This window comes from Lycium barbarum, chromosome 11 (genome assembly GCF_019175385.1).
Source record: "Lycium barbarum isolate Lr01 chromosome 11, ASM1917538v2, whole genome shotgun sequence".
NCBI lineage: Eukaryota > Viridiplantae > Streptophyta > Magnoliopsida > Solanales > Solanaceae > Lycium > Lycium barbarum.
Window position 1 is genome coordinate 4,461,011 of NC_083347.1, and position 72,089 is coordinate 4,533,099.

At 36.1% G+C, this 72,089-nt stretch overlaps 5 protein-coding genes and 1 long non-coding RNA gene across 7 annotated transcripts in view; 3 read left to right on the forward strand and 3 right to left on the reverse strand.

Annotated features, from left to right (window-relative positions):
- Positions 1–6,319, forward strand: part of LOC132618914 (autophagy-related protein 18f) — a 7,926-nt gene extending 1,607 nt beyond the window's left edge. The window contains exons 2-9 of one of the 2 annotated variants that reach the window (XR_009574382.1): positions 2,137–2,601; positions 2,678–3,106; positions 3,418–3,654; positions 3,746–4,534; positions 4,623–4,789; positions 5,053–5,382; positions 5,476–5,549; positions 6,085–6,319. Coding sequence is in view for 1 of the 2 variants with exons in the window: in XM_060333907.1 (XP_060189890.1) it covers positions 2,137–2,601; positions 2,678–3,106; positions 3,418–3,654; positions 3,746–4,534; positions 4,623–4,789; positions 5,053–5,380 (2,415 nt within the window). In the remaining variant the exon portion in view is untranslated. The remainder of the gene's footprint in view (positions 1–2,136; positions 2,602–2,677; positions 3,107–3,417; positions 3,655–3,745; positions 4,535–4,622; positions 4,790–5,052; positions 5,383–5,475; positions 5,550–6,084) is intronic. The other variant, XM_060333907.1, reaches the window with a different exon arrangement.
- A 2,233-nt stretch (positions 6,320–8,552) lies between these two features.
- LOC132618814 (probable galacturonosyltransferase 12) lies at positions 8,553–12,138 on the forward strand. The gene is made up of 6 exons (XM_060333826.1): positions 8,553–8,931; positions 9,535–9,590; positions 9,743–9,898; positions 10,247–10,837; positions 11,219–11,521; positions 11,615–12,138. The coding sequence occupies exons 1-6, from the start codon at positions 8,709–8,711 to the stop codon at positions 11,897–11,899; spliced, it is 1,614 nt and encodes a 537-aa protein (XP_060189809.1). The 5' UTR covers positions 8,553–8,708; the 3' UTR covers positions 11,900–12,138.
- A 2,548-nt stretch (positions 12,139–14,686) lies between these two features.
- Positions 14,687–19,523, reverse strand: LOC132617167 (transcription factor ILR3-like). Its single transcript, XM_060332114.1, has 5 exons — positions 19,230–19,523; positions 16,729–16,791; positions 16,055–16,132; positions 15,816–15,978; positions 14,687–15,183 (listed from the first exon to the last, which is right to left on the reverse strand). The coding sequence occupies exons 1-5, from the start codon at positions 19,355–19,357 to the stop codon at positions 14,911–14,913; spliced, it is 705 nt and encodes a 234-aa protein (XP_060188097.1). The 5' UTR covers positions 19,358–19,523; the 3' UTR covers positions 14,687–14,910.
- Positions 19,524–25,922: 6,399 nt separating this feature from the next.
- Positions 25,923–27,056, reverse strand: LOC132617620 (uncharacterized). Its single transcript, XM_060332667.1, has one exon. It carries the CDS (start codon positions 27,054–27,056, stop codon positions 25,923–25,925), a length of 1,134 nt encoding a protein of 377 aa, XP_060188650.1.
- A 7,002-nt stretch (positions 27,057–34,058) lies between these two features.
- Positions 34,059–36,204, forward strand: LOC132618171 (uncharacterized). Its single transcript, XR_009574010.1, has 3 exons — positions 34,059–34,352; positions 34,872–34,922; positions 36,000–36,204. It is a non-coding gene; the product is annotated as an uncharacterized LOC132618171 (long non-coding RNA).
- A 9,705-nt stretch (positions 36,205–45,909) lies between these two features.
- On the reverse strand, positions 45,910–47,773 carry LOC132617623 (F-box/kelch-repeat protein At3g23880-like). Its single transcript, XM_060332672.1, has 2 exons — positions 46,643–47,773; positions 45,910–45,993 (listed from the first exon to the last, which is right to left on the reverse strand). Exons 1-2 carry the CDS (start codon positions 47,771–47,773, stop codon positions 45,910–45,912), a joined length of 1,215 nt encoding a protein of 404 aa, XP_060188655.1.
- Between the last annotated feature and the right edge of the window lie 24,316 nt (positions 47,774–72,089).

The window sequence follows — 72,089 nt, forward strand, 5'->3', positions numbered from 1 at the left end:
TTCTAAATGCAGATGGTTAATGCTGTTTTGGTTGCAAATCCTTAATTCTTTGAATGTTATACTAAGTTTAGCTTAGGCGAGTAAGTGCTGAGAATAGCTATATCCAGTATATGCCTGTTATAGTCTCTTCCCCTCCTTTTTGGTTAGTTTTCTTTAACAAAATTTAGCGCCAAGTAGAACTTATGTGGGTTAAATATCATGTGCATTTTTTCTTGTTGACACTACCAAAGGGAATATGATTAGAAAGGTATCATGATTATATCATTATATGGATCAGCATGGGAAATGAGATCTGAAAGTCCACGTGACTGATCTGCTATTTTTACTCCTTAGGTTTTCATGGCTCTTTCTTTCTCAGATGACCAATACAATTTGATAATACTGTATATTGTGTATATATCTGCATATTTGGTGGCCTCTTTCTTTATTAATAAAGAAAAGATATGCATATCCTAACTGGTATATGTGTAGCATTAGGTTATTTGTGGGAGGCCTGTTTGAGCACACATGCTTATTGTACTAGAATACAATTTTCTGGATGCATTTCTGATCAGGTGACATGAGTAATTGGAAAATGACCTTTTCTTCAATTTAGTATCATAGGAGTTGGGACCCACCAGTGAGTTGTCGGGTTCTTCTCATCTCATTTTCAAAACTGGAGGTTTTGTTCTTGTAGTGTTTTAGCTTTCAAGCTATGTGACGGCATATAATCTTTTTACTTAATGCGGTGTTTTGACTCTTTCGGGCAGTTTGTTAGAGTTACTGATTTTTTACTTTATTCGTGGAATTCTTTCCGTTTTGTCGTGTTGGTCTAATTTCCCGCCTTTGTTTTGTCTGGTTATTGTTTTTGAATGAATGATCCTTATGTGTAATTGGACCTTTTTCTTCTTGTTTTTTTCCGCCGTTGTCGTATGTCCAGATTTCTCGTATCATACCACATGTGGACATACTAGTGTTACATTTAAGAATTTAAAATGCATGTCACATGTTTCTTGAGTTTTATTACTACAAATGGGATATAAGATCTCTTTTTTTTTTTTGATAAGGTAAATAAAGTGATGTGAGATCTTCATGGAATTTAAGCTGTTAACGTGCTTTTATGAAAAAGATTTAACCCAAAAAATGAAAAGATTTAACCAATTCCTCTCGCCCCATGTACAAAGAAAAGGAAGTTTTGCCATCTGGGGTAACCAGAAGTTTGAATTGATATAAAGGTATAATGCTTTATTTCATTGACAAGTAATGTAGGTGTAGTGTTCCAAAAGGAAAAAGCAAGTCGTCCGTGACTATTAATTTTTTTTGATAAGTAACATTTGACTGTGTAATCTAATGCATTACAACCTTGGGAAGTTGTGTTTTGGCACCTGTAGGTTTTCCTTCCCACCACTCAATTCAAATTACATTGAGGCTTGTGCGTTGAACAAAAATAAAAAGAGATATTTGTGGACAGTAATATAAATCTTATAATGGTACTTTGACACAGAGCCAAGCTTTAGAAAGCAGTTGCAGGATTGGAAATTGAGAATTTGATGGTGCTGTTGGGAATGATTTAGGGTCTGATTCTGATGAAGGTAGGCCGTGATGCTCCAGAAAGGACCAGTGGTGGCTTTTACAATTTGAAATCTTTTATGAAACTTTGGTAGATAGAAGCAGGAGCTACTTTGGCTCTAGGAAGATTTACTTCAGGGGATCCCTTGGGGCAATCCTAGCTGGTGATAATCTTGGAGAGTAGGATCTTCACAACTTTTGGTTGCTTTATTTTAAGGCTGACAAGACTGATGAACATTTCTGATGGGCTGATTCTTAATTGATTCTATATTAAGTATAGATTAGGTTGATACCTTGGACAAGTTCAGGAGGTAACATTAATTGTGATTCTCTTTAGTTAATTTTGAGACCCAGTTTCAAAGATATGGCTTATGGCACATAAGAGTTATAGAGCAATTATCATGAGGAGCCCCTAGTACTAAAAGCTAGTGAACATAGATTTTGGATGTTTGATAGAGTCAAGCTAGCTATATATTGCTAGTGCCTAGAGATATTGTTCATTGTGTTGCTATGTGAATAAGGTCGAACTTTGGTGCTCTTCCAAAGGGGAATGTAGCGTATCTCATGTTCCTCTTCTACCACACACAGGTTCTCTGGGCTGGGTTTGACAAGTTGGAATGTGAGAGTGGCACAACTCGGCAAATTTTGCTCCTGGGGTGTCGTTACGGCTTCCAGGTTTGGGATGTTGAAGATGCTGATAATGTGTGCAACTTGGTTTCCAGGCATGATGGCCCTGTTTCTTTCATGCAAGCGTTACCAAAACTAATAGCATCAAAGAATTGTGACGACAAATTTTCTGTTAGTCGTCCAATGTTGATACTTTGTGCGGATGTATCTTTTTCTGGTGGTAGTAACAGTGGGGAGAGCATAGGAACTCCTCATAATGGAACCTCCCAACATTATCATAACCAAGCAAGACCCACTTTTGTGCCCACTGTTGTTTGGTTTTACTCCATGAAATCTCACTCTTACGTGCATCAATTGAGGTTCAGATCAGTTGTTCACTTGGTAAGGTGCAGCTCCCGAGTGATTGCAATCTTACAAGCAGCTCAGGTACGTGACATGATATCACAAAGTTGTACTCTGGTTTATCTTGCTAGACATAAAAGTGAAGTTGCTTTTATTACAGATACATTGTTTTGATGCTGCAACTCTAGAAAGGGAATTTACTATTGTCACCAATCCTGTTGTCACGGGGTTTCCTGCGTCTGGAAACATAGGTGTGGGACCTCTCGCAGTAGGTCCCAGGTGGATAGCCTATAGTGGAAGTCCAGTTTCAGTCTCGAATTCTGGTCGAGTCAATCCACAGCACCTTACTCCTTCTGCTAGTTTCCCAAGTCCTGCTCCAAATGGGAGCCTTGTTGCTCATTATGCAAAGGAATCAAGCAGGCAACTTGCTGCTGGTATTGTGACTCTAGGGGATATGGGGTACAAGAAGCTGTCGAGATACTATTCTGAGCTGCGATCAGATGGTAATTGTTCTCAGCCTGGGAATGCTCGTGTGAAGGTATCAGGAGCTGCTAATGGACATTTTCAAGATGTAGACAGTGTTGGAATGGTATAGCTTACTCTTTATCAACTTTCTTTCGAAGATGTTGGTTTAATATTCATGCCTTTATGGTGTCATTTTAAGGCTTTTGGGGAGCTTTGCGATCATTTCGTTTTCATCACCATATTAACCCTCATGCCGTGTCTACTGTTCTGTGGACATTTATGTATGTCCATGCATTTGCCCTTTGTATTTTATTATTTCTGAATAGTGGTAAGTGAATACCATTCAGTTGCTATATATATAATGCTGGCTTTGACCAGCATTGGTCTCTAATGTAACTTCTTTTTTTTTTTTTTCATTTTTTTTTGCATCTGTAGGTCATAGTCAGGGACATTGTCAGCAAAGCTCTTATTGCTCAGTTTAGGGCACATAAGAGTCCCATTTCAGCTTTGAGCTTTGATCCTAGCACTACTCTTCTGGTGACAGCTTCAGTTCAAGGCCATAATATCAATGTATTTCGGATAGTGCCTGGACTATCTGAAAGTACATGTGATACTGATCCTGGATCTTCTTATGCCCATCTCTATACGCTGCAGCGTGGACTGACTAACGCGGTAAGTATATCTAAGTTGCTATCCCGTATTTCTTGAGCTTGTTGCTTCTTGATGATTGAAGTCAACTATTATCTCATTTTGGACATCTCAGGTCATACAAGACATAAGTTTTAGTTGTGATAGCCGGTGGATTATGATAAGTTCATCCAGAGGAACTAGCCACCTTTTTGCGGTATCCCCTTCAGGGGGATCAGTTGATTTTCACACGGCTGATGCATATCCTAGTGTTTGCGCTAATGGCTCCCGGGTGATGGCAAAACCTGTGAATTCTGTTAATCAACAAAGCATTTGTGGATCTGGCCCCCCGGTGACACTTTCTGCTGTTGGCCGAATAAGGAGTGGAAGTAATGGTTGGAAAAATACTCTAAGTGGTGCTGCCGCTGCTGCAACGGGAAACATTAGCTCTCTATCTGGGTCCATTGCTTCAGCTTTTCAGTACTACAAAGACTATAACCAATGTACAGATGCAACCTTTCTAAAGTCAACTTATCACCTGCTGGTTTTTTCTTCTCCTGGCTGTGTGATACAATATACTTTACGCATGTGTTCTGGTCTAGATCCTGTTACAACCACTACTGCGGTGGGTACAACACATGAGTCAGGTCTTGAAGTTGATACAAGATTAGTTGTAGATGCAATCCAGAAGTGGAATATTTGCCAGAAACAAAATCGCAAAGAGCGAGGTGGTAATATTGATATATATGGTGAATTTGGAGACACTGATAGCAGTAAAGTATTTCCTGAAGGCATAAAGGTAGAAAATGGTCTCAATTCTAAGCCTAGGAATACAACAACTTCTGATGAAAGACATCATATGTATATATCTGAAGTGGAGCTTGAAATGCATAAACCTCAGATTCCATTGTGGGCAAAATCTGAGGTACTTCACTATTTGTTTGGTACCACAAATGACATGCTGCCTTTGTGTTGGCTGATATCTCCTTTGTGCTTTTGTAATTGTTCTGCAGATCTATTTTCAATCATTTGCTGCCGACGAGATTAATACAGGCGATGTTTATGCTTTTGGAGGAGAGGCTGAGATAGAAGTATTTCCAACTCATTCACTCGAGGCGAGATCAAAAGATTTAGTTCCAGTTTTTGAATTCATTCAAGCTTCCAAGACCCAACAAGGGAGGTAATCAGTAATTATCTCTTTTTGTGAATACGTCGTCCTTGTTATAGAAAGTTACCTAATATTTTGGGTCTGTGTGATGGTCTTTTAATTTGCTTTGGAGCATGCATAAGCTGATTTTGTGCCTTTGGGTGGGGCACCGACTGTTTTGTAGGTCATGTTTTAGTTATTAGTTGTTTACTGTTTCATTTTATAATGTTTTGCTGATACTTTTCGGAAATCGGAATATGGTTACTGTTTCTGAAGTTAGGTGTTTGTTATTTTAGGGTATCCGTTAACGGTGACAATAGCGTCTCTGATAACTGCAATCTTATGGCTAATGGAGTTAATGGATCACATCATTCCATGAATGGTCCCAGGAGCGAAGTTCACTGCGGCCGAGAAGTAAATGGGTTGGATGGTCTTCCAATGACAGGTCAAACAGCTAATGGCTTTGTAGATAGTAGCGAGAGCCCTAAAGCGGATGCCCGGCTAGATTTTGTAAATAATATGAAGAGCTCCGAGATGGAGCCACAGTCTAAGTTTGTACATAATAACCTAGATGGTGCAGAAATGGAGAATCATTTCGATGATGAAGTTGACAGCGTTGATTGAAGGTAACTGATTTCGCCTTTTGCTTGTTCTTCATGGACTTCTTGCATACATTTTCAAGTAGCTGTACGAAGCATGATAATAAGATTTTCAACTAGGTGATTGCTTCCCATCTAACCAAGTTTTGTGATGGATAAAGTTACATGGTACCTGTGCTGGTGGGAGGTAGCAGGTACGTTGGAATTAGTCGTCGTGCGTGTAAGTTGGCCCGGAAACTATGATTTTAAAAAATATAATACAACGAGATTTTCCTCATATCAAAGAGGTCGTCGTACGCTCTTCCTAACTTCTAAAAAAAGGGCAGCCCGGTGCACTCCGGGTATGCGTGGGGTCCGGGGAAGGGCCGGACCACAAGGATCTATTGTACGCAACCTTACCTTGCATTTCTGCAAGAGGTTGTTTCCACGGCTCGAACCCGTGACCTCCTGGTCACATGGCATCAACTTTACCAGTTACGCCAAGGCTCCCCTTTGCTCTTCCTAACTTCTATTGACCTAAAATAAGTGTCTAATTTGGACTCGGTGGATGCTTTATCTGCTTGTCTTTCTGCATTCTCCTTTTCTTGTGTTAGAGAGAGAACTTGAACTTGGAAATGTATGCCTGTCTCATTTTCTGTGAATATGATCTCTTGTTTTCGTTTCTTTGACATTTAAGTCTTTTACATATTGTTGCAGTTGATTAATTCATTGTTTTCATGATCTTGTCAGGTGTTCGTTATTCGTTTATTACGTGGAGGTTTCTGTAAGTGTTAATATTGTGGGAGGTGAAAATGTAATGAAGGAAGAGAGTTTAGGCTCCTTGATTGACCCAATGTGCAAAATGTGGATGCTTTGACTTGTAAATATCGGACTGAAACTTGTCCAATAAAGTAACTCGTAATATGTAAATAATTGCCTGGATCTTGCAACTTGTTGCTTTATTTTGTTATCCTCATTCACCTTATCTTCGGTCCATTGTTAACAGAGTTTATATATCTCGAGATGGATTTAAGTCATACACTGATAATGTAATGAAATTTTAAAAATTGATTACCTCTCATAGGTCGTGTGCAGCATTCTGATTCTACCTCATAGAACTGACATTCTAATAGAATGTAGGAGTATTTTTTTTCTTTAAAAGATAGAGATCAGGCTTTCTAAATGAGATTGAATTTCGAGAATATGCAGTTATTGTTTCTCACTTTTAAATCTCAGGGCCTCAAATGCTAAAATTATCAAGTTTTTGATGTTTTAAAAGCAAGATACTTACCAAATTGTCGTAGCTACTCATTTAGTACAGCTTAAATCTAGAACATTGAAATTTAGAAGTACAAAAAGTCAAGTATCAGCAAGTTTCTACTTTTTCACCTTTGCTTTCCATTTTGTGTAGAACCTTAGTATCAATTCACAAAAAGAGTAATCTTGAAAGAAAGGTCCTGACCAAATGATTGGTGAATCAACTAACTTTTAAATAACGAAGACGGTTAACTCCTTTTTGTTTTATAATTATAATTATAATTATAGTTCAAACCCGTTAGAAATACATAAACCAAGAAAAAAAAAACTTTTCTTTTAAACTATTAAAAACTAGTTAAATTTTTACATAGGAAACAGGTCTGAGAGGAGGATAAAAGTTATACAAACCTTAACTGATAAAAATAGTTTTTCATAGGAAACTAATTTGAAAAGAATTGAACTAATTTAGCTCAAATTGATTCACCTTTTAAGATGAATTGATTTTTATTGAACCCTTAAATGAGTACACATACATCGTCTATGCCACTTAACAAATATTTTCACCCTTGAGCAAAAACATAGCTTATTAAACTCGCTCAAGTTTAGACGAATTCGATTGGATTGCACATATGTAGCTCAAAATTGGCATATGCATATACGATGTACTTAGTGCCTAATCCTACAAACATTGAATTTATCGAGCATAATCGGATTAATTAACTAACTAACCAAACAATATAAATTCTATGGCACCAGACTTTATTACGAATTATGTTGCTAACTTGTACACCAGAAGTGTTTTGGAATAACTAAAATAGTCTAATTTTTGCAAATTAATTTAAGCTCCAACAAACCAACAACTATTAGGCCTGTCCCCACCAGGATTTAGATTTTGGAGTCACCCTTGGTAGGAAGACTAGGAAAAACAAAAAGAAGAAAGACAGTGGGTCACTTTCCATTTTAGAAACTATGTTCAATCAAATGCCTAAACTTTCAGACTGTGAAAATCAAGCTTCTATTCTTTAACAACTTCGTGTGGAGGCAAAGTGAAGCAACACCAAACTCTACTTCTCTTTTATTCTAATAAGAAATAATTTCTTCATTTACTTTAACCATTTCACTTGGGACTTTTTACTAACGCCCGTTCTTCAAAATCAAGCCAATACAATTCACCATCAACGCTTACAATCTAGTGATACCGATAAATGGTCACCAAATTTCATTTTATTGTACTATTAAAGTCGCCAAACTATATGTTATAATAAAAAATCACTCAACTTTATCTAAGTATCAGAAAAGTTACCAAATTATTTTTTGTAACAAAAAAGTAGTCACTCAACTTCGTCTAAGTATCATAGAAAGTCATTAGGAGGAAACAAAAGAGGCATGTTGTATGATACTTAGGGAAAGTCTGAATGACAACTTTTGTGTTACAAAATAATTGTTTTAGCGATTTATTGTGATTCTTAGAAAAGCCAAATGATTTTTTTTTTGTTACAAAAAATAGTTTAGTGACTTTCTTTGATACTTGAGAAAAGTTGAGTGATTTTCTGTTACAAAAAAAAGTTTAGCGACTTTAGGTCTGACAAAATAAAAGTTAAGTAGTCATTTACAAGATCAACCCTGAAAAGAGTTTCTCACAAGAATATAGGTATGAGTTTGATTCTCGCTAATGCTGAAGGCTTACTTGGCTTGTCTACTAAAAAAGTCATAATAATTCCGGGAAATAAAGGAGGTCATACTATCAAATGTTATGTCCCTTTCCTTCAAACAACTAGTCCTAAAGAGTTTTCTTCACTGTGAAAAATGAATACAAACTTCGTAAAAAAGACCTGCAAGACTTGTTATGTAACCTCCATGCTAAGCAAGGTTAGGTGATTGAAAGCAACTCTAGCACCCCCACCCCCACCCTCCTACCCTCTCCAAGTACTTCCTTTTACAGCATCCCTCTACAGGGGTATTCTGCATTCTACTCAACTTTTTCTCTGAGTGATTGCCAAATTAATGACTAGGCCACAAGTACTAATTTTTTGGTGATAGCCAAAGCTCAAGGACTGTTGTCTTTTTTTTTTCTGCCTATTTTTGGGTGGATTGGTCATTTTCCTTTTTGTTATTGAATGTTAAAAGCAATGCAGCTCCACATATCACCAAGTCTAAGGCATGTCACTGTTCTTCCTGCTAAAGGTTTCAAGGAGTTCATTAAAGTTAAAGTTGGCTCCAAAAGATTGTCGTATCGCATGGTCTTTTACTGCCTTTTGTTTCTTACATTCCTGCTCCGGTTTGTCTTCGTGTTAACGGCTATAGATACTATTGATGGAGAACGAAAATGTTCGACCCTAGGTACATCTCTCTCTCTCTCTAATTTTGTATACAGGATTTGGAACATATGTTAATGTCACAGATTAACAAATATTAAGTTACTACAGATATAATATCTGTAGAAGCAACAATGCTAGTAGTATATTTTACAACATATTAGCAGTAATACAAAGCACATCGTGGAATCTACGTGTTACAATCGAAAGGAAAATAAAATTAGCCTGTAAAAGAAAACTAAATCTGTCCATACTGAACTTACTTGACGATTAAAGATTTGATGATCATGTCAATATTCTTACTCATATAAGATGGAGACAGCCCCGGTACACTAAGCTCCTGCTATGCGCGGGGTCCGGGGAAGGGCCGGACCTTATTGATGCTTCAAAGATGCATTAGACTTAAACTTGGCCTTGTCGAAAAGGAAGTGCAGAATGTGTTACAATTAAGAAGAATGGTACTTAGAGAGCTATCTCAGGAAGTTAATAGAAAAAGTTTACTTCTGTTTCTGCAGATTAAAAGTTGAAGATAATATCACCCTTCACTTTTCCCCTTCATTTAGTTTCATGGACGTGAGGCTGAAAATCGTTCTGCTATTTACATTCTAAGAATATCATTTTACTGCAGGTTGCTTGGGGAAAAAAATTGGACCAACGATTTTGGGGAAACGCCTTGAATCAACTGTACGCTTCTGAGCCATGTATCTTTTTTCCCTATGTATTAATACTGTGGCATTCCCCTATCGAATAATGAAGATATCTCCCCTTAGTGGTGCTTGTTTAGCATCGAATTTTGGAATTACATAGTCTTGTCTCTTATTATCTGCATTTGTTAGGTCCCCGAGGTGATATATCAAGTATTGGAGGAACCTTCAATGCAAAATGAAATAAAGACAAGACCTGAATCTCCTCAAACATTGGATGAGTTTATCACAGAAATGAAGGGTGGAAGACCAGACGCGAAAACTTTTGCTGTCAAGCTCAAAGCTATGGTACTTTACTCTTCTCGTGCCTTCTAAAGCAAATTTAGATATAAATATAGTTGGAAGTGGCACATTATGTCATAGGCAACAAATTTCTGTAGACAAATACTAGTAATGAAGCAAAAGGCCATAAGATACACATCTTTAGGCACTCAAGGCCAAAGACGGATCCAGGATTTGAAGTTATGGGTTCCTACAACGACCTCAAGTTTACTACAGTAATAATTCGGGTTACAGTCAAGTATTTATAGATATTTAGTAGATTCTTAATATATATACAGGGTTTGGGAAAACTGGGTTCATGTTGTTGTGCCTGTGTCCTGGTCAAGGCCTGATAAATGACTATTCTTTTTTCAGGTCACTCAGCTCGAAGAGAGAACAAGAACTGCCAAAATCCAAGAATATCTGTATCGGCATGTGGCATCTAGTAGCATCCCCAAACAGCTTCATTGTCTTTCTCTCAAGCTAGCACACGAGCATTCCACCAATTCCCACGCCCGTCTCCAATTACCATCGCCTGAGCTTGTCCCCACCCTTGTTGATAATTCGTACTTCCATTTCGTCCTTGCCTCCGACAACATTCTTGCTGCTTCTGTCGTTGCATCATCACTCATGCAGAACTTCTTGCGCCCTGAAAAGATAGTCCTTCACATTATCACAGATAGGAAAACATATGCGCCTATGCAAGCTTGGTTTTCGTTGCATCCTTTAACACCCGCTATCATTGAGGTTAAAGGGCTGCACCATTTTGATTGGTTCACAAAGGGGAAGGTCCCCGTTTTGGAAGCTATGGAGAAAGACCAAAAAGCTAGGTCACAGTTTAGGGGAGGTTCATCAGCAATTGTTGCAAACAGAACTGAGAAGCCTAAAATCATTGCTGCAAAATTGCAAGCCCTCAGTCCCAAGTATAATTCGCTGATGAACCACATAAGGATACATTTGCCAGAGGTAAGCCCTGAAATTTAAGGCATATTGTCTTTCACTTTAAATACATGTAACATCCATGCCCATTTCCTGAGAAGAATTAACCTAAATAGCGGCCTACCCAACCGCTTAAACTAAAAATAGCCACATGATGTATATATCTGTATAATTCATGTATAGCTTTATTATGAGCCGAGGGTCTGGGGGTAAGGTCTGCGTACACTCTACGCTCCCCAGATCCCACTTGTGGGATTACACTGGGTATGTTGTTAATTCATGTATAATATGTGTATAATCTATGCATACCGGATAAAAAAAGTAAACAGTAAATCCAGCCGGCTATTTTTGTAAAGATCCATTTTCCTGAATATGACTATACTGAAAAGTATGAATTTCTTTTTTCAGTTGTTTCCCAGTGTGAATAAGGTAGTGTTCCTGGATGATGATATCGTCGTTCAAACAGATCTTTCACCTCTATGGGACATCGACATGAATGGAAAGGTGAACGGAGCAGTGGAAACATGCAGGGGAGAGGACAAGTATGTCATGTCAAAGCGCTTCAAAAGCTATTTAAACTTTTCTCATCCGCTGATAGCAAAATACTTCGATCCAAGTGAATGCGCGTGGGCCTATGGCATGAACATTTTCGATCTGAAAGCATGGAGGAACACAAATATAAGTCAGACATACTACTATTGGCTCCAACAGGTAAACTACAAGTAACATAAAAAAAGTCTGTTTCATAGGTTTTTGTTTAAACAATCCCAAATTTGTTGACTGATACAGCTTTTTTCTATGCAGAACTTGAAATCAGATCTAAGTTTGTGGCAGCTAGGGACATTACCTCCAGGTCTAATAGCATTTCATGGACACGTCCACACAATTGATCCCTTTTGGCACATGCTAGGACTAGGGTACCAAGATAATACAACCGTAGCAGAAGCTCAAAGTGCCGGTGTGATCCACTTCAATGGTCGAGCAAAACCTTGGCTCGATATAGCATTCCCACAACTTCGACCCTTGTGGACCAAATACGTTAACTTCTCCGATAAACTTATCAAAAGCTGTCATATTAGAGCTTCTTGAAATGAGGTGGCCAAAGAGTATTGTTGTTAAATGAGAGAACTAAGTTAGGGGAGAGTTCACGCGAACGGAAAGGCCTCCAATTCCTGATGAGAGATGGCTATACGCTGGAACTCTTCGCGATTACTTGAATTTCTGGTTCTCTGATGTATTTTATTATGCAGTTTAGATTCTATACAGTATTATCGATTCTTTCTCCAAAAAATGCATGGTCAAAATGATACTATATTCGCCGGTGTTAAGCGAATTCCCAGGTATATCATGCAGAATTTGCAAATAATAAATGATGGTAATAAGAGGGAATGAAAATACTACATTGACAAAAAGAGAAGTGATTGCAGTACACACACACATATATATATATGTAGCTTCAACCTCATATGTGTTGGAGCAAAATTACTAGGTGTCGTGCCAAAACTAACTAATCAAATCTTGAACGACAATAATAAAAAATTAAAGAGAAATATACACCAAAATATTGGACATAATTTTGCACCTTACCTTTTGTCACTTTTCAGCCGAAACTTAAGGAGTTAAGTTATAGTATGTACTGAAAATTTTACACCAGCGATATAATTTCATATGTTATAATATGTTATATACGATTTGTTCTAGTTTATTAATAAAATTACTCGTAATTACTTTTTAAGTTAACTGATTATGCAAAACACAACCTAAATTCCATAGTTTAATTAGTTGCTCACTTGCTCATTGGTTCTGCTCCGTGTTGGACTTGCCCGATGGGGTTTCTAAAAATATTCTGTCGTCAATTTGTGCAGGTTAATTCTCTAATTTTCTAGATACTTGGAACATTAATATTCTTGTTCGACAAATTATGTTACATCAAAAAAGTCAAATCATTCACGAAATTAGAACCTAATTAGCTACACATTGCTCCAAAAAATGACACTCCAAAGATACAAAGCCCTAAAACATCAAACAAACATAGGTAAAATTGTTTTCATAAACAAAATGACCATTAACATGCTTACTTCATGAGTCAAAACTAATAGTAGTACTCTTACAAATACCAAAATATATTCAATCAATAGGAAATACGACTTATAAGTCTTAATACATAAATTGTCAAATACACTAGTAGAGTCATTCAATCTATGGTGGTTCGACAAATTCAACTAAACTCATTGCTTAAAATTATACCTCGAATTCCGTATTACATATACAAGAAAAACTGAAACTTTTACTAAAATTACACTCATTCTAAATTCACTGACTGCCCTTCTCGTTCAAAGCATCAACGAACTTCCAGAGACAACCTTCGATGATCTTGTTTCTGGCTGTACAAGGAAGATCTAGTACCAAGTTTGTGACCCGAGGACGATAAATTCGCTTTTGGATCGAACTTCTTGCCACAGCTAGAGCACATAATGATACTAGTACTTCTTGTAGCATAATATTTGCACCATCTGCTACACCTAGGGCATTTTTTCTTCTCAACTTTTGAATTAGATTTATGTCCAACACGAACACGACCGTCACGAAAACTGTGTTTGCAGCGAATAACTGATCTTTCATTCATGAATTCAATACTTGACCCTGAAGCCGGGAAATTATTATCCCATAATGATATGTCACTAATTTTATAATGCATAAGGTTGAGTTCTTCAACTTTAGTGTCAACTTCTTGTATTTTGTTATGATCAGATTCCTTGAACTGAAAATTACATGGAAGAAATTCCAGCAATTTTTTCATCAATGATTGAGGAAATACTTGCTTGGCCATTGTTTGCAATGTGGAAAATCTCTCCTACATAAGTGAATTTTCGAGCAGTCTTTGCGTTTAGAGCTGCAATATATTTTCTTAGTAAGTACGTTTATATAGATTCAGAGTGTTTTTCCCTTTCCGTTTAACATTCGGATTGGGAATTAATCAACTTTCCTAAGTATATATTATTAGAAAGACTCAGGATCTTCTCTTTTTCCGTGTAAATTTTGGATTATTAATTTTGGAAACTTGTTGCTTAATTAATTAGCTACTACTAGGAGTAATAGAAGTTGCCTCAAGTGCATGCAAGAGTACTTGACAATCAAGTAATCTTCAGAGGTATTCTTAACATATCAGCGGTTTCCTAAGTTTTTCTTTCCATAAAGTTTTTATGGAACAAGTGTTTTTTCCACAAGGGGTAATTCAACTTTAATCCCTTAGTTGTTGATAAATATTTTTTAATTTGGTCGTGAGATATTTTGCCAAGCGTATATATCTAATCTTCGATCAATCAAACTATTAGCATTGTCTTTGTCCCTTTTTGGGATTGGTATTATCCTCAAATATGAAGAAGATTTAGAATAATAGGGATAATTATTAAATGATTTAATGGATAATAGTTCGTTAAATTTTGTGATGAAAAATTGAAGATATAAAAAACAGGGACCAAAAATGCATACTTCTATTAATTGACAGTTAAATGTGCTTAATCATACGCCGTAACAAGTTAAAAACCAATGTTAGAAATACTAGTGATATTTCAGAGATTAAAAGCATAGAAATTTATTTTTTCACCACTTCCGTCCAAAATTATTTAAAAAATTGTGAAGTTATTACTATAGATACACTCACTCAATTTGAATATTCAAATTCATTTACAAGTAAATTTGACTTTATAAGACGGTGTACTGTTCCCCGTCACACTAATGTAACAACTGTGGGCGTATGTTTTTTCCTTCTTGCACTTAGAAAATTGGTCTTTTCCAATGTACCAATTTTTTTTCCAGAAAAGTGGGGTAAAATGCACAGACCTTCACAGCCACAGGCAACGGAAGACAAACAGATTATCCAACAGAGAAAATGTAGAGGTCATTTCCTGGTTAAATTTATTAAATTTTACACATAAAGCCAACATTAACCCATTAATAGTTCAAAAATCACAATTATCATCCACCGAATACAGTAAGGGAAGTTGAGCCAACACTAGTACAACCGGAGGGCATTTGACTACACGATTAATTTAACCGGACAGTAGAAGTCAACCATTTTAGGCTTTAGCTTCCACAAGTTAAGCAACTGGAGGACGGAGCACGTGGTCCTGTGAAGTATCGACAGCAGCAGGAGGCATGAATTGCCACATAGCAACACCAGGATAACTCATGATTGGCACCAGCTTGCTTCCTGGAACTTGACCATGAGCAGCAAATGCAGCAGGTATGGCAGGAGGCAAGAAACCAGGTTGCAGACCAGGCTGCGCACTGGTAGTCTTTAGTTGTTGCTCTAGCTTCTCCTTTTCAGCCTTGAGCCTCTGTTTCTCATCTCGAAGTTCGGTTTTCTCGACCTACACAAGTTAACACATACTTGAAGTTAAGGAGCAGAAGAGTGTAGCGACGTTCTAGCTTTCTTATCAGTAAGGGTGTCAAATGGGCGTGTTGGATTGATTTGGATGAGTCAAAATGGGCTGAGGCGAGTTATTGACCCGTCCAAAAGTTATCTGGGCTGAAATGGGTATTGCAAATATGGGCTAAAAAGCAAGTCGACCCAACCCACTCAATTCTTACTAAGTTTTAATTTCTTTGTTTGTTCTTTTATAGTAATATTTTGATTACCTAATAAAACTTTTTTTTCTTTATTAAGGCTATATATAACATCAAAAATAAAATGTCTTTTTGAAAATATTTTTGACAAGTTTTCTCATGGGTCAATTCTACATATTAGCCCAATTTTTAGAAGGGATGAATTGGGCGGGTCAAAAGAGCTGAGCCAATAAAATAAGTGGGTCATTAACCCGCCCAAACTTGAACAGATTGGGCGGATCGTGCTTTCATGGACTAATTTTGCCACCCCTACTCGTCAACATTACAAAATGTAAAATTCTTGGTATCCTTAAGCAAGTGGATTGACATATGCAAGATAAAAAAGTGAGTTTTCTACGAGGATTGCATTGCGAGGGAGCTGGGAAGTAATACTAACCTTTAACTCCTTTATCTTTTCTTGCAGATTCAAATTTGAGTCTTTCAACTTTTGAGCTTCATCACGTAACTGGGTCACCATGCGAACAGCATCCACCAGAATAGCAGATTTGTCTGTTTTTGGGGGCCTGCCAGGCTCAAGGAGTGCACCCAATTCCATGAACCTGATAAGTAGGTCAATTTTAGCAATTTAGTATGAAATAAAGAGAAAAGTTATCATAGAATGGGTTGTGAGGTCACTTGTCATTTAGCCTATCTCTCCGCAGTTTCTCTCTGCAAGCTTTGGAACTTGTTGGAGCACATGATTCAACTCTTGCCCTGGAATAATTACCTAAAACAGTGAGAAAAGAATGTGTGCATGTATAGGTCAAGAGCATCTGACTTTCCTTTCAACAGTAATATTGAGGTCACAGAACTAAAAGCAAATACTTCTACCAACAAATTAATTCAACTTTGGGTTGTAATTTCAGGATTAAGAACTTATCAGGGGGACTTTGTGTAACCTGTTAAATCACACAATGTAAGCCTTAATAAACTTGACGAATGTCGGGGCGTATTGGCGTAGTGATTCTCTAGTATAGAGCATTAAAATCTGTTTTTGAGTTATACAGCAATATCTAATGCAGGCTCTTAAAACAAGAAGACATAAATTTGTTGAAAGGATTCCAGATTCTCAAACCTCGGCATTTAAAATCAGAATGCACAGATATTTTTAGAACGATGAATCACACAATTAAAAATTGTAAAAAATCTCAAAATATAAAAGGAGAGAGCGGGGAACGTGTCACCTCGACAGTTTAGTTAATAATTGTTTGAAACAGCAGCAACTCAAATTAAACTACATACAATGATTGAGTGCAACATCACATCATTATTCGACAACAATAATGGAGATCACCACAAAAAGATCTTACCGTTTCTTAGAACCACTTTCCTTCGAGTAATCTGATTCACCAATTGACCCATCAATCTCAGCACTAAAAACAAGCACAACAAAGAAACGAAGAAACAGAGATCAAAACTAAAACAATAAATAGAAGATTCTTTTTTTATTGGTTAACAATAAATAGAAGAATTAGGTACATGAAAGAATGACAATTATGTTGATAAAACCTAGCAGAATGCACACCCTTGATCTAGAAAGCAAAAAACTCTCAGGATGTATCCTACTCACTCCCTGCTGTTCTACCCAAAATCTTCATACAGCAGCAGCTATATCAAACGTCCAGTCAATACATCTAGTTGACAATCAAGCAAACCTTAGTCATTCCACCGGGTACTACAAACACTCAATTTTAGCCAAGATCAAAGAACATTATTCTATTTGTGCTTAATTTAGAGATCAAGTAATAGAAGCAAAAAATTCACATAGGTGATACCAACTAGTTGATATTAATGCAAAATCGTGTTGGTACACTTACCTTAGGTCCAATGTCTACCAGGAGCTTCTTTAGTTAGTTTAAAATTTATATTTTTCTAAAAATAAAGTCTAGGGATAAGTCTGAGATGTAAATTTGTATTCCAAAAGTATTATTCAATATTGAAAGAAAATGGGTTAAAACACAGCAGAACGGATATAAAGGATTATTAGCTAAACCAACTAGGATGGGATTGAGGCATAAGTGTTGTTATGGTGGTTGTAGCAGCAGTACTAGTTGTTCTATTCTTCTTTCCTTCTCCTCCCTATTTAGCTTCCTCCTCTATTCTTCCTTTTCTTCAGTCTATCTTCAAATATCCACACCCTTCTTTTCGCTTATCTTCCTCCTTCATATCTGTTCCTCTTTCTACTCTACACCTTCTCGCGATTCCCCCCTTTGTTCTCGATATGTTAAATAGTGGAGCAATGCGTTTTCTCTATCAACTGTTGTCAATATTCTGCACCTAAGAAAATGGCATCCTCCTAGTCCTAAGTTTTTTGGTTTTCCGCATCCCTTAATGATGTTTATCAATATACCCATTCCCTTTAAACCTTGTCATCATGTCTGCGCTAATATCTGTTGACCTCTTTCTGCACATTGGATGCTCTGTCCTAAAGTATTTCCCTATCTTCCATCCTCGGTACATCCTCCTTTATGTTGTTTCATATCCAATCTCTGTCACTACTACCAGATTCTGATGATGCCCATCATAGGCGAAATGCAGGATTCTGATAGGAAGTTGGTAATATGCGAGGGAAGACAGTCAAATATGTCAGTTTTCAACAGCGATATTATATCTTCAACCTGATCCTCCACTAAAGGCTGGATATTAGGCACCTTATACTAGCTTGAACTCAAAACCAATAACTTTCTATTTTCTACCTTTCTAACTCGGATAAAAAGGAAACTTCCAGCAATTGGACACTTTCAGAATTTCAGTCTTCATTCTATAGTTGAATCTAAGTCGGGACTCTAAATTCATTCCCAAAAAGATACAGGAATGAACTCTTTATTTTCCATCACATATAAATCTACATTAAATTTTTATTTTTCATTAGACTGCCCGTAGATAGTCAAACTCCATCAATTCCAAAGTTGTAACTTTTCATCTGGAAAATGAATTGCTTTCATAAGCCTAAACTTATAGACAAGTGGCATCAAATCACAATAAGAGAAAGTAGAGATGGATACAACTGTGAAGACCACAAATGATAACAAACTATTCACATATCATGCCAAATTTCGGCTCAAAGCAAACCCAGACAAGACTGCTGAGAACTAAAACCACTATAAATGTGCATAAAAAACCCCCAAAAGTTGCAAACTTTACAGCACATACGAGAAACAAAGTTGTAGTCAAAGGTTTATCATGACTCAAAATTTCCTAAAAAAATGGAAACAATAGATTCATCAGTCAACTAAAAGATCCTAACTTTACCGGGCCACATACAAATTACAAAATCCACAACCAAAACAATGCAAAATTTTAGAACACAACTGTGAATACCACCAAATATTAATACATCATGCCAACTTAAACTGTCTTTGGCCCAAATTAAACCCAGAAAAGACTGCTTAAAACTAAAACCAGCAATTCCAAATGTGCCTTAAAAAAAAAAAATTGCAACAACTTTACAACACAGAGGAAAAACACGGTTGTAGTCAAAGGGTTAAAACTTCCTAAGTAATGGATACAATAAAGATTCACCAATCAACTAAAAGATCCTAACTTTACTTAGTCACATACAAAATAATGCAAAATTTGAGAACATAATATACCTAACATTTCTTGAACCATTCAATTTCTCCACGGACCCAAATCAAACTCAGAAAACTAAACTCCAAATGTGCATAAAAGAGGCTAAAGTTGTAAACTTTACAGCACACAGAGGAAATTACACAGTTATATTCAAAGGGTTATCAAGAATCAGCTAAAAGATCCTAAATTTACTAAATCCACAACCAAAAAAAATGCAAAATTTGATAAAATAAAATACCTAAGATTTCTTGAACCATTCAAATTCCAATTAAAGCCAGATGCAGTAGCTGAGAAATTCGAATCGGGTACGGAGCTATCTTCAAACCCGTAATCATAAAGCCAGTTTGTATTTTCCGGTGAAACCATCTCCGATCAACTCGCCGGAAAATAATTGGGGATAAAATGCTAATTTACAAATTAGGGTTTTTATTTGCTGTTCGATTGGAAAAGGAGGTTGGGAATTTGGCGATTGGGAAAAATTCGGTATTTCTTTTTCTTTTTATTATTTCTACATATTGGCATTGCGTGTTTGTTTTTATTATTTTAATGTTTTTGCGTTTTAGTGACTAAGCGTTGGGCAATTTCCACGATTCTTCTTATTGGGTGGTCTTTAATTTTTGGCCGCAGGTCTTCAATTTTTGTCCTTGATCTAAAATGTTTAGAGGTTCTAGATTTAAAATCCGGATCAGTTAAAAAAATAAAAAGAAATTCACAAGGCATAATTTGTAACAAATTAAGTCTTAAGGCCTTACTTTTATAGAATTCCAGTAAAGTAAAAAAAATAAAATCTACCTTACAAAAATTTCGCAAGACAAATTCTAACTTTAAGTAAGGCTTTGCGTTAAGGCAGAATTTTTGCGAAGTCTTGTCTTGCGAAATTATATTTTAAATGAACGGGGGATTTAAATCTAGAATCTCGAAATATTCAACCACTTTTTTAAGCGAAAGAAAAAAATTAAAGTCGAATAATTTGAGAGGTAAAAATTAAAGACAAGCACCTTTGAACGACAATTCGTGCAAAAAAAAAAAATGTTGTGCGCTTCCATTAACGTTAATAATTGGGCTTGGGCTTAATCACTGTGGAGTGTCATTGTCGTGACGAAAACTTTGATAATGACCGCTTAACAACTTACACGGTGTAAAGACTAAAGACGAAGTGCACTTATACTCGATCTCAGTATCACTGACTAAGTTTATAAATTTTTTAACGTTTACTAACTTATGAATAACTTTGGGTATCTAAAGTTTCATATCCTTGAAATTTAGACATTTTTGCCTTTATCTAAGCTTCAAGCAAATATGACTGATTTACAGTCACATAAATTTCTATGGCTTGTTGTAGATCACAAATTTCAAAAGTCTTCCGTTCTTTTTAAACTCCGTACCTAGTCAAATTATATCATACAAATTGGGACGGAGGGAGTTACTGAACTTTAGCCATGTGAAACTTTAGACACCACATGTCTAATGTATGTCAAAACTGGATACAGGTTAAATAATTTTAAACCTTATATGCAAATTTATATCATTCAAGATGTGAAGTTTGTATCGTATGGTATAATTACTAGTTCTGTGTGGCAATGTACACAAATTTAGTATAAAGACATAAGTTTCAAAAATATTACAAGTATTTGTATAATTCGAGATAGAGAATGTGTCTGCCTATTGTCAATCCCTTGACTTAAGAGTATTTCTTTCCTTTCTTGTTCTTTTTCATGAAGGTGACACATAATTAAATTGTGATCAGGTACTTTTCTTAGAATCTAATAATCTTAATGACATAAAAGATGTCGATGTTTTGAGTCAACACATCTCTATGTCAAAAGAAAACAAGTATTAATGAGGGTGCTATTTTTGTATAGGTTTATTACAAGTATAACCTCAAGGAGTGAAGTAGTATATGTTTTATAACGAAGATAAAACTATACCTAGTTGTAAACTTGTGATTGGCTAATAGTAATCTATAAGAAGAAAAGGATTGAAGATAAGTGGCCTAAATGCCCTTATGTCGTATCACTATCCAAAAAAGTCCAAAATCCAAGAGATGATGTAGACCAAGCAATCGACCAGTACATAGTTTAGAAGTGTATATAATAATTCTTCTCTTTTTCTTTTAGTTTGAACACAATTATCAGCATAAATAATTCGTAGTTTTTTTATATATTTCAAGCACATTAAATTGAAAAGGTAAACAAACGGTTCTAAAAGAAATAATTGAGCAACCTATTCTGCTGGGGGAGAACATACCATTCAACAAGGAGAATCTAATTCAACTTTTGAAAACTTTGAATATCGATTATGATTAAAAATAGGGGTGTGCATACTTTGATAAACACTGATTACCGTAACAAAATAAAAAAAAATTAGCACTTCAATCTCGATATCACAGTATGCCGTTGGAAAGTTTGAATGAAGTCAACCCTTGAAAATTGATTATGTATGATTAAAAGAGGTCTCGAAGTACTGTTTTAAAACAAAATTAATAGAAAAAAAAAACACTGATAAATGTAGAGAAAGTTACTTCTCACTCATGAAGAACAATAAAGTGCGGGGAAGACTTTCGTGAAAAAAAAGGTAAGTTTGGAATGAAAAGGTGAACGCTAAATTAGTAGTCACCAAACTTGACTATTTTCTTTTTATGAAAATGCATTGATAAGAAAAGATAACTTCTATGTGTATAAAAGCATAAGGAAAAAAGGCCTCTAATCCAAATATACTATAGTGGTTTGGCACTTCCGACCAGCTTTCTTTTTATATTAAGAAAATCATTCATGTATAGAAAAAATAAGATACTTAATTAAAGACTGTGGAGTAAAAGTAAAATTATTAAAAAAACGTCAAACTTATTGGTTAAGGAAAAATGGTATATCCAAAGGATTTAGGAACTACTGTTTGAACAACACTGGTGAATGACATTGAGATTGCAGAAATTGGTGAGCTTAAGTGGCTAGCATTATGTGAAAAAAATAAATACTTAGACAAATTGCAGTCGTACAAGTTGCGATAAGCCACTAAACAAGAACATAATTGAGATTATAATTAAACTTTTTTTAGTACTATATATGGTAAGCTTTCGTATGACGATCTCATATTATTCCTCTCTGAGCATGTCACAATTTCATTGACATAAATAATAATAATTTGTTAGTTAGGATCCATTTGGAGTTTGGACCCTTTCAATATAAAATCCGAAGTGCTCTATTCTCTGTGTACCTTTTTTTAGTTTTTTTTTTTTTTTTTTCACTTTCTACTATTGGCTTTAATTTGCTCACATTTTTGCCCATGCCTATGTTAAAACTAAATACCAATCTAAACTTAAAAATAAAATCGCCGGTTATTCCTGTTGTGACACTTATTTAGTAAAAAAATAAATGTTTTTCTTTATAGTTTAAGGGTCTTTTAGATCACAATATTATTTATGAAAAATATTAGATAACAGTCTAATTTTTTGTAAACGTTAGACAATAGTCTAATAATTTGTCAGTTACGAGATTATATTCGCATAATTTTTAAAATTGGGATAAAATCTAGAATGTGATCCTTGATGTCCGTGGAAATTCAAAAATGAATGCAACTCCTTTTGGTGGATTCGTTTCTTTCTGAAAAAATCATTTTTCTAGATTCATTCTACTGCCAATTAGTGTCCAATCATTGCTCATTGAGTATATTTTAAATTATGTTTCCGAGAATCGGATGCTGATAGAATTATAAAAATTGAATTACTTTTTTTGACTTTATCTGTTGTTTATAATTCTTGTAACTTTTCTCTCAATTAATTTCGCACGCAAATGTTTAATCCCTCATTTGAATAATTAATACAAATGCTTATGTGATGTGGAGTACAACGTCAGCATCAACTAGTGGCTTGAATACAATAATATTTGGTTATTATATATTATTGCAATTAGGTAAAGTGCAATGCCAGTAATGCATACAATTGAAAAACGAATATGCTGCTTCTGTGCACATAACAAACTTTTTATAATTTATCGCTCTGAATACTAAAATATTTTTCTATATTCGAAACATACTCGAATAAAAAGGGTATATACATCAACATAAACATAAAAATAGAATGTTGTCCTGCATTAAGACTAGCTACGGCTAAAGCAGAAATTTTGAACCGCATATTACCAAAGTTTATAATCTAGTGATATCCGTGTGGAGTCTCTTATATAACAAGTTCAATTTTTACGGTCTCCATTCCGTTGAGTTGAATCAAGAGTTGCTTGATGTTCCAACAGTTCCAACAATGTATTTCTAGAAGATAAAAAGAGAAAATGCTTGACATTTCATATTAGAACTCGTTAAAGCTCGTTTTGCATTATTATGTTCGAGAAAAGAAATGAGAGAAGCTCCAATAGAAAATATCCAAAAAGGAAAAATACTTTGAAGATGAACCTATTTCCATGCTATACAATAATTCTTGACGATATCTATGATCCGTCCTGTAAAAAGAAAATTTAGAAGAAAATATTTTCATGTTTGAAGCTACTCCCTCCGTTTCATAATAAATGGTTTTTTAAGCTTATGCGCACCCTTTAAGAAATCGCTCACTCCTAAAAAATTAGGAGCTTTTTTACTAACTTACCCCTAATTATATTTTACCATTATCTAAGTTGACATTGGATATCGAAATTTGGATATTAGCAAGTGATTAATACTTTAGTTGGATGAACATTTAACGAGGGGGTATTATTAAAATTTTAACTGAAACACTTAACGGAGCATTAGACTTAAGGTCTTTTGGAGTACCGTACAACTCAATAAATGAACTTTTAGAACGAAATATATTATTCCCTTCGTTCGCTTTTACTTGTTCATTTTTTACTTTGCATGCCTCTTAAGATATAATAAATGAAGTATGTATTTTACCATAATACCCATATTAATTGGTGTATAGTTTCATTGGGATTGGAGAATGATTTGAAAATGAGTAATTAATGTTAAGGTTAAAACAATAAAAATAAGTTTGTCTTTTCTTAATATATTAAAGTGGACAAGTAAAAGTGAAAATTTATTATTAATATTGCAGATAAGTAAAAGTGAATGGAGGGAGTATTCCTTTTGACATTTTAAAATATTGGCATTAAATGCCTCGAAAAAGAAAAGCTAGTTAGTAATTCTTGATTTTGTAAATAAGGGTAATTTCAAGGAATAAGATCAATTTTTTCTTGAAATCTTAAAACATCATTTATTTTTTTAAAAAAATAAAAAACTTAAAACATCATTTATTTAGAAACGGAGCGAGTATCTCAGAACAGGCTACAAGAAGACAGGCATTAGGCCTTTTGGATCTTCAGCAACAGAGGCCCCAATGTATGTAGACACGTTGGCATCTCTTGCTAAAGATAATGGACTTTGGATCATGGACCCAGTAATTGGGCCTCTTACTTCGATAATGGACTTCGAATCACAGGCCCAGGCATTGGGCATCTCTTGCTAATGATATGATCTTATTTGTTAGGATTTTCAAATTGGGGATTGAATCCATGATATGATTGTGTAGTTCATCAAGAATAAAAAATGTCAGATTGACTTTAAAATTTCCAAATCCTGATGATCATCAACATCATTTTCATAATGATCATCATCAACATTCTCTGATTCTATAATTAAGTTGAAGAGAAGACATCAAACAAAAGCGGAATCCGAAACAATTCTCATATGGGAATAACCTTCATGCAAACTCAATGAATAGCCAAAGCAAGTATAAAAAATAAAAATACTATACATGTAGCGAATCTAGGATTCAAGAACATGGGCGCACCACTAAAAAAAGAAGAAAAACATGGATTAAGTGAGAATTGATCCCTTGTCCATAGGTACATAACTCAACATCCAACCAAGTGCACCACTTACCATTTTTGCAACATAAGTGCTAGCAGATACTATTATACCGATTTTAGAAAATATATATATAAAATATCTAGTCGTATGGAGAGACCACGATTCACATGCTCATAATTAGCATATAAATTCGGCCCCGCATGTAATACTAACTAGATTCCTTTAGTATGCTTTTCACCTCTAACAATAACCTAATGCTCTTATAAAATTTCTGAAGTGCTGCAATGAAGACATCGACCGTGAATATCAGAAATGGATCAGTAGCTCCATTTTCTCACGTTATCATCAGTTGCATCGTGCTCTTCGTTTCTCATGTACTGCCAACTGGATAATACTCCCCGAAATTACCCCCATAAACCCATAGACAAGTAGAAACTTCCGCGACAAACAATTACTGAAGAATCAATATCCGAATTAATAGTGAAATTGAAAAGTGCAAGACAAACTAATAATCAAAGATCAATTCATCTAAGTCTAAAGGCCGAGTAATGTATGTAAGCACATTAGGCGAATTCCCAAAATCACCTTTCACAAAATCACTGTAGTGTACACAGTAACACAGTACATATATGGAAAGCTGAAAGAATGAATGTGTAGTTCATCGGAGTGTGGATATGGGAAATACCAGCTGTGCAGTTGAAAATGTCAGATTGACTTTAAAATCGCCAAATCCTGAGATCATCAATATAATTAATTTTCGTATATAATGATCATCATCATCCTTCGGTTAACATTCTTTGATTCTATAATTAAGTTGAAGAGAAGATATCAAACAAAAGCGGAAAGGGAAGCACTTTCAGATTGAAATAACCTTCATAATCTTTGATCCCAAAATTTGAATATCTGTGAATTCAATGATTAGGGAAAGCAGGAATAGAAGACAAAAATACTATACATGTAATATACTAACTAGATTCGTTTAGTATGCTTTTCACCTTATGCTCTTACAAAATCACCTTTCACTAAATCAGTGTAGTGTACATATATGGAAAGTTGAAAGAATGAATGTTTTAGCTCATCATGCTCCTACAAATTTCTTAAAATCCTAATGCTGCTGTAAGATTTATACTCCTGAGAACTTTTACAAAACTGTCTGATTTCCACTGTCATCAGTACTAGGACTACGTCTTCTTTTACGTTCAGAATCACCCCATATTTGCTTACACCAGTTGAAGATTTCTTCATCAATGGGTTGGTCGAAATTATCTGTTTCCGTTTCCCTAAGACGATTGAACTTTTCCTGAAATGATACGATCTTTTCCACCACTTTCAATTGGGGGATCTTTAAGCTTGGAATTGCATTCTGGATGTGGAGGTATAGATTTTCGGAGTGTGGATTTCGGAAATCGCCACTTGTATTTTCACACTTGTATTCATAGATGGACTCTAAAATCGCCAAATCCAAATGATGATCATCTTCTTCTTCGTAGTCGTCGTCTTCATTTTCTTCTTGATTTTCATCAGTTCCTCTGTTCTCTTCTTCGCCATCATCATCATCATCATCATCATCATCATCATCATCATCTTGATTACCACTTTGATCATTTTGTTCTGATTCTTGATTTCCACTTTGATCATTTTGTTCTGATTCTTCATGATTTTCACTTTCCCCTGTTTCTTCTTCCTCTGTTTCTTCGGTTTCATCTTCTTCTTCTCCATTGCTGTTTTCATGATTTCCAAACTCTTCTTTTCGTCCTTCATTCTCTTTTTGTTCATCTAGTTCAGATTCTTGATTTCCATTCTGTCTATCATGCTCTTTTTGCCCTTTGTCTATTACAGTTCCTTCATCAGTACTAGGACTGCTTAGACTTTTACGTTCATCCAATGCGAAGACGGTGCAATTAGTTGAACAAGAATCAGAGATAGTAACAACTTCTTTCTTCACAATTTCACAGAATGACTCGTCATATAGTTCATCCTTTGCTTCTTCTCCATTGTTGTTTTCTTGATTTCCACTCTCTTCTTTTTCTTTTTGTTCATCAATACTAAGACTGCGTAGTCTTTTACGTTCAAAATTCAAAGCCAAGACAGTGGAATTAGTTGAACAAGCATTAGAGACAGTAACAACAGCTTCTTCTTTCTTGATAATTTGACTAAATGACTCGGCACATAGTAGATTATTATTTCTGTCGATTTGATGTGGATGTGAAGGAGGATCAGTAATTGGTGATGATGTAATTGAAGATGAAGATGAAGATGAAATTGGGTCTTCCATTTTTGCAGAGAAAATATTTTGAGTGCAAAACTGAAAGAAAAAGGAGTATTGATTTTGCACTTGTTTCGAATATAAAGTGACTGAAGAGACGGTTACCGCCGCTACATAAATAAAATCAATTTTACGTCTAAACCCTGATAGTATGATCTGATCACAGTGAAAAGGTTATCTAACAAGATTGGTTTAACTTTTTTACTGCTGTATATTTTGTAGACACTTCAATTTTACCCTCTCACTTAATTCAAAAATAAAAAATGGTGTCTTATTTCTAGCTTATTAAATTTCTTTGCACTTTTTCTTACGCAAAGCAAAACTAATGACAAAAGTGTTTTTCTAAATGTTTCGATATTGTAAAAAGAATCACAAAATACTTTTTCTGGAAGAATCTTGGAAAACATTCGAGCATATTTCTCTAGTTTTTTCTTTTTGGTACATTTGTTTAAACAAAGAGAAATATAGGACTCCATCATTTGTAATTTGCATAATTTAGTTGATAACAAAAGGAAAATTAGAGAGCACAAAAAATGTTTGGATCTTAAGTTTGTTCTCAAATACAAGTCAACTTTGTAATTATTTAGTTCTTTATTTTCAACTTTAATTGTTCGTTATGTGTGTGAGTGTCACCTCTTTATCGCTTTTAATGTTTTTCAATTTTTTCCCTCTTTATATAGCCACATAAAATATTACACTACGTAGTCATATTTTTAATTTATACAAGATTAACATGGGAAAATTACGCCTATGCCTATTTTTGAAATATTAACGCCACGTAACCCATACTTTGGGTTTATTACCTCATTTAGCTCATATTTGAGTATAAACACCTTTTATACACTTTATACAAGGTTGATAGATTATGTATAATGCTTTTGAGTCCGGAGCCAAAATGGCTTATTTTTACGGCCATTACACAAAAATGGCATGCCTTTTTTTTTAGACCAAAATGGGTATTTCGTTGGATAACCAACGAAATACCCACACCTTACTGTTCATCCCCGAATTATTTCAGTCAATTTTTTTTTTTTTAATTTTGGTGCATTTCGTTGGTAGTCCAACGAAATAGCATTAAATTTTTTTTTTTTAAAATTTCGTTTATACAAAAAACGAAAGTAAAAATAAAAATATTTTTGGCCTATTTCGTTGGCAGTCCAACGAAATAGGATAAAAATATATTTTTTTTAATTTCGTTTTTGGTAGCCAAATTGTTAGCCAAATAAAAAAAAATAAAAATTTAATGCTATTTCGTTAAGCATTTCATGAAATGCAACCAAATTAAAAAAAAAATTATATTTCCCTATTTCATTTTTGTATAAATGAAACAATTTTTTTTTATTTCGTTTTTTTGTGTAAACGAAATAGTTTTTTTTATTTCGTTTATACAAAAATGAAATAGGGAAATATAATAATTTTTTTTAATTTGGTTGCATTTCGTGAAATGCTTAACGAAATAGCATTTTTTTTTTAATTATTTGGCTAACAATTTGGCTAACAAAAACGAAATTAAAAAAAAAATATATTTTTGTCCTATTTCGTTGGTAGTCCAACGAAATAGGACAAATTTTTTAATTTTTTTAATTTCGTTTTTTGTATAAACGAAATATTTTTTTTTATTTCGTTTATAAAAAACGAAATAGGAAAATATATATTTTTTTTTGTATTTCGTTTATATAAAAACGAAATAGGAAAATAATATATTTTTTTTTTGTATTTTGTTAATGCTGTTATCAAATTAAAAAAAAAATTAATGCTATTTCGTTAAGCATTTCACGAAATGCAATCAAATTAAAAAAAATTATTATATTTCCCTATTTCATTTTTGTATAAACGAAACAATTTTTTTTTTTAAATTTCGTTTTTTGTGTAAACGAAATAATTTTTTTATTTTGTTTATACAAAAATGAAATAGGAAAATATAATAATTTTTTTTTAATTTGATTGCATTTCGTGAAATGGTTAACGAAATATCATTAATTTTTTTTTATTTGATAACAGCATTAACAAAAACGAAATTAAAAAAAAAATATATTTTTGTCCTATTTCGTTAAAACTACCTTTAGCGCAGTATTTTGTTTTTTTAGCACTGAAAAAAAAAATTTGGTAAACTTTTTTTTTTTTTTTTTTTGAAAAAACTTAGTGTTTTTTCCATACTTTGACCAACGATTAGTCGTGTGTCAAGACTCCGAAACGTCAATATTTTATATAGAACATGATATTTTTTTCTGCGTACAATAATGTAGGCCCAATACATCAAGGATACATTGACGTTCGGATAGTCATTTTAGGGGTTGAAAAGGTGCCCGAAGTAAGTTTTGTTTGACTGTAAGGTTATTTTAGTCAACTTTATATGTCGAGAAAATTAGTCAGCTTTATTTTCAAAAATTGAAACCGCAGAAGTGAAATTGACATTCACAACTACATTACCCTGGGATTTTTACGTTAAAATCTATTGCGTATCATCATCTTATAAGTAAATAAAACTGAAAATTTCACGCCAATTTGGGGGAAAATTGAAATTGAATGGGATAAAAGGTGTTTTTTTAAAAATCGGCTCGGCCAAACTGCCTCATGGCAGTTTGTCCGCATAGATCTCGAAAAAATACGCAAGTTCAAAAAAACAAATGCGTAAATCGGACGTCCGAGCGCAAAGTTATGGCCATCTAAAGTTTGACCACTTTACAACTAGTTTTTCACCTTATATTTTTTAGAATTAGATTTATATTCAAAATAACATTATGTCTTGATTAGAATATAACACGCTTAAATCAAAACCTTAAAAAATAAAACACTTAAACCTTAAACAAAATTTACTTCGGCTACCTTTTCAACCCCTAAAACGACGATCCGAACGTTTACGTATCCTTGATGTATTGAGCCTACATTATAGTACGCAGAAAAAAATATCAGGTTCTATATAAAATGTTGACGTTTTAGAGTCTTGACACACGACTAATCGTCGGTCAAAGTATGGAAAAAACACTAAGTTTTTTCAAACAAAACTTACTTCGGACACCTTTTCAACCCCTAAAATGACTATCCGAACGTCTACGTATCCTTGATGTATTGGGCCTACATTATTGTCCGTAGAAAAATATATCAAGTTCTATATAAAATATTAACGTTTCGGAGTCTTGACACACGACTAATCGTTGGTCAAAGTTGGAAAAAACACTAAGTTTTTTCAAACAAAACTTACTTCGGGCACCTTTTTAACCCCTAAAATGACTATCCGAACGTCTACGTATCCTTGATGTATTGAGCCTACATTATTGTCCGCAGAAAAAAATATCAGGTTCTTTTTTTTACAAAAATGAAATGAAATAGGGAAATACAATAATTTTTTTTTATTATATTTCCCTATTTCATTTTTGTATAAATGAAACAAATAAAAAATTATTTCACTAAATGCAATCAAATTAAAAAAAAATTATTATATTTTCCTATTTCATTTTTGTATAAACAAAATAAAAAAAATTATTTCGTTTACACAAAAAACGAAATTTAAAAAAAATAATTGTTTCGTTTATACAAAAATGAAATAGGGAAATATAATAATTTTTTTTAATTTGATTGCATTTCGTGAAATGCTTAACGAAATAGCATTAATATTTTTTTTAATTTGATAACAGCATTAACAAAATACAAAAAAAAAAAAATTATATTTTCCTATTTCGTTTTTATATAAACGAAATAAAAAAAATATTTCGTTTTTATATAAACGAAATAAAAAAAAAATATTTCGTTTATTCAAAAAACGAAATTAAAAAAATTAAAAATTTTGTCCTATTTCGTTGGACTACCAACGAAATAGGACAATTTTTTTTTTTTTTAATTTCGTTTTTGTTAGCCAAATAAAAAAAAATTTTAATGCTATTTCGTTAAGCATTTCACGAAATGCAACCAAATTAAAAAAATTATTATATTTCCCTATTTCATTTTTGTATAAACGAAATAAAAAAAAACTATTTCGTTTACACAAAAAAACGAAATAAAAAATAAATTGTTTCATTTATACAAAAATGAAATAGGGAAATATAATTTTTTTTTTAATTTGGTTGCATTTCATGAAATGCTTAACGAAATAGCATTAATTTTTTTTTTATTTGGCTAACAATTTGGCTAGCAAAAACGAAATTAATTTTTTTTTTTTTTATCCTATTTCGTTGGACTGCCAACGAAATGCACCAAAATTAAAAAAAAAAAAAAATTTGACTGAAATAATTCGGGGATGAACAGTAAGGTGTGGGTATTTCGTTGGTTATCCAACGAAATACCCATTTTGGTCTAAAAAAAAAAAAGGCATACCATTTTTGTGTAATGACCATAAAAATAAGCCATTTTGGCTCCGGACTCTAATGCTTTCCTTCCAAGTATGATGTTGTATAATAGTGTATATTGGGCTATGTGACGTAATCATTTTTAAAAGTTGTATATTTTTGAAAATTTCCGTATAAATAGTTTAAATAGTAACTTGATACTATCTATTTTTGGGCAAAGTGGGTTTATTTTTAGAGAATTATTATCGTTCTTATATTGTCTTGCAATTGAGTTTTTAAGTACTTTGCGAATAACTTCAATATGGTAATTTAATTTTCAATACTCAGGCTGAATGATGCTATTTTTGATTATAGTGCAAAGCTAAGATGGAGGTTGAAATTTGATAAAGCAATTATATAAAGCGGAAAATGCTACACCTTCATAGTGACGTTATTGGATTTTCAAGGATCAATAAGTTTTTGGATTTTTTCCATATTTTTTTTTGTATCTTAGGATTAATTTCCTTACTTCTTTATTTCTCCATTTTTCCTTATTTTATGGTGAAAACGTATAGGTGCCACACTTTTGAACAATACAAAACTTAGTTATTTCTTCATTTTTTTTCTTTTTCATTTTTCATTTACCTTTTTCTTGATTCCTATAGTCTTTTTCTCCTCAAATTCGGCAGAATCGAAATCAGATGAAGATAATAAAACTTCACTAATATGATGAAAGTTTTCATGATATAAATATTGCATAATTAATTATTTTGATTATGTCTCTTGAATATATCAAATTACGTTTTTCATATTCTCGACTTAATTCATGGAATATTTTTATTTTTATATTCCAAACGGAAGTACCAAAGGTTAGTAACCGCTTGGATGCCAACGTACTATGAATAATTAGGCTTCTCTTGATTTTTTTGAAAGATAATCACAAGATATTGGTGATGGCTAATGCTGCAGAAACTTGAATCAAAGTTTATGTAATTTTGAACGACTTTAATGCAGATACAGTCAGTATTTGGGACAATTATAATGGTTTACGACAGTAATTGGTGATGGTTTGAGGAGGTACAAATGGGTATGAAAAGTCTCGCATCCGCACATAACAACACTTCTCTATAACAGTCAAGTTTTTTCGAAACTGTTTTTTATGTTATATTTTATTTCTCTATAACAGCATTTCACCTATAACAGCAACAATCAACTTTATAATAGTACACTCTTTGTAAAATAACCCCCCATATAACAACTATTTTCTTTTTTGGTAATATAATAATTAACCATCTTTATAAAAATAGAATATCTGTGATTACCAATAATAAGTGTAAAGATTTTGACCAAATATTTGATCCTTTAATACAATATTTATGACAAAAAATATCATATGAATATATATCTATATGTTGGTTGACCAAAATATTGTTCAAATATTAAACGACTTTTCTACCCTTAATAAGTTATTCATACTTCTTTTTTAATAAGTATTTGAATTGTGCAAAATTCAGCTCTTTCCCGATCCGATCAGTTGGTTATTCAAATTAAACAAGGAGACTAGGAGCCCGTTTGGATTGGCTTATAAGTTGCTTATAAGCTATTTTCAGCTTTTTTTGAATATTTGGCTGGCCAGCTTAAAGCCATTTTGTACTTAAAATAAGCCAGAAAAATTAATTGGGTCGGTTTGGCTTAGCTTATCTAAAGCAACTTATAAGCTGAAATAGCTTATAAGGCAAAAACAAAATAAGTTGGGCTACCCCAATTTATTTTTTTGTGGCTTATAGGCTGTTTCCAGTTTATAAGTTGTTTTTTTTAAGCCCATCCAAACAGGCTCTAGAGGTCTCCAATTTGCTACAGTTTGGGAAACAAATCCTATTTGGTCTAGAAGTCAAATTTCTTGTGTTGTTGCTTTAAATATTTGTCCATAAGGCTGTTGGAAAGGATCCATAACTTGGTTATAAGAGAGGTTATTTCAATGGAGTTTTGTGTATTAGTTGGAAATCAGAAGCTAAAGGAAAGGTATTTTGACAAATCTTATATCAACTACACTTTTAAGTAGCAAATTTCTTGTGAGGTATGTAGTTTTTGTTACTAATGACTATTTGTTTGCTAATTAAAATAGCATATATAGGTCCATCTAGACTTAGGAAAAGAATTGAGCCTCTATAAATTTTGTGGAACTTTGATGGACCAATATGCTACCAAACGTATTTCTCATAAAAATTGACATTTGGAGCTAAAACAAGACTTAATTTATTTTAATTTGTTGAGTAATGTTTTCAATACTTCTATCTTCGTAATGACAACAAATTTAAAATATGGCCACTCAATCCCTAATGTGGATTGTATTTATGGTTAATAAACATCTTAAAGAACTATTATTGGTATGAACTAATTGTTATATCCCGTATTTTTGAACGTTGGATTATTTGTAAGCTGAGGTGGGGCCCACACGTCAAGATTTTTTTTTTGGAACATGTGACAAGTTATATGAATCACATATGTAAAGTTAAACACAACTCATGAAGGGCCCTTGGGCCAAATCAAAGTGGAAGCCCTCCAAACGAATATTTTTAAGAAAACGTTTTCGGGTGGTCTGACTTTGAGGGGCAAAAACGGTATTATAAGTTTGGAATTTGGAAAATACCAAGAAATAGAAGTTGTATATAATTGAATTAACTTTCCAACCATAGGTCGTGGGTTCTCAGGTGACGTCGGTACAAGGAGATATGGACGTTTTAAGTCCGAAAGGTCAGTGGGCTAGGCCCAACTCGGGTCCAACCGGGTTAGGCCCATGACCCATGTTATATAAGTGATATTTCAGCACTTCCCTTCTCATTTTCAGAACTGGAACAACCAGAAAATTCTGGAGATAGAGAGAAAAAAAAAGCCTTGGAGAAGAAAAATCAATTTTGACCAAAATCCGAGCCCCGAATCCCTAAGCCCATGAAGGGAAAAGTGTTGTACGCTGCGTTGTCTTCAATTTGAGTTAAAAGTCAACCAAGGAGGAGGGTGATAACGTGGTGGCTGAATTCTTAAGGTATGGATAAGCCTCCTTTTCATTGCTAACAAGTTTATTTAAAGTTTTAACGAATTAGAACGGGAAAAATAGCGATATAAATTCGTCTGTTGGTATTGTGAATTATGGAATGAGATTTGAAGAAAATTTTGGATGAAAATAAATGTAGTTAACTTGTAGAATGTGGGGGATGTTGCTATTGATGTTGTTAGTATTAATTTCGACTTCGTTACGGAAATAAAAATTATGAAATAGTTATATCGCGAATTGGTTGGTTGGAAAATTTGGAAAATAATGTGTGGGCTATTCTGTGGAATATTTTGGAGCTGGAAATATTATGAATAATTGTTGGTGTTATTGTTGATATTGTGGCCGAGTTAAATTCTCGGGTTTTTTTGTTGTATTTTTGGCCGAGTTGAATTCTCGGGGATGTTGAATTTATAGGGAAGATGCTGCCCAAATTTCTGTAGACAAGTATGGATTTAAGATTGAATTCCTAAAGGCTTATAATTAATATTTGGTAATTGTGACCAATTGTAGATTTTGGAGGAAACGGGATTTGAGTTTGGACAAGCGTAAAAAGCAAATAAGGTATGTAAAGCTTTACCTTTCATTCTCTTGGCATGTCCTTGGTATAATAGGTTATGATTTGAGCCTCGGGGACGACTCTACTCTTAGAAATCCGAGCGTAGATTTGACTCTTATTCATTCAATATAATTGAATTAAGTACTCTATGTTTAATTGGAAAAGTAGCTTGAATATATGTAACTTTCACAAACGGAACCGGAATGTTCTAAAATTTTTATAGGTAACTCCATTAAGCCTAATGTTCGTAAATTTTCGTACGCCACCTCGATTTGACCCGAGGTGGGCCCACAATCTCCGTGACCTTTGTGTCACTCTTTTGGACTTATTTTCGCACGACATTCAAAGGAAACTTTTGATCATTGTTCCGTTTATCAAACGATAAGTGTTGTAACTATCCTAATGAGTCTTAAAATGTATTTTGATATGTAAAACGATTCCAGAGGCTTTGTCTTGATACAATTTATCGTGCCATCCAAAAGGTATATATATACATTATGACTATTGTCTGATTCCTTCGAACTGATCTGTCGTTTGGATTGCTTCATCGAGTCTAGAAAGAGATTTATATGCATATGGTTTCTCATCAATCTGTTCGTGGACGCCTCAATATGCCTTTTCACTGAGCCCGGGCCAGGATATGTTATCGTGCGCATTCCACTGCATTGTTCACCGCGTCCCTCGATGTGCGGGCCGGGTTCTGTTTATGTATACGATATGATGATATGGGGATGGCGGCCAGGATGGCATATGATCTGTCTGTCCACCGCGTCCCGTACTAAGAGGGCCGGGATCTGTTACCGCGTCCCTCGCTGGAGGGCCGGGATATGGTGTCTGTTATCTGTGATCTGTTTCTGCATATGATCCTGCATGCATGATTAGGGATATGAAAGTAAGTATTTTTATGTTTTGAATGAGGTAAGTATTCCCAGTACTTCCGATTCTGATTATGGTTCTGTCTGTTATGTTTCTGCACTTCCGGTTCCGATTATGAGTTTATTTGTTATATTCCCTGCTTTACATACTCGGTACATATTCCGTACTGACCCCTTTCTTCGGGGGCTGCGTTTCATGCCGCGCAGGTACACCCAGATGATGTGAAGTTACTATATAAAATGTTCCAGCAGAGTTGGCAAGCTCCATTTGTTCTTGGGGTGCCACCGAGTCAGAGTTTGTATGTGTGCTTCTTATGGATTGGTATTAGAGACTTTGCAGACAGAGTCGTGGGTATAGTATGTCAGTTGCGTATGCGGCTTCATCAGCCGATCATCCTGTATTATGTGTTAAATTCTGTATGATCATAGATTCTGTTTGATTTGAAAAGCATCGAACAAGCATGTTTTGAGAGTTTATTATATATTTTATTTTTATTGATTTAAAAAGTCTACTAAGATTAAGTGTGTCCCAAAGATCTGTGGGTTCGCTCGGCTTCGGATGTGGGGTCGGGTGCCCATCACACCCTAGCGGAATTGGGGTCTGACACTAATAATATTTTTGTATCTCATAAAAAAAAAGGATATCAATTTCATGGTTGATAGAGAATAACGTGCAACTGCACGTTCGTAGAGACTAGTATATATATATATATATATATATATATATATATATATATATATATATATATATATATATATATTATCATCATTAAAAGATTTTTCTTCGTTATACAAAGTGTAATTAAGCTTAGAATTTGGCAATTACAAATAAAAAATTAGATTTTATGCATCTCTTTTGCCGATAATAGTATAACAACAATTCTTTATAACGGCAAAAAAAATTTGGACCCAACGATGCTGTTATAGAGAGGTTTGACTGTATTCTAAGTCATTAAATTCAATCGTTAAACTTATAGGTCCTTTATCAACGCTTTAGCTTTGAGCTCAAACACTTTCTGTCCTATTTTGTCAAGCAACTTTCAAGTGTTCTTCCATAGGTTTTGATTTCTCTCTTCTTACTTTTTTTTTTTTAAATTCTTCGGAACTTTATATTGTGTATTTACAGCTTAATTTTGTTGCCTAAATCTGTGGCACTTCCTTATGACTAAATCTTCTGAGTGTGGTCGCGAGAGCTATATGAATATAACTCAAACACATTGTGCATTCCTGTCCAGAGCTTATGGAGTAAGAACTGTTTGCCGAAATTATAATTAGTCATATATTTTATGTATATGATATATATGAGGATAAGCTTCTTTTTATTGAATTAACAAAATAAGATTAATATTTGATATTTTCAAGAACTTACACTTTTTTTTTAAAAAAATCTTTAACTCAAGCATTAATAATATTTATATAAAGTTTAATATTTTGTGTTGGGGTACACGCAATGCGCGTGCACAAAGACTAGTATTATTAAAGAAACCAAAAGATGATATTATGAGTTGGCAAACCAAATATGTACCTTAGAAAACTTTACAGAAATTGTGAAATATGAAGCATTAGATTCATTCTCTGCATTCAGTTCTTCTGAAGGTAACATTTTGGATATGGTGATTTCTTGTGAAAATGTGGAGCTTGATAAAGAGAGAAACAAAGCAAGAAGAATTTTTACTTGTTCTGAATTGAACTGAAAATGAAGAGATGTTTCCTTCTCTTGTTGGTTTTAAATGTGTTTAGTAATTCAGTTTTAATGACCGCCTCTTGCCTAACCTCCGCTTAAGGGAACGACTTCTAAGTATTCTATATATTTAGTTCTTTCTATCTACCTATTCATATATCACATTACAGTTCTGTCCTATATTTCAGTTTCATCACACGCACAAAAAAAGAAAGAAAAAAAAAAAACAAGAAATAGGCATATTTTGAAGAAAATTACACATATTATTATCTTTTGTAGTTCCTCATAGCAATGTAGTTTAGTAATCAATGAAGTGGGAAATTGAGCAGGAAAGACTAATAGTTCAAATCTCATTCGAGACAAAAAAAAAAAAAAAAAAAAAAGAAGAAGAAGAAGAAGAAGGAGAAAAGATAGACCGACGCACTAAGCTCTCATTTTGTACAGGGTTTGGGCAAGGACCAAACAAATATTGTGTATATATAAACAATTTTACCTTGCATTTCTGCAAGAACCTATTCACACAACTTGAATCTGTGACTTGCTTGTCATACGACGATAACTCTTATAGTTTCGCCAATGCTCCCCTTAGTCAATACAAACAATACTAATAATTTATTATCATATATTCACATCTTGATAGACATAGTTAAGTAATTTCTTCTCATTTGGTTAAGCCTTGGTGGATATAGTTACTGGATAATTTGAGATATAAAAAACAAAAAAGGTTAATAATAGTGCATGAGTTGGCAAACTAAAAAATAGCCTATCTATGTTTGATCTTTTATTACTTGATAGTTGATACTTTGAATTACGATATTAATGTAAGTGCAAGCAAAAGTACCTAGAGGTCCAATTTTACCAAATACTATAGATTAGTGTTATTCAACAAGTTGTATATTCTCGCTGCTTATTTGTGCCATAATATGACTTCGTTTGCATATTTTCATTGCAAATGGTTAACATGATAAATGTTGTTAAATGTGAAAGCATTAGACTCTCGCGACGCACATATATAAAATTAGATTTTTTTTCTTTTCTTTTTATGCTCTTCCCGCAGTCAATCAGACCTTACTAGGGTCAAAGATCACATTATATAGAGCCTAATTAAAAAGAATTCAGATTTGATAGAAAGATACTCTCCATTTCATTTTATGTACTTCAGTTTGGATGAATACAAAATTAAAAAAGTGAGGAAGACTTTTGAATCTGTGATCTTAAACTAAGAATATGTATAACGTACGAAAATGCCTTTCAATCTTGTGGGGTTTTAGGATGTCATATTGAATGTTGAAATTAAAGAGTTACTCCGATCCATATTATTCGGTGTTTTTGACTTTGACACACCCCTTAAGAAACTAATTACTCCTGCAAACAAAGAAGGATTTTGACTAAATTCCCGTTAATTAAATTTGCATCTTTCTAAGTTGATAAGTATAAAGAGTATAGGAATTGAAGGTTTCTCATAATTACATTTGCACAATCGAAGCAATAATAAGGGTAAATTTGGAAAGACAAAATTAATATCTTCTTCATTATACAAAAATGAAAAGATAAAACACCAAATAATCTGGAGCAGAAGGTACTGCCAAATATAAGGAGTAACATTCTTTTTAGTTATAATAAAGTTAAAAGTGAAATACATAAATTAAAACTGATGGAGTATTCAATTTCTAGGTTAAACTATAAAGGAAAATCTTTGTTGAAATATGCTATCTTCATTAATAATACTCCATCTTTGATTCTATAATGGAAGAGAAGATATCAAACAGAAGTGGAAAGAGAATCAGTTTAACGAAAAAAAACCCATGCACATTCCCTGAATGAAGGCAAAGTGGCAAAACTACTTCTCGATGATAACATGCATTCTAATTAAAGGCAAAGTACGTTGCACATTATACAAACTCACAAAATTCACCTTCAGTTCTAGTGAGTCAGTACTTCACATAAATAGAAAGTCGAAAGGAATTGACGGTAACCTAATCATGCTCCTACAATTTTTTTAAAATCCTAATGCTGCTGTAGAAAGTTTATACTAATGAGTCTGAAAAAAAGTATAATCAAATTCATGGATCATCATCATCATCCGTTGGTGGATCATTTTGAGTTTGATCTTCTTCTATACTCTGTGGGGTCCATCCCCATAAATTGAGGAAGAAAAATCTTCCCTTTTCATATGTGCAAATCTGCACTTCTTCAAAATGGCAGTAAACGTTGAAGAATTGGCACCGGTCAATTAATGCCAAGAGAAAACTTGGCACACTCCATCCCTATAAATAGAGAGCCCTTGATCAGTTTACAGACACACAAAAAAAAACACACCAATCTCAAACAAATACATTTGAGTACTTAGAGAGCAGAGTGAGGTATACCATAGACTTTGTAAGAAAACAGTTTGTGAAGAAAAATAGAGTGTGAGGGATATTGTAGTGAGGTGGGAAAAACCAAAAAGAGTGTTATTTCTTTTGAGTGTGTAGTGGTCTTTGGAGTATTTATACTCGTGACTACATAGTGTAAAATTCCTTACTATAGTGATATCAACTACTCCTCTTGGCCGTGATTTTTTCCTTATTCAGAAGGGTTTCCACGTAAAATCTTGGTGTCATTATTGCTTCATTTTATTCTTGTTGATTTAACCATAACTTAGTGTTCCGTGTTTATCGTTAATACCGTGAATATTATTTTTGCGGGTCTATTTTATTCCTAACAAGTGGTATCAGAACCAAGGTTCTGTCTGAGTATGCTCTGTGGTTGCAGCACAGTCTGAACTTCCATATCAGAAAAGAATTACTTTGGTCTCCTAATAAATAGTATTTGTATTTGTGATAAACAATGGAAGCCAACACTAGTAGAATGGTTACTTTGAGTGGCGTAAATTATGCCATTTGGAAGGGCAAAATGGAAGATTTGCTCTATGTCAAGAATTTTCATCAACCTGTTTTTGCCACTAAAAAGCCTGATAATAAATCAGATGAAGAGTGGAATTTGTTGCATCGGCAGGTTTGCGGCTTTATTAGACAGTGGGTTGACGATAATGTGTTGAACCATATTTCTGAGGAGACACATGCTCGGACCCTATGGGAGCATCTTGAAAGCTTGTATGCTCAGAAAACTGGTAACAACAAGATGTTTTTGATAAAGCAAATGCTGGGTTTAAAATACCACGATGGTTCTGCAATGACGGATCATCTGAATATTTTTCAGGGGATCATGAACCAGTTATCTACTATGGGCATTAACTTTGATGAAGAAATTCAAGGCTTGTTTCTACTTGGTTCCCTACCAGATTCTTGGGAAATTATTAGAACTTCATTATCAAATTCTGCTCCGGATGGTGTGATCTCTATGGATCTTGCCAAGAGCAGTCTTTTAAATGAAGAGATGAGAAGAAAATCTCAAGGTTCCTCCTCATCAAATGTCTTGGTGACTGACACTAGGGGGAGAGGCAATAATCGTGGTTCTCAAAATAGAGAAAATCATAGAAGCAAATCCAGAAGCAGACTTAAAGATATTGAGTGCTATCATTGCGGGAAAAAAAGGCACACAAAGAAGTTCTGCCGAATTTTGAAAAAGGAGAATAGAGATAAGGAGGAAAAGAAAGAAAATGGCAATCGTGTGGCCACCGTCACTACAGAAGATCTTGTTACTGTCCTTGATGTGGATCTGATAAATATTGTCTGTGATGAGTCAAGCTGGGTTGTGGACAGTGGTGCCGCATCTCATGTGACATCAAGGAAGGAATTTTTCTCATCCTATACTCCGGGTGACTTTGGAACTTTGAGTATGGGTAATGAGACTGTATCTAGGGTGGCTGGCGTTGGAATGATTTGTCTGGAAACTAGTATTGGAACTAAACTAGTTTTAAACAATGTAAAGCATGCACCCGATGTTCGTTTGCACTTGATCTCTGTTGGTGTTTTGGATGATGAGGGATATGTCAGTACCAATGGTGCTGGAAAGTGGAAGCTTACTAAAGGTTCCATGATTGTGGCTCGTGGCGAAAAGCATCGTGGCCTATACTGGACTACGGCCTCTACATGTGTTGACATGGTGAATGCAGTTGAGAGCAATAGCTCTACAACATTATGGCATAAGAGGCTTAGCCACATTAGCGAGAAAGGACTAAATGTTCTGACCAAAAAGAAATTATTGTCAAATTTCGAAAGTGCTAAATTAGAAAAGTGTGAGCACTACTTGGCTGGAAAACAAAATAGAGTTTCTTTCAAATCTCATCCTACTTCAAGAAAGACAGAGTTGCTTGAATTGGTGCATTCAGATTTATGTGGTCCAATGAAAACAAGGACCTTGGGTGGTGCAATTTATTTTGTTACTTTTATTGATGATTGCTCAAGGAAACTTTGGGTCTACGTCCTAAAGACTAGAGACCAAGTGTTGGGTGTCTTTAAGCAGTTTCAGGCTTCAGTTGAAAGAGAAACAAGAAAGAAGCTGAAGTGTATTCATACTGATAACGGTGGTGAATACTGTGGACCGTTTGACGAATACTGCAAGCAACAGGGTATTAGACACCAAAAGACCTTCCTAAGATTTCTCAGCTTAATGGTTTAGCAGAGAGGATGAACATGACCTTGATGGAAAGAGTCAGATGTTTGCTTTTTGAAGCAAAGTTGCTGAATTCCTTTTGCGGTGAGGCTTTGTTGACCGCCGCACATGTTATTAATCTATCCCCTGCGGTTGCTTTGCAAAGTGATGTTCCAAACAGAGTTTGGTATAGCAAGGATGTTTCCTATGACCACTTGGAAGTGTTTTGTTACAAAGCTTTTGTACATGTGCCTAAAGGTGAGAGGTCAAAATTAACTGCCAAGACAAGGCAGTGCATTTTCATTCGTTATGGCCTTGATGAGTTTGGTTACAGGCTATATGATCCAATTGAGAAGAAGGTCGTGAGAAGCCGTGATGTTATCTTCGTGGAGGATCAAACCATTGAAGATATTAACAAAGCGGAGAAGATAAAATCTTCAAGTTCTGAAGGTTTAGTTAATCTTGATCTCATACAAATGTTGATGAAGTTGGTGGGCTCGATGACGATGGTGATACCCAGAATCATGTTGATGATGATAACGATGCTGCTATTGATGAGGTAGATGCTCTTACTCATGAAGTCATGGATGAGTCAGATATTCCACTTAGAAGGTCTACTAGACAACATGTTCCTTCTTCCCGTTATTCACCTAATGAGTATGATTACTCACTGATGGGGGAGAACCTGAATGTTATGAGGAGGCCATGGAAGATGAGCACAAGGATCAATGGATTGAAGCCATGCAAGATGAGATGAAATCTCTGCATGAAAATCATACTTTTGAGTTGGTGAAATTGCCTAAGGGCATGAGAGCTTTGAAGAACAAGTGGGTGTTCAAAGTTAAGCTGAAGAACTCAGCTTGAAGCCCAGATATAAAGCTAGATTGGTTGTTAAGGGATTTGGTCAAAGGAAATGTATTGACTTTGACGAAATATTTTCTCCTGTCGTGAAAATGTCCTCAATTCGGAAAGTTCTTGATTTGACTGCTAGTCTTGATTTGGAGATTAAGCAGATGGATGTGAAGACTGCTTTTCTTCACGGTGACTTAGAAGAGGAGATCTATATGGAACAACCTGAGGGCTTCAAGGCAAAAGGTAAAGAAAATCTTGTATGCAAACTTAAGAAGAGTCTATATGGATTGAATCAAGCTCCCAGACAGTGGTACAAGAAGTTTGAATCTATTATGGGGGAGCAAGGCTATAAGAAGACTTCTTCAGATCACTGTGTGTTTGCACAAAAATTTTCTAATGATGACTTTATCATCCTCCTGCTATATGTGGATGACATGTTGATTGTAGGCAGGAATGCTTCCAAGATTGACGAGTTGAAGAAACAGTTGAGTAAGTCTTTTGCAATGAAAGATTTGGGTCATGCTAAGCAGATTTTGGGCATGAGAATTACTCGTTCAATAGATGAAAAGAAGCTTTATTTGTCACAGAAAAAGTACATAGAACGTGTACTGGAGCACTTCAATATGAAGAGTGCTAAGTGGGTTAGCACACCTCTTCCCGGTCATCTGAAACTGAGCAAAGAGATGTGTCCTACAACAACGGCGAAAAAAGAGAGAATGGCCAAGATTCCTTATTCCTCTACCGTCGGAAGTTTGATGTATGCAATGGTATGCACTCGACCAGATATTGCTCATACAGTCGGTATTGTTAACAGATTTCTTGAAAATCCAGGGAAAGAGCATTGGGAAACTGTGAAGTGGATACTCAGGTATCTAAGATGAAGCTCAAATGAATGCTTGTGTTTTGGAGGATCAAATCCAATTTTGAAGGGCTATACAGATTCTGATATGGCAGGTGACCTTGATAACAGAAAATCCACTACTGGATATTTGTTTACTTTTTCAGGGAGAGCTATATCATGGCGGTCGAAGTTGCAGAAGTGTGTCGCACTGTCTACAATTGAAGCGGAGTATATTGCGGCTACTGAAGCTGGCAAAGAAATGATATGGCTCAAGAAATTCCTTCAAGAACTTGGATTGCAGCAAATGGAGTATGTTGTCTATTATGACAGTTAGAGTGCAATAGACTTGAGCAAGAACTCTATGTACCATGCGAGAACAAAGCACATCGACGTCAGATATCATTGGATTCGTGATCAGGTAGAGAACGAATTGTTCCAGGTCAAGAAGATTCACACGAGTGAAAATCCTGCAGATATGCTTACCAAGGTGGTACCAAGAGACAAGTTTGAATTGTGCAAAAAACTCGTCGGCATACACTCACTCAAACTAGAAGCCCAGTGTACCTTCATTCAGGTGAATGGGACTGGAGGGGGAGATTTGTGGGGTCCATCCCCATAAATTGAGGAAGAAAAATCTTCCCTTTTCATATGTGCAAATCTGCACTTCTTCAAAATGGCAGTAAACGTTAAAGAATTGGCACTGGCCAATTAATGCCAAGAGAAAATTGGCACACTCCATACCTATAAATAGAGAGCCCTTGATCAGTTTACAGACACACCAAAAAAAACACACCAATTTCAAACAAATACATCTGAGTACTTAGAGAGCGGAGTGAGGTATACCATAGACTGTGTAAGAAAACTGTCTGTGAAGAAAAATAGAGTGTGAGGGATATTGTAGTGAGGTGGGAAAAACCAAAAAGAATGTTATTTCTTTTGAGTGTGTAGTGGTCTTTGGAGTATTTATACTCGTTACTACACAGTGTAAAATTCCTTACTATAGTGATATCAGCTGCTCTTCCTGGCCGTGGTTTTTTTCCTTATTCAGAAGGGTTTCCACGTAAAATCTTGGTGTCATTATTGCTTCATTTTATTCTTGTTGATTTAACCATAACTTAGTGTTCCGCGTTTATTGCTAATACTGTGAATATTATTTTTGCGGGTCTATTTTATTCCTAACATACTCAATACTGCTACCTAACTTGTGCTTATAGGGGATATATGTACAAAGATTCTTACAGAAGTTCTGTAGCTGGAATGAATTATAGCAAGACTATTTAGGAACTGTAATTTTTCCTTCAATTTCATGTTGTAATAGGCTTTACTTTTCAATGAAATGTCTTCCATTGGCCCAAAAAAAGAATATGGCGCAATTCTATTTTCAAGTATTTTGCGTAAATGCTATGAGCCTATATGTTCAACTTAGAGTACATTTTCATTGCAGATGGATCATCAAAGAAAAGTTGTAAATGAGTAGCGAACGTCGATTCTCACGATCGCCATAATATGAGTTTGTTTTTTAATTTTACAATTATTATAAATTTACGACATTTGATAACATTATGCAAGTCAAGATACCGGGAAATATAGCAAAACACCTTATTTGATCAGGCATGTAATAACAACATTGAACTGAAATTTCTCTCTATATATAGTACAGTATATTTTTTAGATCCATCCATAGCTTGTTGCTCGTGGACAAAATGGCGTTCCCTTAATTACTAGATTTTCGATTTTCGATTTCAAGTTAAAATTGTAACGGCGAGGACTAAATGAGTCAAACTTGTAACGAAAGTTAAAGTTAGACCTTTTCGTAAAGAAGGCAAATTTGAACCTTTTTCCTTTCACTTATAAAAAGGTAAAAGCCCACGCTCCTGCTACAATTTGGTTTGGTAAAAAGAAACATTGTCAGAGCATGTTTGGATGGGCTTAAAAAAAAACAGTTTATAAGCTGTTTTCAGCTTATAAGCTGCTTTAGATAAGCTAAGCCAAACGAGTCCAATTATTTTTTTGTGCTTATTTTAAGCACAAAATGGCTTTAAGCTGGCCAGTCAAACACTCAAAAAAGCTTAAAACAACTTATAAGTTGTTTTCAGCAACTTATAAGCGTTTGATTGCAAACAAATAAGAAATAGAATCTACATATAGCAAACATAGGTGATCGTTTCTTTACAAGCATATAAAGAAGCTAACATACAATATGAACATCAACGAGGCGATTGCCATGCTTCATCATCAAGATTCATGCAGTCTGCAACAGATAGATAAATTGCTGTTAAATAACTCACTTCCTGAAAGTACAACAATAAAGATGAAATTATTAGAATTTAGTCATCTGTCATGATTCATGATATATGTTAGTAAGATATTAATAATTAGGTGCAATGGCTACTGAAGTTTGAAATACTAACAAATATGACAAAAGTTTGCACTTTTATGTAGACCAGAATTGATAGGATCCCATTAAACAAAACTTGCTACCCAAAACAAGTCCTCCTAGAATCCCATGTTCAGAAGTGTCTCAATCTACTTCCTTATTTATATCAACTAAATATTTCCTCAATTGTTTTCTTCTAATTCAACTCATTCTTGTTAATGTCAATGTTATTACTAAAGAGAAAGTAGATTCAACCTTTGATTCATGACCAAATAACAATAATAATAAAAAGATAGCACGGAAGAAATTTAATAAGGTATTAGCAATAACCAGACAAAATATTTTTTTCATGGAAATAAGCAAAAAGGAAAAGTCAAACTAGATTTTCATGAAGATGTCAGGTAAAATTCTCCCTTAAATATGCAATATTTTTTCAATTATTCGATTAAAAGAGAAAATATAACGGTTCTTAAAAATCATTGCTTACACATTTCCAATCATAAGAGCTTATGTCGCCTTCATTCTTGTTGTGTCCTTGGTTCATTTTGTGAAAGGGGACAAACTAGGCTTTCAATGTAGATTCCCGCCAGAAGACCACAATCAAATTTAGGACATTTTGGAAATCTGAGTGAGTTATCATTTGGATTGTATATCATGAAAGTATCATCAAGCATAAGCAAAAATTCACCTCTTTTTGACAAATAAAAAGATTGAGAAAACAAATAACCCACGGGGTCTGGAGTATAATTGATGGTAAACATCTTTATCCAAGATTGTTTTTCTCCATACTCCTTCATATACCACACATCTACGTGATTAGTTGGATTACTACAAATCGCAGAAAGATTACTTCCAAACACTCCCAACACGAGAGTACCATTCTGTTCTCCATAGCAGGGTCGATCTACATTTCTCCATTTCTCGTCAGCCAAATCAAAAGAGGTTATGTTCCAGCCCCTTTCAAAACCAAGACCAGCGGTAGTAGCCCAATGAAGCTTCCTGTTTACAAACTTACCCGAACTAATTAATCGGGGCCCATTCTGAGGACAATCAATTCTTCGCCAGGAATCATTCTTTAGGCTATAAATATCGACCTCTTGAGTATCATGACGACCTATCATAGTAAACATACGCACTACCTTATAGTCATCATATATCTCATCATATCCAAGACCATATACGAAGCCGTCACTTTTCCTTGAGTTACTTCCAAAATCAGGCAATTTCTTGTACTTTCTAATGGAGGGGTTCCATAGAAAAATTTCTTTTTCCCCATTTACAAGGCAAATCAACCCATTGACAGAACCCTCAATAAAAACATATATAGAGGAGCTTTTCATAGGATAATCCAAGTCAGATTCCTCAATAATAGACTCATCATAAAGTAAAGACTTAAGAGAGTAGTCTTTAATATTGAATTCAGGTTGAGGAATCCATAACAAAACTCTATGGTTAGTGTAGTCCATGTTATTATTAGCTGATAAACTCATATGGGACTTGATAAACTTAGGGCTACATATCAAAGCAAGCCAAGATTTTGAAACAGACTTGAATCGCAAGAGAGATTTCACTGGAAGCCTTGAGAGGATTTCAGTAACGAGATCAAAGGAAGACAAGATTTTTTGTTCATGAGATTCTGAATTTTCTAGCTTTCCTTCACTATTGTCTCCATTCAGTTCTTCTCCGGGTAGCATTTTGAATATGGTGATTCTTTTGTGAAAATGTTGGAGCTTATACAGAAAGAAAGAAAGAAAGCAAGAACATAGAAAAAGATGGAGCTGATAAAGAAAAAAAGTAATTCATATTGCTAAAATAATGTACTATATCTCACTTCATATTACCACCCACATTTGGAAAGAAAGTTATATGTAATTATCTTTTCAAAATGAGTTACTAATTTTTATGTACCTAAATTCTGAATATTTTTTGAACTATTAAATTATTTTTAAAAGTCAATTTATGATTGGCCTATGGTGAAGTCAGGAGTGAAAGTTATGTGTAACTCAGTGATCAATGAAGTTTGACTGAGCCATAGTGAGACCAAATGTTTAAGTTTTAGCAGAGGCTAAAATTGCTAAGTGATTCTTTTTCATCAGTGAAAGTGTTGGTGGATATATACACTTAGTGGGTACATGTATTAACGAAAGTATCAGGTATACAATGAGTTAATTGAGGTGCGTGTACGCTGTCTCGAACCAATATTATTAAAAACGAAAAGATGATATTATGAGTTGGCGACCCGAATATGAACCTTACAAAACTTTACATAAGTTGTGAAATATAAAGCATTAGATTCATTATCGAGGCCGCCATAAAACTATAGTTACTCTGTAGATTCCCGCCCCACCCCATGTTATGCTAATACATCCTTGTTGGAGACATTCTTTGAAAATCTGAAAACATATCTCTACGCGGACGGACTAAAATAGTACGTACTGATAAAGTCGTAAAAATTGTTTAGAAAAAATACTTTATATGTGATGGTTATGTAATTAATGATAGTACAGAAAAATATACTTTTGTATTGGATTAAATTCCATATATAAATAAGTAATATAATTATTTTTTACATTATTAGATTACTTAGAAGATAAGTATATTAAGTCGTACTAATCACCTTAACATAAAGCAAGCATCTACTATAATATGTAAATCCACTATCATAAAGAAATCACCTACATAAGTTAAATCCTACAATAAATAAATGTGAACCTGGCAGTGTACAAATTATCTACACGATTAATTAAAATTTTCATTAATATATATTGCGCAAAGCATGTGTAGTGTCATGGGTGGCTTTACCGCCATGCCCAATGACCCCTTGGTCGCACCCCATGGCCCCAGTGTCATGGACGACCCCGTGGTCTCGGTCGCACCAAGCGACAAGAATGCCTATTCCAATGTCGCCCCATCGTTTGCTCAGGACCGAGCCCACCAGCCGGCATTGCCCAAAGCGCCCACCAGCAAGCAGCGCCCTCAACGCTCGCCTGCAGTCAGCGCCCAGGTGCCCATGCCAGGCAGCCCGCGCGCAGTGCTCGACCCTCTGCGCCCCAGCGCACCCGATGCCAGCGCCTGCGCGCGCACGACAGTGCCAGCGCCCCAGCGCCTGCGCACGACAGCCTGCGCCCAAGCGCGCCCGACCGTGCCCGCACCCCGGTGCGCACGGCAGTGCCATGATCCGAAGATGCTGTAATGGACCTGCTCTAGTTTAGGTCACTTTTGATGTAAATATAGAGTAGTTTACTTCCTGTTCTTGTATTATGATTTTCTAGCTTTCTTATGTCTACTCCTGTAACTTGGGTTATTTTTTTTAAAGCATTATTAGGGGGGATATAGTCGGTGAAATCAAAAAGCATTCAAATCTTCTGCAAAGGCGTTCTCTCCCCCTCGAACACCCCAACTCTCTTGTAATCAATTCTCTGTTAATACAAGCAAGCAATTTTCGTTTTCAATTCTCTCATTGCAATTGTTGACGACACGGTTTTCCTACATGGCATTGACAGTCTAGTCTAGCGTGTAGAGGGGACCTCAGGTTGGCGGATAGTGATCACACGGAAGTCAGATTACTTAGCCTTACGTCGCCCTTCTAAACATCTAAAGAAGGCGCCGCGTAACAGTTGGTATCAGAGCACAGTTTTGGACTGGCTAGAAAACGAAGGAAAAAGTTTCGACGGGTTTTGTCACCAGCCATGGTGAGGACTCAAGGGGAACGTATTACGGACCTCGAAGCAGCTGTCGAGGGACTGAGACAGCTAAATGATACTGTGCCCGCTCTGAGGGCCAGTATGGGTGAAAGGATGGATGACCTGGACCGAAAGACAACGATGGCTAGCAACGACATCGTGCACATGAGTCGTGATTTTGAGGGAACACGACTGATTGTGGAGGAGTTGCGACAAGGAAGGACTGAGGATGCCGCTACCATAGCTGTAATGCAACAAACTATTGATCAGTTGACGGGCCAGCTTAATATCTTCCAAGTGGCCCTAAATGGAGTACTCCGAGGAGGAGGGAATCAGGGTGGGGGCGCTGGGAATCATGTGCCTGCGCCCCAGAAAATCAAGATACCGGAGCCAAAGGCCTACCACGGTGCTCGAAATGCCAAGGAAGTTAAAAATTTCATTTTTGACGTTGAACAATACTTTGAGGCCGTGGGGGAGTTAGAGGAACCAAAGAAGGTAGCAACTGCTACAATGTATTTGCAAGGTGATGCTAAGCTTTGGTGGCGGGTAAAGTTTGAAGCCATCAGGGCCGGGGAAGAAAATCTAACGACATGGGAGGAACTAAAGGCGGCTATCCGCTTGCAATTCTTTCCAGAAAATGTCGAGTACAATGCACGCAGGAAGCTCAGGGAGCTGCGCCAGACCAAGTCAGTTAGGGATTATGTGCGTGAGTATTCCGCACTCATGCTGAGTATTCGGGACATGAGTGAGAAAGACAAGCTTTTCACGTTCATGGAAGGACTGAATCCTTATGCCCGCGCAGAGCTGCAAAGGCAACGGGTGGACACAGTGACAAGGGCTATGCAAGCTGCTGAGTGCCTTGTCGACTATCAGGTGGAGCCTCGAAAGGACAAGCCACAACAACCTCCTAGGGGAGGGAATACAAGAGGGGGCCAACACAACTGTCACACCCCATTTTAACCGGGTTGATTTAGGAGTATGACGTATTGGTGATTCGTATTTATTTGTTTGAAGGAGTCGCCACCTAATTAATTTAACGGTGAATTAGGACACCTAGAGGTTAACTAAGGGAAAGTTAAACTAAACCTCAATTAATAGTCTGCTTAACCATCGTGATTCTAGGTAAGGGCTCTATATTATCCTAAAGGGAAGGGGTTAGGCATCCTTTAGGATCCGTTAACTTACGGTTATCCGACCAAACTTAGGTTAATTAATTAGATTGAATAAGATGCTTGAAATTTAAAAAAAAAAAAAGTATAAGAAATATTGCTGAAGTTTATAAAATATAAGAAATGTTGCTGAGGTTTTTTATAAAAATATAAGAATGATGCTTAAGATAATATTTAAGTAAAGTATAATGGTTTACATGAAAGGGGATTTTAAATGCTATTTTAAAAACTTATAGAAATCGATACGGCTTTTAAACAAGAATGCTATTTAGAATGAGATTTGTAGAAAATATAGTAATTTACATAAGGAAACTTCAGATGCCATTTTTTTTAAAAATAGGACTTATAAACGTCGCCAAGACTTTAAATAAAAGTAATAATGATGTCATTTGAATTTGAAATAATAATTGTGGAAAATATGATGTGTTGCATAAAAAGAAGATTTTATTACCATTTAAAATAAAACTTAGACATGCTAAGCCGTGAATGAAAATGTAATAATTTCCTTGAAAAATAAGACTTGCAAAAATATAACAACTCACCTACAGCCTTTTAGCAAAAATGTGAACTTCATACAAACTTTATATTATATCAATATAGTGATGTGGAGATACTTAGACCCCTTTTTTAGCTTAGAAGACAGTTATGACGAAAAAAAAGGACATAAGTTTCTCTCCTTTCCTTAACTTTATTAATTACCCTTAGCTAAAATGACATATGATTGATTTCAAATTTGAAGGGTTATTTGCGAAAATATGCTTGAGTTTACACTTATGTAATAGTGGTGTTTTGGAAATCAAAAATATTAATTTATGCCATCAATTATTTTAGAAGCAAATATTATAGATAATTTAATGTGGAGAAAAGAAAATGAAACTTAGGGGATGGATTATTGGTTTGTTTAAACTAACTACCCATTACTAAAGACTAAGCCTACTAATTATTTAAGATTTATCTAAACTAGGAAAACAAAACAAACAAAGAGTTAGTTTGCATAATACACAAAAATAAAATAAAAGGGTAATAAGTATCCAATGGGCCAGCCCGTTTGGGACTGCTGGACCCATTTTTCTGTTGGGCTTCGGCCCAGCAGTTTCCATATTATTGTGCTGCTGCTGTTGTTCCTGTGTATTGGGCTTTAGCCCAGAAACTTCATTTTTTATTCTCTTGGCTGCGGACAGGGACTAAAGGAGATCTCGTTGGGCTTTTAGCCCAACATCAAACACGGGAGAAGGATGAGTCCTTCGGACTCGTATGCGGTGTTCATGCATAAAAATGAAAGGAAAAGGATTAGTATACGATCAACAAGACTTAAATAAGCAAAAGTACGAATCCAAAGCAAACTCCAGAGATTATATATATATATATATATACTATGTATATTTGATGTATGCTAACACTTGGACGAGGCAATTGTCTCATTCATCCCTAAAGAGAGCTGAATAATCAGAACGGTAGGGACTGACAAGGAGATGTTGTTCATCAAACATGAGTATAGGCAACATTAAACGAACATAAGCAAAACCAGTAGTGTAAACTTCATTGCACTTAAACATGTTTTAAAAAAAAAAAAAAAAAAAACCAGATATGTCATGTGGTTCAAACAAAATGAGCACACCAATCTACACATATTTAACAACTTGCGGATTAAGCATGATCTGATGAACAGTCGCAGAATCTAAGAGAAACAACACATTCTTAAGTGGACAGTTGGAGATGCATAGATGAATATTACTATTTTTTATATATCAGGCAGAACCAAATCTGGACAGAACTAGTAGTACTCCTCAAGTTATGCTTTAATCAAATCATCTTCATTTTCAGCGAGAAATGACGCTAAAGCACACTGATCCAAACAATGCCTATTAAACTGAGATTCACTAAGCTGCTGATTCCTAACAAACCAGGCTTATAGCCATCCCACAACATTAATAACAGATACTGATGTAATTATATCACACGAATAACATTCAATTAAAAGAAATCTAAGACTATCCTACACCTTAAATAAGGAAATTGAGCTAACTGACAGTCATACTAGTAGTGCATCAAGTTCATTGTTTAAGCTAGAATGGAATCAACAATATGTGGTCATACACCTAATGCAACAATAAGTAAGCCAGATATACAAAATCCTTCAAAATAAGGTGGCAGTTCAAAGAGAAGGCAATACTGATTTCAAACAAGAAAACATACATGGGATGCAGACATAACTAGCATAATGGTCAAACCATATAGATACTTTATCTATAGCAAGAAGTCATGCTTATCAAATAGTCTTATATTTAGGCTGAAACAGGAGAGGGGCTTGACAAATTACAGTATAGATGGTTAAATGCATAGTGAGGGTGGTTTCAGATGGGGGGTCACACAGGATAAACAAATATGCACAAGCAGGCAAACTGAGATGCAAGAAAAGAAGGCAGAGGAGACACATAATCACACATGGGAGAACATAACAAGGTAAGGAGGAGTGGATGCAAAGACACACAAGTAGGCTGTGAACTATAAGGAAGCATACACAGAGATGAAAGGGGATGCTTATGATGAGAGGCAGGATAGCAAGGGAAAAAGATATGTCAACCTCAACATACAGGGGATTAATCAGAACAGTATAGGCACAATGCAAAGGGTGATATGACCTACAAATGCATGGCTGAGACGCAATATATGATACTGGATCCTAGAGTCTAGCCAAGGATTAACCTGGATATTGATAATAGCAATGCAGGTTCTTTCCAAGAAACAGCTACAAACTAGAAATTTAAACAAACCATATTGAAACCAAAGTTACACCTTTAAAATTGTTCTCAGTTTGAGTCAGCAGTAGCTTCAAAACCATTTTAAAGTTACATCATATGCTAATATCTAGACTGTATACAGATTACAACAGCAACCAAACTAAGAATGGCGAAAGAAATAGGCTAATGTTTAACTTGAACTAGTATACAGAACTTAATCTTATGAAGAACAAATAAGTAGTGTGAGCCCAGCAAAACACATGATTAATCCAAATCGATATCTAACATAGAACTGAATAACTACAGAACTAGACACGTGATCAAACTAATCTCAAACACGCGTAATTCAACTAAACCAAACACAAACAAGAATTAAATCATAACTGGTCAAACGAATCACGCAAGCAGCTTAAGCACTCAAACATTTATTAAAAAATAACTAATGGAAGAGGTATTACCTTCTTCGGGTGCAGCGAAGTGAGGCGAAGGTCTCGATATCCCTCGAACACTTCAAAACTTAGTTCCCAGAAATAAAAGAGATGGATAAAAATCGAAATTTTGGCTTAGAGTATGTTTAGCAACAAAACGAACACCTTCCGTTTTCTATGGAATTTTAGGCTAAAGGACTTAAATTTTCAAAAGGGTTATTGTGCGGCTGAGAGCTTAATTCTTAGGGGGATCTCCTGAATTCCAAAATCCTCCCTTTTATCCTTTCTTTGTATTGTGTTAAAAAAATGAAGGAATTACGCGTGGGAGCAGAGGAAATGGGGATGGCAGAGGTGCGTGGGGAGCAGGAGAAGGTGGGGTGTCAGAAGGGGGCAGGGTATGGTGGAGATGAAGAAGCAAGTGAGGTCACGTGGTGTAGTCAGAGGCGTGGGTGGAGACAAGGTGAAGTGGCGAGGACAGCGGCGTGGGGTGGCAGTGAAGGGTAACGTGATGTAGTGGAGGTGTGATGGGGAAAAGGGGGTGTTGATGATGTCGGCGGAGATGGGTGGCGGGTGAAAGTGGGGGGCGGAGACGACGAGGAAATGAGGGGAAGGGAGAAGGAGATGCGGCGGTGGAGAGAATGAGGGGAAACCTAAGGTTTTCCCCTTTTCTTGAACGAGATGGGTCATACCCGGTCCGTAAATGGACCGGGTCAATTTTTAGACCGGGTATTAAACGAATAGGCTAATAAATTAAAACACGGATTATTCTAAAAATTGAGATAAGAGATATGGGCTAGTCCAAAAATATTCAGGAGTTAATCGGACTTTGATTCGGGGTCCGATAAGTCAAAATACGGATTGAGTGCAAGAAATAGTTTGGCTTCTAAATTTAAATAAAAGACCTGTTTAAATAACTTGTGTTAAATATTTCTCAATACAAAATATGCAATCCTCAATGTCCGGATAAAAATGGCGTTGTGATAGCCGTGCAATAATGTTTTGAAAATCCGCACTGAAATAAATACTATTATTTAATTATGCAAAGATAAATGCGATGTGTGTGCGTAAGCTGGTAAAATGCCAAAATGATAAAAAATTGTAATAATAATAATAATAATAATAATAATAATAATAATAATAATAATAAAAATACGGTAAATAATAATAATTGATAGAATGATACAATGGCGGTATTGATAAGAGGCTAATAATTATAGTAAACATAATATATATTTTTTATTTTATTTTTCCCAAAAAATATTAGAAGCTTAAAAATAGGTATTTTGGCAGAGAGACGGGACAAAATTGGGTGTCAACAACAACAACAACAGGGGTGGCCCTAGTAGAAGTGGGGGAGACCGAGGGTCTAACCAATCTAGGGCCTCCTCGTCTGGCAGTGTGAGTGTTGCGTCTCCAAACAAAAATCGTGGGAAGACGCCCTATGTTCCAAAGGGCGGATGTTTTGAGTGCGGTGGACCGCACATGAGGGCTGATTGTCCTCAGGTTAGAAAGTTGAATGCTGCCTAGCAGAGCCAGGTAGAGGAGGAAATCGAAGAAATAGAGGAAATGGAGGAACCCATGGGTGCCTTCACTCAATTTCTCAATGCCATATGTCAAGAAGAGGGCGAGTCTAGTGCCAGCCTTCGCAAGAAGAAAGATCCTACTCCTGCTGCCACAAAGAAGGCCCCAAAAGAGAAACTCCAACGCTATGTTAGTAAAAGCAAAACTTTGATGTTCGTTGATATGCGAGTTAATGGTAAGCCCGTTAGGGCCATGGTGGACACAGGTGCTACCCACAACTATCTAGCTTCCACTGAGGTGGAGTATTTTGGGCTTGTGATGGAGAAAGACCGGGGTCGCGTCAAAGCAATCAACTCCCCCGCCATACCAGGTGGGGGAGCGTCAAAGGGAGTGCCGTTCAAGTTGAGTTCTCTAGAGGGAAAGATGAATATGTCCATTGTCATCATGGACGACTTCAAGCTGATACTGGGATTGGAATTCATGCGGGAAAATTATGTCATCCCGTTTCCATTTGCGGATGCACTGTTGGTGTTGGGAATAAATGGGGCCAATACTTGCCTCATCCCTGCACTACCAGGAAAGATGAAGGACGGGAACATCTCAGCATTTCAACTGAACAAAGGAGTCAAGAGACAAGAGCACACGTTCTTGGCTACCTTGTGTATTGAGGATATGGAGCGTTCTTCTGGCCCTATGCCTATGGTCGTGAAGAAGCTCCTGAAGGAGTTCGAAGACGTGATGCCACAGGAGCTGCCAAAGCGCTTGCCGCCAAGGAGGAATGTGGATCATGAGATCGAGCTGGTGCCGGGCGCGAAACCACCTGCTCGTGCACCTTACAGAATGTCACAACCCGAGCTCACCGAGCTTCGGAGGCAATTGACGGAAATGTTGGACGCAGGGATTATAGTGCCATCAAAATCTCCGTATGGTTCACCAGTGTTGTTCCAGAAGAAGCATGATGGTACCTTAAGGCTCTGTGTTGATTATCGAGCCCTAAACAAGATCACGGTGAAGAACAAGTACCCTATCCCGCTGATGGCGGACCTATTTGACAGGTTGGGTGGTGCCACGGTATTTACAAAAATTGATCTTAAGACAGGGTATTGGCAAGTGAGGATTGCCGAGGGTGATGAACAGAAAACGACCTGCATGACACGATATGGGTCGTTTGACTTCTTGGTCATGCCGTTTGGCTTGACAAATGCTCCTGCCACGTTTTGCACCTTGATGAACCAGGTATTCCGCGAATATATCGACGAATTTGTGGTGGTCTACCTGGATGACATTGTAATCTATAGCAAAACATTGGCGGAACATCTTGGGCACCTGCGGAAGGTGTTGACTCGGCTAAGGGAGCACGAATTATATGTGAAGCTGTCCAAGTGCTCCTTTGCCCAGAAACAGATTGACTTCCTTGGTCACGTCATTGAAGAGGGGCGGATCAAGATGGACCAGCAGAAAATTCGGGCGATTGCGGACTGGCCGCCGCCCAAGGATATCCATGGCTTGAGGTCATTCCTTGGTTTGTGCAATTTCTATCGCCGGTTCGTGAAAGGTTATTCGCTCATTGCTGTGCCGTTGACAGAACTTTTGAAGAAGGTCACGCCGTGGGATTGGTCTCCCAAGCGTCAGGAGGCCTTTGATTTGCTGAAAAGGGCTATGTCTATCAGCCCAGTCTTGGCCCTTCCTGATATGGCCAGGCCTTTTGAAGTACAGACTGATGCCTCAGACTTCGCCTTGGGTGGGGTGCTGTTGCAAGATAGGCACCCGGTTGCTTATGAGAGCCGGAAACTAAAGGATGCAGAGCGTCGCTATGCTGCCCATGAGAAAGAGCTATTGGTTGTCGTCCATTGTCTACGCCTTTGGAGGCACTACTTGTTGGGGACCCCGTTCGTTGTGAAGACGGACAACACGGCTGTCAGTCATTTCATGACCCAGCCAAAGCTGAACGGGCGACAGGCCAGATGGCAGGAACTTCTCGCAGAGTTCAACTTTAACTTGGAATACAAAAGCGGGAAGACTAACCAGGTTGCTGATGCGCTGAGTCGAAGGGCTGACTTAGCGTCGGTGTGTTCACTCGCCGCCCTTAGGGGAAGCGAAGTTTCCACACCCATAAAAGATCTGATAAGGGAGTGGCTCCCCAAGGACCCTACTGCTCAACATTTGATTAGCCTCACAGAGCAGGGAAAAACTCGCCAGTTTTATATGGAAAATGGGTTTCTCAGAGTCAAAGGGAACCGTCTTTATGTACCTAAGGGAGGTGACTTGCGGAGGACCCTTCTGAAGGAATGCCACGATACTCTTTGGGCAGGCCATCCGGGAGAGGAAAGGACCATGGCGCTGCTGCGCCGTGCATATTATTGGCCCCAGATGGCGGATGACGTCGCTCAGTATGTGAGGACTTGCTTAGTGTGTCAGAAAGACAAGTCCGATCGCTTGACCCAGGCGGGTCTGCTGCAGCCTCTAGCTGTCCCAACAAGGCCTTGGGAAAGTGTCTCGCTAGATTTCATCACTGGCTTGCCCAAGGTCGGAGATCTGACCACCATTCTGGTTGTGGTGGATCGGTTTTCCAAATATGCTACTTTCATTGCGGCCCCTAAATATGTTTCAGCAGAAGAGACGACTCGACTCTTCTTTGCCCACATTGTTAAATATTGGGGTCTGCCCAGGGATATTGTTAGTGATCGCGATTCTCACTTCACTAGCAACTTTTGGACCCAGCTCTTCAAGTGCATGGGTTCCAAGTTGAGCCACAGTTCGAGTTTTCATCCCCAATCTGACGGCCAGACGGAACGGTTCAATGGCATGTTGGAGGACTATCTTCGGCACTTTGTGACTGGTTCTCAGAGGAATTGGGTGAAGCTCTTGGATGCTGCTCAGTTGTGTTTCAACGCCCAAAAGAGCTCGAGTACCAACAAGAGCGCTTTTGAAATTGTTACTGGGCAGCAACCACTCTTCCCACATACCGTTGATGCCCCAAATGTGTCTAAATCTCCTAGAGCTGCTAGCTTCTCTAAGGAATGGAAGCAGAACCTAGAGATATTGCAGAGCTACCTTGAGAAGGCCCAGAAGCGGATGAAGAAACATGCTGATCAAAATCGCCGTTTCGTGGAGTATCAAGTTGGTGACAAAGTGATGGTGAAAATCCCAAAGCGGTACCTATTTGCGGGGACTAACGACCCTCGCCTGTTGCAAAAATATATTGGACCTTTGTCCATTGTGAAACGCATTGGGGAAGTGGCTTACCGTATTGATGTCCCAGCTTGGTGGAAGATCCATCCAGTTTTCCATGTTAGCCTATTGAAACCTTTTCAGGAAGACAAAGAGGATCCCTCAAGGAGCCAGCTCACAATACCCGGTATTCGAGCAAACAACTCATCTGGCAAAAGAACAGTAGAAGCCATACTTGATGATCGGGTGATTCATGCATCACGAAAAGACCACCAAGAGTTCTTGGTAAAATGGAGAGGATGCGATGCTGAGGAGAACACATGGGAAAGGGTGAAAGACTTGAAGGCCTTCCAGGATCTGATTGATGATTATCTTGCAAAGAAGGCTCCGAGGACGTCGCCAAATCAGGTGGGGGAGAATGTCATGGGTGGCTTTACCGCCATGCCCAATGACCCCTTGGTCGCACCCCATGGCCCCAGTGTCATGGACGACCCCGTGGTCTCGGTCGCACCAAGCGACAAGAATGCCTATTCCAATGTCGCCCCATCGTTTGCTCAGGACCGAGCCCACCAGCCGGCATTGCCCAAAGCGCCCACCAGCAAGCAGCGCCCTCAACGCTCGCCTGCAGTCAGCGCCCAGGTGCCCATGCCAGGCAGCCCGCGCGCAGTGCCCGACCCTCTGCGCCCCAGCGCGCCTGATGCCAGCGCCTGCGCGCGCACGACAGTGCCAGCGCCCCAGCGCCTGCGCACGACAGCCTGCGCCCAAGCGCGCCCGACCGTGCCCGCACCCCGGTGCGCACGGCAGTGCCATGATCCGAAGATGCTGTAATGGACCTGCTCTAGTTTAGGTCACTTTTGATGTAAATATAGAGTAGTTTACTTCCTGTTCTTGTAGTATGATTTTCTAGCTTTCTTATGTCTACTCCTGTAACTTGGGTTATTTTTTTTAAAGCATTATTAGGGGGGATATAGTCGGTGAAATCAAAAAGCATTCAAATCTTCTGCAAAGGTGTTCTCTCCCCCTCGAACACCCCAACTCTCTTGTAATCAATTCTCTGTTAATACAAGCAAGCAATTTTCGTTTTCAATTCTCTCATTGCAATTGTTGACGACACGGTTTTCCTACACGGCATTGACAGTCTAGTCTAGCGTGTAGAGGGGACCTCAGGTTGGCGGATAGTGATCACACGGAAGTCGGATTACTTAGCCTTACGTCGCCCTTCTAAACATCTAAAGAAGGCGCCGCGTAACAGTAGGCATGATGGGCTTCAATTCATGTAATTCTGAATTTCCCTGATTTTCATTTTTATCTTCTAAGAACTGATTAATTGTCGTGTGGTTTGAGGGCTGTTACACTAGGAGTAGGAGTAGGATTCACCCAGAGGACACTCAAAAAATTAGCTGCTGCGGTTCCCGCCCAGTTACCCAAAAAAATATAGTGCCTGCGAGCTAAAGAATTACCTTTATATGTTTGATCTATTATTACTGCCTCTTCGTGCAATAATACGACTTTAATTTGTTGGAAAATGGCTAATATGATGAACGTTGTTAAATGTGAAAGCATTAGATCAATATTTTATGGCGGCAGACATAAAATTAGATCTTATTTTGTTTTCTTTTTATGCTGATAAAAAATATTTTCTCCATTTCATCTTATTTATCTTAACTTGGCAAAAATGTTAAGAAAGTACTAACTAGGAAGACTTGTTTTTTCTTAAATAAAATATAATAAAAAATAGAATAAGACAAATGGCTACTAACTAAAATAAGACAAAATCAAACCCCTAAAAAAAGTAAACACTTAGGAGTGATTAAGGGTGTGCTTGGTCCGAAGGAAAATGTTTTCCACGGAAAATATTTTCTTGGAAAACAAGTGGGTTCCTTACTTATTTTCTAGTGTTTGGTAAGTAACGGAAAAAATACTATTCCAATAGCTTTATATGCAATATTCTAACAAAACACAAAGGGGGTGGCATGGGGTGAGAAGTGGGCATTCGTGGGTGGCGGGGTGGAATGGTCAATGGGTGGGTAGGGATCGGGACACAATGAACTTGGAATGTCAGTTATGGAACTTGTTTTCCCCACTTTCATTAGAGAGGTCATTTTCCTCATTGTTAAGAAATTTGTTTTCCTAGAGAAAATGTTTTTTTTGACCAACCAAACATGAAAAATTGGGAGAAAATATTTTCCTCAACACCAAACACACCCTAACTAACCAACTTTTTTCTAGGTTAAACTATAACTAAAAAGCCATGCATGTTGCCTGATCCCATTAGTCATTACAATTTTCGAGTGAACTGAAAAGTGAAGGGCCAACTACTACTCGATGATCAGTTCATCTATTATAAAGGCAAAATGATATAGCACATGATACAAAATTCACCTTCAATTTCTAATGAGCCGGTAGTCAGTACTGTACGTATATAGAAAGTTGAACGGAATTGTTTGTTACCTAATCATGCTCTTACAAAATTTAAAAAATCCTAATGCTACTGTAAAAAGTTTACACTAATGAGTCTGAGTTATTACGTACTATGAGTACTATCGATATGTTCACACCATAATATTCCTGCTGATTTTGTTGTTCATCATTCCCATCGCCAATATTGTCTTCTGAAGTACCCCATAAACGCATAGACAAGTCGAAGATTTCTCAATCAACGGGCCAGACCATATCGGGATTATCTCCGTCCAGTTCCCTAACAGTATTGAAATTATTCTCTAATGTTACGATCTTTGAGGATTTTCAAATTGGAGATTGAATCCATGATGTGATTGTGTCGTTCATCGGATTGTGGATATGAGAAATACCCGCTGTTGCAGTTTAAAATCGCCAGATCCTGATGATCATCAATATCATTTTCATAATGATTATCATCATCCTTCACTTAACATTCTCTGATTCCATAATTAAGTTGAAGAGAAGATATCAAACAAAAGCGAAATGGGAAACAATTTCATATCAATTTAACTTTCATGCATGCGACTCAATGAATAGGCAAAGCAAGTATAAAAGACAAAAATGATATACATGTAATATTAACTAGATTCGTTTAGTATGCTTTTCACCTTATGCTCTTATAAATTTTCTAAAAGTTCTGCTATGAAGACTTCGACTTTGAATATCAGAAATGGAATACTAGCTCCAGTTTCTCACGTTATCAACAGTTGCATCAACTAGATAATAATCTCCGAAATTAGCCCATATACCCATAGACAAGTAATAGAAACTTTCGCGATAAATGGGATGTATTATTGAAGAATCTATATCCGAATTAATAGTCAAACTGAAAAGTGCAAGACATACTAATAATCGAAGATCAGTTCATCTATTATTAAGTAATGTATGTAGCACATTAAATGAACTCACAAAATCACCTTTCTAAGTCACTGTAGTGTACATGTATGGAAAGTTGAAAGAATGAATGTTTCGCTCATCATGCTCCTACAAATTTTGCCAATGTTGCTGTAAGATTTATACTAATGAGAAATTAAAAGAAATGTCTGATTTCCACTCTCTTCTTATTCATGAAGTACCCCATATTCGCTTACACCAGTTGAAGATTTCTTGATCAATGGGTCGGTCCATATCTGGATTATCTCCAAGACGATTGAAATTTTCCTGAAATGATACGATCTTTTTCGCCAATTTCAATCTGGGGATCTTTAAGTTGGGAATTGCATCCTTGACGTGGAAGTACAGGTTTACGGAGTGTGCATCTAGGAAATACCTATTTTTACACTTGTATTTCCAGATGGACTCTAAAATTGCCAAATCCAAATGATCATCGTTTCCGTTGTAAGCATCTTTGTTTAACTCATCATCATCTTTTAAGCATTTTTCAGTCATTTGTTGTTTTCCTTTTTTAGCAGCTTTTCGTTTTCTTTCTTCTTCATCTTCTTCTTTTTCTTCTTTGTCGTTGTCTTTATTTTCTTCTATTTCTCTTTTCTCTTCTTTGCCATCATCATCTTGTCCTGATTCTTGATTTCCACTTTGATCATTTACTTCAGAACTTTGATGATTTCCACTATCTTCTCCTCCTGCATTCTCTCTATTTTCTTCATGACTTTCACCTTCCCCTGTTTCTTCGGTTTCATCTTCTTGTCCATTGTTGTTTTCTTGATTTCCACTCTCTTTTTCTTCTTCATCAATACTACTGCGTAGTCTTTTACGTTCATAATTCAATGCAAAGACAGTGGAATTAGTTGAACAAGCGTCAGAGATAGTAACAACTTCTTCATCTTCGTTCTTGATAATTTCACTGGATAACTCGTCACATAGTACCTCTGTTTCAATGGCGGCTTTATTTTCTGGTAGATTATTATTTTCGTTGATGCGCTTTGACTGTGGAAGATGAGGATCAGTAATTGGTGATGATGAAGATGAAATTGGTTCTTCCATTTTTGCAGAGAATATAATTTGAGTGCAAAACTGAAAGGAAAAGGAATAAAGATTTTGCACTTGTTTCGAATATAAAGTGATTGAAGAGATGGTTAACCGCCGCTAAATAGTAAAACTAATTTTATAGTAAAACTAATTTTACTTCTGCACCCCGACAAGATTGGTTTAACTTTATTACTGCTGTATATTTTGTAGACGCTTAATTTTAGCCTCTATTAATTCAAACATAGCGTCTTAATCTTTTAGCTTATTCAATTTTGAGGATTAGCTTAGAAGTGTATGTGCAGGCAACTATCATAAAATTAGAGTTTTTTCTTTTTTTCCAGTGCTGATAAAAAATATCCTGTTTACACCCAATTTTATCCCTCCTTTATTCCAATTTATTTCTCGGGTTATTGATAAACTAAATATTTTCTATTCACTACTATGTTATTAATATCGCTACTATTATTTATTAATATTGCTACTATTATTTATAAGTGTCGTTACTTTAATATTACTATTTTAGTATTACCCTCACATTACTACTTATTTATTACCTATTAATCATAAAGTTAAGCTAGATAGCATTTCTTACTCCATTATTACATTACCTATATATTTATAGCTTTCTATTGTTAGTAAATTAATAATATTGAATTATATAATATTACTATTACTACTAATTGCATGATTATTCCATATATTTTTCAAGTTATTGATGCGAGGGAAAAGGAGTTTAAGTCCTAAAATAGGCCTTAATATCTTAGCCATTACAGGACCAATCAACATACCATACTTTACCTTAAAATTCTGTCCGGATCAGCCTAATTTCGAGTCCACAAGGTGAGGCCCATTCATCTTTACCTCCAGCCCAACCAATGCATACACATTTTAATTTTCCTAAACCTAATCTAAAAAAAACAGCCGCACACTTCTTCCTTCCCTCTTTGAGCAAAGTTCCAAGCTCTTTCTCAGCCATGGCAGACTTTGCCTGTAACACCCCGCATCTTGGAACTAAGTTTAGGCTCATATCATTAGAGTTCTAGTGGAAACACTGAACGTTTGAACGTTTTGCAAAAATGGTTGATAGGCCTACTTCGGGCAGCGATAACTTCTTGATCGGTTTGGAATTTGGGAAAGGACCCTCAATGAAAGTTGTAGTATGTAGAAATAGCTTTCTAACGATATAAGGACCAAGCCAATCAGAGATCGGAGAAAGGAGATATGATCGTCTCAATATGGCTAATAGTAAGGCACTTGAAATCCTATCGAATCGGCTAAGTTTTCGATATGTCTGCCTTCCAGTCAAATATCGTGAAAATCCGTTTGGAATTTGAGGAAACTTCCTTGATGAAAGTTGTAGCCCTTTGAAATATCTTTCCAACGGTATATTATGGGGGTCAAACGGATATCTGTGCAAAGAGTTATGCCCATTTTACTGAAGCCTGTTCGCTGGAAATTTCGCCTGTGTTACGGTGGACGTTACGGGCCGTAACACGTGTTACGGGACCGTAACAGTGAACCGTAACGTCCCAAAAACTTCCAGAACCTCACTGGAAATTTTCACTAAGGAACTGTCCCAAGTTACGGTCCGTTTTTCGTGTTACGGGACCGTAACATGGGGCGTCCTGTTATGCTTATCATTTTCCCATTTCCCCTTTCTCTGTTATTTGATTTGAAACACTACTTTGCTTTCTTTATTAAATAAATAAAAGGTACACCAAAAAAAAAATGGGGTGTCCTTTGGTCCGTAAGTACGTTTCGGGTTACCTGACTTCGAGAGACCATAACCCTATCATAAATTGGGAATTTGGGAAAACTCAAAGAATGAAAGTTGTAGATAATTGAAATACCTTTCCAACCATATGTAGTGGGCCCACAGGTGACATCGGGATGGGGAGATATGGGTGTTTTAAGACAGAAAGGTCCCAACCCGATTTCAAGTCGGGTCAAACCCATTTCCCCTTGGTATTTAAGGGAAATGCTCAACCCTAGCAGCCCCATTTTCTCATATTTTCAGATTTGAGAGAGAGAGAGAGAGATAGAGAGAGAGAGAGAGAGAGAGGAGAGTTAGAGAGAGAAAGTAGAGAATCAATTAAGTTGAAGGCCCCGAATCCCGAAGCTCGTGAAGGATAAAGTGTAGTACAAATTGTTGCCGTCGTTCTAAGCTAAAAATCGAACTTGGGGATGTTTTCGTGGTGACTACTCATAAAAGGTAATGTTTCTACTCCCTAATCATTTATAGTTGTGAATTGATGAATTCTTAGGAGAATAATAAATGGGTTTGATAAAGAGAATTATATGAACTATGCTAGAGTTTTTTTATTGTTGACTTGGGATAGTTGTATTCATGTGGGTGATGAAGAATGATGTTAATTACATCTAATTGAGATTGTAGAATTAGCTAGAAGTAATAGAATGGGGATTGGGTGAAGAAAACACCATTAATGAAGGTTATGGAGCTTCATGCCCACCAAGTGTTTGATAAAATGCTTAGATGAACAAAGCATGGATATTGTTGCTAATATAGAATCCCTATGACCTGTATTGCTATAGATTGAAGTTGAAGGGATTGAAGGACATTGTGATACGCTCAAAAGCGGGAAGTTAAGGTATGTAGAACTGTCACACCCTAATCTTACCAGGGTGTGATGGGCACCCGGCCCCATACTCGGAGCCGAGCGAACCCGCTGACTCTTATTACATACATAGTCTCTTTGAACTCTTCAATCAAATAAAATGAAATACATAGTAAAGCTTTCAGAAATACTCTTTTTCGTTGTTCTCAAATCAAACAAAATCTGTAATTATATGGAATTTATAGCATAACACAGAATGACACATCGGCTGATGGAGCCGCTTACAAGACTGACATCCCCACGACACTGTCTGCAAAGTCTCTAACTTCGAACAAGACATCATAGCATAATACTCTGACCCGGCAACTCTCCAGGAGAAAATGGAGCTTGCCAACGCAACTGGATCATCTTCTGTAATGGCTTCTACTCATATGGGTGTACCTGCGTGGCATGAAACGCAGCCCCCGAAGAAAGGGGGTCAGTACGGAAAATGTACTGAACATGTAAGGCATGGAATACAGAAAACAGAACCATAATCGGAACAACGGTACAAAAAGTAAGTATATTAACCAAAATACCAAGGTGCTTATTTTCCGAACGCAAATCTTGCCTACCGATGTCATGTGTCAGAAGAAGTACAGAAAATGGGTAAATCATCCAGAGTACCAAAATACTTACTTTCCAAACACAGATCATACGTGCCGACATCATATGTCATCATATACATATACATATAACAGATCCTGGCCCTATAGTGAGGGACGCGGTGGATGGAGTCATCATGTATGCTGACATCATATACCATATACCCATATAACAGATCCATGCATGCATACTCATAGAACATCATACAGTGTATTGCTACGGAACGTGCAACCCAATCCATAAATATATTGTATTACTGCCGAGGAACGTTCGGCCCGATCCATAAATATAATATATTACTGCCGAGGAACGTTCGACCCGATCCATAAATATCATAAATCAATTCTAAGACTCGATCGACAAGTATACTTACCGACACCTGAAGGCTTAGAAACAAGTTTCGGGTCAGTCCGATTTAGTATAAGAAAGTTATGAGCGTTTGAAGTACAGAACCTTCTACGAACGTTTCAGAAGCCATTTTTGGAAAATCAAAGCAACAATCATGTTAGGTACCTTTCGAATATCGTTATGGATCAAATCAGATAGAGCTTTTGGAACCATATGTATGTATCAAAATGTATCAAAGACTCGATGGAATAATCAAACGTACTATCATTTGAAAACCAAGACATTAATCATATCAATTATCTCTCGAATGCCATTCAAAAACATATCAACCGAACTTCGGACATCATAGATACGCATCAAAACCATATGAAACAGCTTATGGAAATCAAGAACGTTAGCCATCCTAGTGGCTCTAAGAATAGTAATCTCTTTGAAGTCATACATATACGTCATCTACTTGCTTCATAAGGATTATGCCAAAAGAAAGAAAGGGTAAGCCTTACATACCTGTTCCACGTCCAATTAGCTACACTTTTTCGTCCAAGCTTGCTAGTCTACATTCAAGAGAATCGACATAATCATTAAACTCATTATCATACACTTGCCTTAATCCTTCAAATAAATTCATTTATAATCTGCCGAAATTTCGGCAGCATTTTCCCTGTAAATACAACCATCCCCGAGGATCCAACTCGGCCAAATCATCAGTCAACAATCCGAGAATTCAACTCGGCCAATTTATCAATAACAATACCAACCACCATACTAACAACTTCAACAATCCATCCAAAATACATTCTAACATTAACAATCCTTGTCACACAATTCAACGACATTTCATTTATATTCAATTTAATCACATATAGTCAAGCTAACACCAATGCTCACACGTTCAAGTGTTAATCCGAAATCATTCTAACATGATTCAAGAACACTTCAAACAATTCACACAATATTCAAACAACCCAACCAACATACTACTTCACCCGAAACCTTCCAAATTCAACAAGAACAATAACAACATATTTCCTTCTTTCAAATTCATAAACTACACCAGCAATCTACACATTAGCAACTTCATTCTTATAATTACAAGAAACTATATTAAAATCACATTAACTCCTCCAACAATCCACAACGATTACAACTTCATTTCAATTCATCAAACCTTTATTTTCATCATGGAATCTACGACTACAACAATCAAAATACCAAATAAAATCAATTCATCACATCTACACAACACCACCACTATATTCGGCCACAACTTACACTCACATACTTTCATGAATTTCATTCATTTCTTCACTCTACAACATATACAAATCATCCATAACATATGAAAAGAAGATTAAACCTTACCTTCTTCCATCCATCTTCTTGCTCGGCTAGGGTTGGATTTTGCACAAATGAATGGTTTGCTTGCTTCAACAACCACCCCACGTTAATTAGGGCCTTCAAATTAGTTGGAATACTAGAAGAAAATATTTTTTTCTTGATCAACTCCATGGAACCAATTTTTGATAGCCATGGCCGAACATGGCTCTTAGTTTCTTTCCTTCAAGTTTCTTGAATTTTCATGAAGATGAATATGTCTTGTTATGCAAGCTCTTGCCTATATATATATAATTAGTTTCAACAAATAAAAATATGAACACATGGCCATGGGTGGGACCCACACACCACACCTCACGACCAAAGGGCCCTTTCATGAACCCTCTAGAATTTTCTTTCCCTTTTTGCCCTTAGCCTTCCTCAATATTACCATGAGCCATCTTGTGAATTTTCCTTTTTACCCCTAGCCTTTCTTAATATTTCCACATCAATAATATTCATAAACAACTTGTGCATTAAACAAGATCAAAATATAGCCTTGCCCTTAACTTGTCGCGATTATCTCGATATATCCGAATATACGAAATGCGGGATATAACAAGAACTTCCATCCACATGTGGGAATCTCTACGTTCTTCCCCATGATCCGTTTCTTAAAATCTATGAAGTTCAAATCCTAGGGCATTAAACCCAACATATTGGTAGCCCGTAATTATGTATGTATGTACATGAATTTTGTATCTGTGTTCGTTATTGTATTCCTAACCTTCCATTACGGATATTAGGAATCCTAGCTTAATCCATGAATCATGAATTCTTCCTCATGTGTTCTCATTATGTTTATATAAAACTTTATGATTTCATCTAGCAAGTCACGAGCATGTTTTCAAGACAAGTATATATATATGATTTCGAACTATTGTTATTACTCATGAACCAAAAACATGTTCTGCAAGACTATGCCAAGTTATCTTATGAAACTATACAAGCAAGTTATGATTCATGAACACTATGTACAAGCAAGTTATGATTCATGATATACCATGGGCAGCAAGTGCCACTATTTTACATGTTCATGTTTTGGGAGTCGCATTAATTACCGAGGAGGGCTTCAGATAGCCTGAAACTACGTAGCCATCGTAGGATGAGGATCGCTCCACCCATGTCCCGGACGATCTCTCATAATGACTGGATCCTTTCATATTTTATCAAATCTCATGTTTCCTGGCAAGGACTGAGTGTTCTGCTGGCGGGACGCAATCACTAGACCATGGATCGGTTATAAGTTATTGCTCTCCCTACTTATCATGTTTTTACTTATGATATATATATATATATATATATATGTGTGTGTGTGTGTGTGTGTGTGTGTGTACTCATGCTCATGTTCATGTCCAGGTTTTCAGTTTCAGTTCTTATCATGTTATTCCATGTCCCATGTTCTTTCTTTCAGTTGTTTTACATACCAGTACATTCAATGTGCTAACATCCCCTTTTATTGCTTGGGGGCCTGCATTTCACGATGCAGGTACGAACTTACAGGACGACGCCTCTGCTCATTAGGATCTGCACGTACCAGCTTATTGGTGAGCCCCATATCATTCGGGGTTTAGTTAACTTTTGTTTATGATTAGTTATGCATCTAAGGTATGCTGGGGGCCTTGTCCCAGTAAGTATGTTTTCCAGTCAGACTCATGATAGAGGTTTCATAGACTAGACAAGTCAGTTATGTCATGTCAGACATTCGGAGTCGTATAGCCATTTTGGCTCATTCATGTTATTTCCGCACTCATGTTTAAATATGTATTTTTATTAAGTATTATGACCTACTACATTTTATAAAGGCTCATCATGCATTCACGTTATATTCCGCTTATGTTATGTATCATGATGATTCAGCAAGCCATGTGGTTCGCTCGGTCACATGCAGTCAGGCACCGAGTGCCGTGTTACGTCCAGGCCATGGTTCGGGGCGTGACATTGCCATGCCATTTTCATACAAGTTTCTCCTCTCTCTTTATCTCAACGTTCACAAACTTCTCTCTCTCTTTCCTATCTTCGACAATTGAGTCAGTGCAAGAGGACAAGCTACTTTTTCTCTGGTCTGAAGAATCCACAAACAACTTTATTCAAAATTCAAACGGCTATTCACTTTGAAATCCCGCCCAAAAATGAAACCCTAGAGTTTCAACTTCACCTATAAATATTGTCTCAAGCACTCAGCCGAAAGGTTTTTTTTTTTTTTTTTAACATTCTTGAAATCTTACCATACACAACACTTTATTGTTTGACTACTACTCTAAACCTTGGGATCTTTTAAACTTTTCATTCGTTCAGATCTGTTCATAACGAGAGAGTAGATCTGAAGAGGCCCCGTCTCAGTTCATTGCACCCACAACAGGTAAAATCTGATTCTATTTTGACTTGTCCTTCTCTAGTTTCAGATTATGTGTTCTTATAAAGAAAAATCATGTATTGAGGTCCTCTTATATTCATATCTATTTTGGATTAAATCACGTGATTAGTTACTCTTTTGAACTTTTTGTAAAATGTATAGCATTTGAATGCAATAGCCGACATGCCCTCGATTGAAGTTTAAGTATCCATACGGCGCTAGGAATCGTGTCTTTAGGGCGTTATGTTGTGGTCATACCATGTTCAACTGAATGCTGGTATAGAAATTGTATCATGAAGATTACACGGGTTGTTTTGCTTCACTAGAATTTTTCATGAGAAATGGTTATGTTTCTGTTTTGTAAAAATTCTGGTGTATAAACTTGATATCATGTTTTAAGGATTTTTGCACCAGATTTTGGTAGCTCTCTTCATCTGGAAATCATGAGGTTGATTGTTTTTTTTTTTAGATTGTTTAAAATGATATTAAGTGAATCACTGGCTTTGCTCTAAGCTTTTAAGTCTTGTTAAATCATTTTAGTCTAAGTCAAGTTATAAGAAATATGAAGATTAAAAAATGGATTTCGTTTAGTTTTCTTGATAATACATGTCATATATCGCTATGCGTCTAAATCATGTATTAGGAAGTGGTTTATTATCATATGGTAGTGCACTGTGCAGGTGGTCACATTATTTTACATTTCACCTTGTCCATCTTCCGTGATCATGTCATATATTAAGTGAGATCTTTCTTAGTACCGAAAAAAAATATGCTTCCAAGTGATTACAAAAATATTTGTTTTGATATGGTGTAAACATTTAAAGAATTAGCTTAAATTCTCAATTGCTGTATCTGATAACAATGCTCTTATACAAGCGCTCGGATGAATATTTGACTTCTTGTATTTAAGAATCAAACACAATGTGATTTCTCATTCCATCTTAATATGTTGTCAAGAACCAGATTTCTCTCTAACTATCTTTCTCCTCTTCTATTTGTTTTTTTTGCATGAGCGAAATTTGCAGAACATTGCCACCCCTTCTTGAAAATCGAAATGGCTCTTAGCGTTTTATGTTACCATTTTGTTTATCTGATAGTGCGATTAAGGTTTCTTATGTGACTAACCTTTGTTTACTGTTTGTGTAATTGACTGGTAGGACTTAAGTTACTTCATAATTTGTGACTAAGTTTCCTTTGAAGTCTTGCTTCAGTTAATAATAATAAGACTACTTACTTTTTCATATGGAGCATGACATTTAGATATATGGAAATTGAATAAGTGATCAGTTTACCACATTGTACTGGTTTTAAAATTGGTTCTCCAAATTCGTATTTGCCCAGTCGTAGTTTAGTACAAGTGTCCTACTAAAGACTGTCCTTTTGTTTCCTTTTTTTCTTTTTCTAACAACTCATGGCTTTCTTTAATCCAAAATGAATCTTCGGGTTATTAATTCTAGGTTGTATTTGTTTCATCATGGGAGAAGCTTTTGTATTTACAAAACCATTCTCAGTTTCTGTCCGTCTTACCAAGTGGATCTAAATTAAAATATTTTCCAAGCATCAATTTTGAGTATTGTCCACACTTTGACATAACTTTTTACAACCTTGCACT

Excerpts from the sequence above, each read along its gene's own strand:
- LOC132618814 (XM_060333826.1), top strand. The coding sequence starts at position 8,709 with ATGTTAAAAGCAATGCAGCTCCACATATCACCAAGTCTAAGGCATGTC. Across the intron at positions 10,838-11,218 it reads TAAGGATACATTTGCCAGAG|TTGTTTCCCAGTGTGAATAA; the intron begins GTAAGCCCTGAA and ends TTCTTTTTTCAG. Across the intron at positions 11,522-11,614 it reads ACTACTATTGGCTCCAACAG|AACTTGAAATCAGATCTAAG; the intron begins GTAAACTACAAG and ends TTTTCTATGCAG.
- LOC132617167 (XM_060332114.1), bottom strand. The coding sequence starts at position 19,357 with ATGGTTTCACCGGAAAATACAAACTGGCTTTATGATTACGGGTTTGAA. Across the intron at positions 16,133-16,728 it reads GAAAGTGGTTCTAAGAAACG|GGCAAGAGTTGAATCATGTG; the intron begins GTAAGATCTTTT and ends TAATTATTCCAG. Across the intron at positions 15,184-15,815 it reads AAAAGATAAAGGAGTTAAAG|GTCGAGAAAACCGAACTTCG; the intron begins GTTAGTATTACT and ends TAACTTGTGTAG.
- LOC132617620 (XM_060332667.1), bottom strand. The coding sequence starts at position 27,056 with ATGGAAGACCCAATTTCATCTTCATCTTCATCTTCAATTACATCATCA.
- LOC132617623 (XM_060332672.1), bottom strand. The coding sequence starts at position 47,773 with ATGCTACCCGGAGAAGAACTGAATGGAGACAATAGTGAAGGAAAGCTA. Across the intron at positions 45,994-46,642 it reads GAATCTACATTGAAAGCCTA|GAAGTGAGTTATTTAACAGC; the intron begins GTTTGTCCCCTT and ends TTGTACTTTCAG.